Source organism: Centroberyx affinis, unplaced genomic scaffold (genome assembly GCF_046629955.1).
Source record: "Centroberyx affinis isolate AG114_WGS23_722 - 3 ecotype Tasmania unplaced genomic scaffold, CSIRO-AGI_Caff_v1 ptg006584l_1, whole genome shotgun sequence".
In the NCBI taxonomy this organism is placed as follows: Eukaryota; Metazoa; Chordata; class Actinopteri; order Beryciformes; family Berycidae; genus Centroberyx; species Centroberyx affinis.
This window is the reverse complement of record NW_027283336.1, coordinates 1-52,056: the sequence shown is the minus strand read 5'-3', so window position 1 is coordinate 52,056 and position 52,056 is coordinate 1. Positions and strand designations below refer to the sequence as shown.

At 39.5% G+C, this 52,056-nt stretch overlaps 1 protein-coding gene across 1 annotated transcript; it reads right to left on the bottom strand.

Annotated features, from left to right (window-relative positions):
* Window positions 1-3,272: 3,272 nt before the first annotated feature.
* Window positions 3,273-30,880, bottom strand: LOC139638814 (phosphatidylinositol-3-phosphate phosphatase MTMR1-like; the record flags this gene model as incomplete). The annotated part of the gene is made up of 19 exons (XM_071512852.1): window positions 30,671-30,880; window positions 28,763-28,868; window positions 28,630-28,653; window positions 26,561-26,584; window positions 20,830-20,914; window positions 19,104-19,198; window positions 18,493-18,600; window positions 17,490-17,588; window positions 16,601-16,684; window positions 14,311-14,460; window positions 12,804-12,992; window positions 12,302-12,487; window positions 11,225-11,383; window positions 11,080-11,127; window positions 8,814-8,906; window positions 6,833-6,946; window positions 6,469-6,512; window positions 6,237-6,369; window positions 3,273-3,535 (listed from the first exon to the last, which is right to left on the bottom strand). Coding segments are annotated over exons 1-19 (2,111 nt in total), but the record flags the coding sequence as incomplete, so codon positions are not given.
* Window positions 30,881-52,056: the final 21,176 nt, after the last annotated feature.

Sequence of the window (52,056 nt, the reverse complement as noted above, 5' to 3'; positions counted from 1 at the left end):
CTTATTAAGCATTAACTAACCCTTATTAAGCATTAACTAACCCTTACCTAGTGACCCTCATTGTAAAGTGTTACCAAAAAGAAAAAAGAAAAAAAATATTAATAATAAAAAAAAAAAAGTAAAAATCAATATTTAGGTTACTATCCGCATCATTGACTTAATCTGAATGTATTTAACAAAGATATCTTCACACATCTCCAAACTTTTTCAGTAACATGTGACTGTTCTGCCTCATCTCTCTTTAGGTTCGTCACCCAGTCTGAATGCAGTGACATTATGACACGACAATGACCTATTACTTCAATGCTGATTTTACAATCCGAGCATTGCTTCAGACATGCTGCCACTCTGATTGTCTTCTGCATGCGACGCATTTGCCTGTCTCCCACTATAGTGCCTGTCAACTACAACACACACACCACACACACTTACAGCCACGGTATATTGTACTCATGTACACGCATAAACACAAACACACACTTTTCATGCATGTTTATACATATACATGCACACACATGCACACAGTTACTGGTCACTGAGGAGTGCTGTTTAAACTCTGTGGGTCTATCTGACACGTGAATGTTTGACAATCTTCACTGCTTGAAGTGTAATAGTGAGCCTAAACTCTTAACTCTGTTTTCTCTCTTTATTTCACTATCGTAATTCACTGGCAATACATCACAGATAGCTGTTAATACTATGAAACCCAATAAAATAAACCATTTGAAAAGAAAAGACAACCTGAGAGACTTGCCTTTTGAATTCTTCCTTTTATTTTGAAAGTGGAATGTCAGAAGTGGTTATGGCTTATTATGGGATTTTGTGGTTTTTAATACCTCACTTGTTGGGCAGACAAATGATTTTACACGAATGACAAGATTCACATTCAGACTTCATAATTTAAAACACATGGCATTACATAAAGAATAAAAGGGGATGACATTGCAAAAATGTAGAAACACACTGACTAGATGACCAAATAAATACAACACAGCTATGGGACTGATGTGTGAACAAAGGGAAATTGCAGCCATTTCTATTGGTATTCTACTGGTACTGTCTAGGCCTTTTCAGTCAGTAGGGAGGCATTCGGGTTCCCAACACGAACTTCTCATGAGGATCATTTCGGTTTCAAGGGATTACAGATGATGTAAGGCTGGATTAACATTGGCACCAAAGATTTGACCTGGATTTGTCCTGGAGGAAAGCCGCCTGGATCTAATATTTCCCTTTGAGAAAATCAGGAGGAGGAGGGTTACCAAGTTAGGCAGATATCAGCAAGGTGAATTTCACGTTGAAAAAGACTCAGAATTATATCAAATCCTCTTCTGCAGGTAGCTGGCTAACAGAAACTTGGAATCCTCCCCAGATCTGTACCACAAGGAAAACTAAAGAATTGAATTAAAAACCGATTTCCTGTTAGTGTGTAAATATGTTGTTGGGATAATTAGGGCCTTTGAGAACCTGGCCTAAAAAGTCAAAAAAGAAACAATACTTTAATTTTGAAACCAGTTCCATGTACAAAGACCTATAGTTTGGTTAATTTATAATAAACACATTAGAAATTCAAGTGAATTTTCACATCAAAGACAAAAGTCACTAGTCTGAAAGAAGAGATGCAGGAGCAGTAACATGACATGACGTTATGAAACGTCTTAGTAGGACAAAGGCAAACCAAACTACAAGAAACATCCAGATTTTCAAAGGAGCACAAGAAAAAAATGAGAACTGTGTTCATCTCCAGTCAGGACAAAAGTACAGCGGTTAGGAGCAGACCATGGACCAAAAAAAGTGCTTGATTATGACTTCATATTTAATAAAAACTCAGCTCGGAGCACTTGAATTGGGTAATTGACTGATGTGTCCCTTTTTGAAACTATTTTCAAGCTTGTTTTTACAATTTTGGTGCCTATAATTGGGGAGCAAAATTTATATAGGTATATATAACTATATAAAACTAACTAACTGCCAATTAATCGAAATTTTATCGAAATCACAATATGGCCTACTGCAATTTTCAAATCGCAGGAGCAGCAATATTTGTTAAAGGTGAAATGTGTCAAAATAGCATTTTAAATGAAATATTGTGGTGCTGCAGAGATGTCCTGGCCTACACATCATATTCTACAGACTTAAGAAAACATCTTTGTTTGGTACAGATCCCCGCAAAAATCACACCATAATCATTTTAATACGTTTTTCAATGAAAATGAGAATAATGATGTAAAAATTATCATTCCCTCTAATATCGCAAATCATATCGCAATTGCAATATGAGTCGAAATAATCGCAATTAGATATTTTTTCAAAATCGTTCAAGCCCTATATATAACATTTTTGAAGTGATTACACAAAATGTGCATGTTCTTGTAAAGCCCTCCTCCACATTTGAGTGACTGAGATGTGCTTTTCTGACTAGCAAAGTGAATTAACATAAACCATAATCATAGCCCTCTCAATACCCCAAAAACCCAACACTGGTTCCTTCAGTCATTTGTATGGTCAGACCCACATTTTTTACCCAAACCTGGTAAGGAGATGAAGACAAAAACTGATTATTGGATGTTAGAACATATCAATAGTAAAACGAGGAAAAGGTCACAATCTTCTCACAAGTCAACATCAGTAGTCAATAAATGACTATTTCTCTTTTTACCAAATAAGATTAAAAAATTTGACCTCTTTCTGCCAGTCATGGAAAACGCTATGTATGCCAACCATTTGGTTCATGTTCAGCTATCTTTACCACTTCATACAGGAAAGATATTTGCAATAACATACTATACATAAGTAGCGTGCTATCTGAAATCAGCTAGATAGATAGATAGTTGATAGATTTTTAGTCAGATAGATTTTTAATCCTATATGGTAAAAAAGAGAAATATATATTTATATTCTTCAAAAAAACAGCAGTGCCACATTTTATATTTCTACACATCATTTGTGAGAGTAATTGACAGTGGTGATAATCTGTGATAAACAGTTAACATTTTGGCAGGTAGAAATATATTAGTAAGCTCTATTCATATTTACAATTCAAATGTTAGACTTGATGCAGGCAAAATACTATGGTGTGTCCCTTTTTACAAGAAGATACTACATTTTTCAGATTTCTCTTCATTAAAAAATAAGAAGACAAATATGAAACTTCCGTTGAGTTTTGAGCTGCAGACATCACTGCAGTTTTAACTTCTCCATGACACAAACACTACAGGTAAAAAGTAAACACGGTGAGTGTGTGTGTGTGTGTGTGTGTGGGTGTGGGTGTGTGCCAGAGGGTGGTGTGTAAAGGGAGTTCCTGTGATGTGTGTGTGTGGTGTGTCCAGAATGTGGTGTATAGGGTATTCCTCCAATGTGTGTGTGTCCAGACGGTGGTGTGTAGGGGAGTTCCTGTGGTGTGTGTGGGGGAGGAAGTGTGTTCAGAGGAGGAGGACAGGGAGTGGGAGGCGGAGGTCTCCCTCTGCAGCTCCTCCACCTTCCTCTGGAGCTCCGCCCTCAGGACCAGCAGCTCCTTTAGCGTCTGGTGCACCGGCATCTGATGGAGAGGAAGGCACACAGAGAAAAGACAAATCAGAATGGTGGTCAAAAAAAGGCTCCTGATACTTCTGGATGGATAACTCAACTTGTTTTATCATTGCAAGGACAGTCTTTATTTATTGAACATATATAATTAATGTGATTATTAGGTCAACTTAAAGGATTTTGGTGTCTGCAAAAGTAAGTGACAGCACTTCCACCGTTTTTGTAGAATGACCCAAGATCGTTTTCTCAGCTACAGTGGTAAGCAAAACATTATGATGTCACAGTGAAGTTGACCTTTGAACTTTTGGATATAAAATGTCATCACTTCATCATTTTATCCTATTAGACATTTGTGTGAAATTTTGTCACAATTAGCGTATGAATTCTTGAGTTATGGCCAAAAACGTCTTTTGTGAGGTCACAGTGACCTTGACCTTTGACCTTTGACCACCAAATTCTAATCAGTTCACCCTTGAGTCCAAGTGGACGTTTGTGCCAAATTTGAAGAAATTCCCTCAAGGCATTCCTGAGATAACGCGTTCATGAGAATGGGACGGACGGATAGGGATGGATGGATGGACGGACAACCCGAAAACAAAAAACATAAAAATGGAACCAGGGCAAGGTGGCGGGAAAACACAAAAAAACATAAAGCAAGATGTTAGCTTCAGGTAGCCAACCTGAGGTACAAAAAGGCCCAGCAACATTGCTGTTAAGAGTTGCAATGTCTCATTTAGACATTGCAATTAATTTGGGTTTTTTCCATTTTCACTGCTGAAAAATGCGAAGTGGTCCAAATGTGACTCTGGATTCAAAGACTCAATAGGGAGAAAGAGCTGTACTGGGACTTTGGGTTGGTCTACCTGGCAGTCTTGCAGTTCTAATGTTGGGAAAGGACTGGAAACCCAGTGAATAAGACAGCAGTTAGCCAAAGTGTAGATGCTGTAGGTGTAGGCTAGACTTTTGACAAAAACTGTTAAAATTGCTCCAACAAAATTAATGTAGAACAATCCTGAGGGTTCCAGACAGTAACTAAGCATTCAAGCATTACTAAAAAACAAAAACAAACACAAAATCTGTGTAAGATAAAGGTAACAAATATACTGTAATTAATAGTAAACTACCACCTTTTTAACACTTGTCCTGTCAAGAAAAGTAAGCTGCAATCTTGCCAGTCACCTAGACCAATGGCTTTCAATCATGTGAAGGTCCAAGTCTGCAAGTTTTCATTTTTCATTTCATTTTCCAAACAATCACTACAGCAGCTGAATGTGCTAATGAGTTCTACCCTCTCTGGTTTAAAGTGTGCTAATCACTGAAATTAGCTGCTGTGGTGTTGGAATGAAAACCTGCAGACATTGGACCTTGATGGCACATGATTGAACACCACTGGTCTAGATAGGAAGCTGGGTTGTCCACTGCCACAAATTCAGATAGCTACACAACACACTTGATGATGAATCTGTTCTGTGTTGAACACATCTGTTATAGCCAGATATATCGATCAGTAGCTAGATTACCAGATCACTAACTGGTTCAAGTGTTACAAGTAGCTGGTTAGGTAAGCTATGTTTGAGAGTTGGTCAACTCCAGGGTAGCTGGTTAGGCTATGTTAGAATGTTAGATAATCCCTAGGTAGCTGGTTAAGTAGGCTATGTTAGAAAGTTTGGTCTATATTAGAATGTTAGCCAACCCCTATGGGTAGCTGGTTAGTTGGGCTGTGTTAGAAAGTTGGCTAACCCCTAGGCAGCTGGGTAGGTGGACTATATTAGAATGTTAGCTAACCCCTAGGTAGGTGGTTAGGTGAAATATGTTAGAATGTTAGCTAGCCCCTAGGTAGGTGGTTAGGTGAAATATGTTAGAATGTTAGCCAACCCCTGGGCAGCTCAGATGCACATCGTCAATAATGCTGCATTCAGTCATATTGGATTTACCATAAATATGACTTGGCAAGTGGGAAAAACATTCCCGTCAACCTCCTAGTGATCATAATTACGGTAGAAGGATAGTAGGATAAATGGGTCTTTTCTCGTACTTGGTGTCAAACAAAAGAACCATGTTTGAACTGAAAGTGCAAGTGCAATTAAAAAAGAAAATTAGCAACAGTCCATACATCTGACTGCCTTTCATGTGCCAAGCTCCAAATAGAGCGCAAAACTGTCCTTCAGCATTTTGTTTACCATGCGGAGGGCCTCTGGTACGAATGACACTCTGCACTGGATGGTAGAGCTCCCCTCTTGGGAGGCACAGGTGCCGCCTAACAGGGAGCAACTGACACTGGGAATAGAGAGTTTTGTCCCCCAGGATGTCGTACTCATGTCCTCTATCCCTAGTTTCAAATGCTCCCTTAACAAGTCAAGAGAAAGAAATGTAGGTGGACTAGATACATTTGGTCACTGAATTGTGAAGTGCTTACTGGTCTTATGTCTTTCTGTTTTGGTTGTTGACTAGTTTTACTGGTTAGATTGTGGCTTTCTGTTTTGGTTGTTGACTAGTTTTACTGGTTAGATTGTGGCTTTCTGTTTTGGTTGTTGGCTGGTTTTACTGGCCAGTCTGTGGTTTTCTGTTTTGGGTTTGAGCTAGTTTCAACCGGGCAGGTCAGCAGCCTGCTGCCAGGAAGACAAACTCCACCAAGCTGGTATGTCACCATCTGACAGGGATACCTTAAACATGTGCACCCACACAGTTCATCACCCTTAAAAGAGTCAGCCTACCTGTGGCCTCATGCATGGGTTCCAGCGGGTATAATAACTGGTCCACAGCTCCAGATGTCTGGAGGAGGCCAGCGGATACAGAACATGGTGCTCATAGTCCACATAGAATGGGTTGGTGAAGTCCTCTGGCTGGCTGGAAGGGAAGAAAAATAAAAGTCAGTCAATTTTTCAGCCATTCTTTTACTATCAGTCACTCAGTCCCTAAAATGAATGAATAAAGCAACCATCTTACCTGTTAATGTAGGACCACAGTGAAACTGTTTTGGTCTGCACTTCCTAGACAAGGCAGAGGAAGTAGGCAGAGGCAGGAGAGAAAAGAAACAAGTGGCAGGCTTGAAAAGGTTACAGAGCTCAGAAGTCTCACAGCAATATTGACATAATGAATTTTAGTTCCATTTTATTATGGGTGAAAAGTGCCTACAGCTGTCTTTCTGTTCCCAAAAAATGGTATATAAACATTCTACTTCGCATGTACAATTTTCCACTTTAAGTATCAAATGTTTACCCATCTAAAATATCAAGGTATCCCCTTATTTGTCAACTGTCACTGCTCTAAAAAACCCACTACCCTCCGTTAATAGAGGAATGGCACATACCTTGGCGACCCTTTCCTGTTCGCTGTTATAGAGGAATGTCCCGAACAGGCAGCTGTAGAGGTGGTCCAGCACCGTGATGAGGAACAGCTCATTGAACTCAAAGGCTGCTGGGAACTACAACCAAGACAACATAACCTGTATTTAACTGTATGCATTTGTCTCCATTTTTACCTTATTTTATACCACGTTTATAAAATATATAGCCTACCTGGTCAGCATCAAAGACTTTAAAATATTGGTAACACTTTACAATAAGGGTCACTAAGTTAAGGGTTAGTAAATGCTTAATAATATTAACTTACCCTTAATTAACAGTTAACTAATGTGTAATTTGCTAATGGTGTTCATGTTAACTAAGGTATTAATTTATACATTATTTAATAGTTCATAAAGATGACCTATTAAATAATGTATAAATTAATACCTTAGTTAACATGAACACCATTAGTAAATCATTACCAGACACATTAGTTAACTGTTAATTAAGGGTTAGATAATGCTTATTAAGCATTATCTAACCCTTAATTAATGTACCCTTATTGCAAAGTGTTACCAAAATATTTTAACTAGCTTAATTTAAAGTCCCAATCAGTAAGTGTAGTATGGCGCCCTCTGCTGAAACACTGTTGCCCTATTACTGTCTACAGTTTGATTCACTGAAGACATTTTTTCACTCAATTTACAGATTGAGCTGCTGATAAGAGGACTACAAGATATGTCGCTAAACATGAGTCTTACATGTATTGTAACTAGGGTTGCAAAATTCCGGGAATTTTCAAAGTTGGAAACTTTCCATGGGAATTAACGGGAATTTATGGGAATTAACGGGAATTTATGGGAATAAACGGGAATAAACCAGGAATTTACTAAATTGAAGGTATGCTCTTAATAGGGAACTTAAATATAGTTGGGGAAAATATATTTTAGCATAATCCTGACTAAAACAACCAGATATCATGCAAGTACAGTTGAATATCTATGCTATTCCTCAGTCACATGCACACATAGCACACTGCTTACTGCAGGGCTGTTGAGACCACGCCCCCTACATGCAACTCAACATTCATGTTTTTGTTCTTCAATGAAAGAATTGATTGTTCAATAAAATATTTAACACTTGATAAAGTTCTACTTACAAATAAATCTGTTTTAATTGTATTATTTTGGATGGATGTCTGCTTATAACAAAACAAATATTTATGCTTGGATATGATACCTTTCCATTAAATTACACTCAATTCCCAGTTAATTCCCAGTTAATTCCCATAAATTCCCATTAATTCCCATAAATTCCCATAAATTCCCATAATTCCCATGGAAAGTTTCCAATTTGGAATATTTCCAAAATTCCCCAGCTTAACTTCCCATGGAAATTTACCGGAAACTTTCCGGAAATTTACCGGAAATTTTCCACCCCTTTGCAACCCTAATTGTAACTAGGGCTGGGCGATATGGTTGAAATCAATATCACAATAATCATAAGGATCATAAGGATCATTATCAACAACATTTGAAATTAATGTTCATCTCATTGGACCGAATGGTGATGTTAGGTGTGATGTCAAACAAAACAGAAATATTCAAATAATATTCCTACCATACCTCATTTTATAAGTTTTTAAGTAAAATTTGCTTGTCATCATCAATTCAGACAGCAGAAATGTGTGTCACGATATCAAAATATCTTCATATCATCACGATATGATTCCACTGAAAGACGATAAACGATAATATTGAATTATCACCCAGCCCTAACTGTAACTGCATGTTACTGTATATTCATTTATCAAAGTTGAAAAAAGCTTATTTAACATGGAACAACCTCTCAGTTGAAACCATCACTAACAACAAGAGATAATAAATATAGTCTGATTTGATGGCTACAGCTGTGCAGGTCTGGTTATGACTCATCTTGGGTTAGCAGCTCTCCAGGTTTTGGAGCCTGGGTCAGAGTTCATAAGGACTGAGGAAGGAGCCTGACCTGTCGAGTCATCTGCCAAACACAGTCGATGAACTGGATGAAGAGAGGCGAGCGCTCCGAATTGGCGTGGTTCTCATCTCCGTGACCCACGCGCTACACAACAGAAAATCACCTTTCAATACAATTATTCATCATTATCAACAATGCCAAATCATCTATTAGTATTTCTGATTGTCAATTTGTTATCAATAATACTCAGGCATGAACAGATCAACTTGGTGGACTACAGCAGTACAATAAGCTCACTCAATCTGTGTCAAGCCGCCCTGAATAAAAAAGACAAAGGATATTCAGGAAGAATTTTCAAAATGAAACCCATACTGATGAGCATATGAAGGCTTTCATTCCAAAGTGCTATATATCCATTTTGGAAAAATTTTGCTTCCTAAATTTCAATTTCAAGTCAATATTTAAACTGTTTTGTAAGTAAAGGTCTTAAGATGACTCGTAACTTTTAACAGTTACCCACAATGGACGTTTTTAATGGAACTTTAAATTTAGTTTTTTTGTTTTGAAGGCCGGTCTAATTCTAGCTTTCTCTGACTAGTGTGGTGCTGGTGATCTAGCGTTTGAAAAGATGGCAGGGCGTCTTCAAAGTTAAGTGTAAATATGTTATGTAAGCACAGTGCTAACAGTGTTGACTGTGCAGATAACCACAGAGGCAATATTTTTATGACATCTCAAAAAACATTTTAATATTTAAGCAAAAGACTGCGGTCTCAATTTGTACCAGCACAGTGCTATCGTCAAACTTACGTACTCTTAACTTATGTACTCTTAACTTACGTACTCTTAACTTATGTACTCTTACCTTATGTACTCTTACCTTATGTACTCTTACCTTATGTACTCTTAACTTACGTACTCTTAACTTACGTAGTCTTAACTTACGTACTCTTAACTTACGTACTCTTAACTTACGTACTCTTAACTTACATTCTCTTAACTTACGTTCTCTTAACTTACGTACTCTTAACTTATGTACTCTTACCTTACGTACTCTTAACTTACGTAGTCTTACCTTACGTACTCTTAACTTATGTACTCACCTTATGTACTCTTAACTTACGTACTCTTAACTTACGTACTCTTAACTTACATACTCACCTTATGTACTCTTAACTTACGTACTCTTAACTTACGTACTCTTACCTTATGTACTCTTACCTTACGTACTCTTAACTTACGTAGTCTTACCTTACGTACTCTTAACTTACGTACTCACCTTATGTACTCTTAACTTACGTACTCTTAACTTACGTACTCACCTTATGTACTCTTAACTTACGTACTCTTACCTTATGTACTCTTACCTTACGTACTCTTAACTTACGTACTCACCTTATGTACTCTTACCTTACGTACTCTTACCTTACGTACTCTTAACTTACGTACTCTTACCTTACGTACTCTTACCTTATGTACTCTTACCTTACGTACTCTTAACTTACGTACTCTTACCTTACGTACTCTTAACTTGCGTACTTTTAACTTACGTACTCTTACACTGTGAACTCTACACAGACATTCGTTCTGAATTATTTTTTCAACTTTCAAACCATGTTGCAAATTGTAATGAGTACGATGATTTAAATAAATTGTGTGTAGTTTTAGCTGGTAAATATTGTATCAATGAATGTGCCAAAGCTTTGCACATCCTTAACAGAAGACATTCATTCATGAGTGTCTAAATTTTATAATGCAATACTAAGATTGTTTTATATTCTTTGTGTTTGTGTGTGTGTAATATGACCTCTATTTTTGTGTGTGTGTGTGTGTGTGTATATGTATGTATATGTGTATCAATGTATCTGTACGAATGTATGTACTTATGTGTGTGTATTTGTGTGTATGTATTCTAGTATTTTTTTATGTGTATTATTTTTAGCCTGAGTCCCATAACTCTAAATGAGTGGTGCCCAACTTCCTTTTCTATTGGGGTACTGTGTTTGTTGTTCTGTTTGACCTGTATGTTGAGAAGTGACACATAAATAAAATTATGTCTATCTATCTATCTATCTATCTATCTATCTATCTATCTATCTATCTATCTATCTATCTATCTATCTATCTATATCTATATCTATATCTACATTCGCTAAAATAACAATAGTTGTAACGATGACGATACTGCGATGGCACTGTTTACATATATTGAGCCGACAAATCAATTAATTGGTAGAATAATCGTCAGAATAATTGATTCTAAAAATAATCAATCGTTGCAGCATATGCCAATCCCTCCTTCCCTCTCCCCATTCCTTACAGCAGCAAACTTGTGTCCAAAACTGATCCACTCCTTCTCCACCAGAACCTGGAAACACAAACACACACACACACATACATTACATTACCATGTTGGACAGATGAAGCCTACAGGATATAGTTTCTCTACTGTTGTTGTGTGTGACCTGGAATCCTCTGAGCGTGCGGTAGTGGCTGTCCAGCATCAGCATGGCCAGAGAGGTGAGCTGGGCGGTCCGGTCCCAGCCGTCACTACAGTGAACCACCACAGACGTCTTCCCAGACTCCAGCTTATCAGCGATCCTCACTGCCCCGGCCAGCAGCAGCTAAACACCACAGACAGGACAGGACAGGACCACCGGTAAGCACATTAACAACAAGTCATCTGGTTACTACTCCCTTTCCCCAAAGTTTTACTTACTTACTTACTTTTGTATTCAAACCTCAGTGAGAAAGCTGTCACTAGGAATCTGGGTAACACTTAACAATAAGGGCACATTAATTAAGGGTTAGTTAATGCTTAATAAGCATTAACTAACCCTTTTTTTATTTTTTATTTATTTTTTATTTTATTTTATTTTATAATTTTTCCTTTTATATTACAGACTGGACATCAAACACAACATACATTACATACACAATGCAAACACAATTGACATACCAAAAAAAAACAAAAACAAAAAACAAAAAACGCAGAACCATGGGGGGGGCCATCAATAAATACTTAATGTGGCTTTTTTTTTTTTTTTAAATTTTTATTAGCATTAACTAACCCTTAATTAACAGTTAACTAATGTGTAATTTACTAATGGTATTCATGTGAACTAAGGTATTAATTTATACATTATTTAATAGTTTATAAAGATGACTATTAAATAATGTATAAATTAATACCTTAGTTCACATGAACACCATTAGTAAATGATTACCAGACACATTAGTTGACTGTTAACTCTTAATTAATGTACCCTTATTGTAAAGTGTTACCGGAATCTGATATAAAATAGTATTACATAAGATAATGAATTAAACATGGCAGGACTATTTCCATAGAAAATTTCAACAGACACAAAAACAACAGACACAACTGCCACAGAGATTTTGCCGTGTAAAACATAACCGAACCGATGTGCAAATGCAGCAAAGGAACAAGTAAAGACTATTTGAGGCCTTTCATTTGTATTGATTTGTACATGTGTGTCTGTGTGTGTGTGTGTGTGTGTGTGTGTGTGTTGGGGAATCACCCGGATGTACTCCAGCCAGTGCGTCTGGTCGATAGCGGAGTGCCAGTGGGCTTCGTCTATGGTTGGGTAAACCACCTCCTTCATCTTCCTCAGAGACTCTCGCATCACATGGATGTTGGGGATCTCCAGGAAGTTGAGCTCCACGTTGGGGTAGAAACTCTCACTCTCATACCCTCCATCCTTCGCCTGGTGGTGGTGGTGGTGGTGTATGTTGCAGCAGAGGAAAATTACTATAATGTCAATGGCATTACTGCAGCAGAATCCAAAACAAGTCCAGTTGTGTATGTTTGGCTTTAGATGGATTAAAGCAGTTTAATACAACAGAAGCCATCCAGTAAAATTTAAATACGGGGATAATAACATGATCTCTTTTCCGCCATGCATTTTCTTTAAAATCGATGGCTTTCAAGGGAGAAACATACAATTTTGTGGCAAAAAAGAGGCATATGGATCTTTTCCAGTCCTCAAATGCCTGATTATCATTCTGACTAAAAGCTGGTACCTTGTTGGTGTCTGCCACGCTACTCTGCCGCGCATCAAAGATGGTGAGCTTGTGAGACTGGGCGTTGGCGTCCATGATGATCTGGAGGAAGCGCTCGTCCTCTTTACAGCGGCGGTCTGAAGGTCCAACCAGAGGCTGGCTGCAGCGGATGATGGTGGCCTGAGACTCCGGGTGGATCCAGGACAAGACCTGCAGGGAGAGGAGGACTGGTTAGAGGGCAGGAGGACTGGATAGAGGCCAGGAAGACTGGTTAGAGACCTGCAGTCTGTTGTACCAGCTGGATGTGCATTGGAAACGATAAACTAGGGTGTAAAGCAGTGTTTCTCAACGTGAGGTCCAGGGACCACCAGGGGTCCTTGAGGGGGTTCCAGGGGTTCCCCAGCAAATTGATGAATTGTTAAACTTCAGCATTATTTCATTTACAAGAAGTGAACACAATTAGAGAATGTAGAAGAATGACTGTTTTGATCATAGTTTCTCTGTTATCTCTCTACCTACAATACAGATAGTCATGGAATTCTGGACAAAATCATATCTAACAGTAAAAATATTTTCAGATTTGGGTTTGAGAGACAAAATCTCATCAAATGGGGGTCCGTGGCCCTGATGTGGACTAAATTAGGGTCCTTGATATGAAAATGGTTGAGAATCACTGGTGTAAAGTCTAATCATTACATTGAAATTAGTTAGTTTGACATCAAAGCTGTCTTTGTTTAGTCGCGCCATAGATAAGATAAGATAAAATAAGATAAGATAGCACTTTATTGATCCCCTGGGGGAAATTCGGGTGTCAGACCAGCAATTGGCAGAACAATGGCAAGGCAGTACAGGAAAGGTAATAAGGTAATAAAAATGAGTGATGGAGAAATGAAGCTTTCTGAAGCATTGCGGTTTTCCGACACACTGGGTCGAAAACGGGTTCAGCACTCGAAGCTTCATATGAGATGAGACATGGGGTGTCACGGTTTCGATTCTAAATCGAAAATCGATTGAAATGAGCGTTCGATTTTGACCTTCAAAATCACAAGCAGGTTCTCCCAGTGTTTTTTTTTTCTCTCCACCCCTGCCTACTTGCACGCGTCCAAAGAAAAAAAACAACAACAACATTTCAATGACTACACAGTGTAGCTGCTAGTTAACGAGCTCACCGGTAGCCTGCAGCTGCATTACTTTTCGAGACACCACCCCACCTCTGCCACCCCACTGGGGGACCGCCCATTGTTCCTACGGCCTGTTAATCCGAAACCCCAATAGTCCGAAAAATGTCCCATTGGACCGAAAGCCCATTTGTCCGACGCCCATTGCTCCGAAGGCCCATTGATCCGAAAATACACACTCGCCTACAACTTGTTTCTCATAGATCATGTTGAACAGCCGTCTGGACTGTTGAGCTCTGAAATAAACTCAGTGGACTTACAGTTACTTAGTCGTCTTGGATGCTGCCAAGTTGAACCTAACTTAACCCTGGCTCTTTACCCTCAGCTCAGTGTATAACAGTCATACTGACCGGTATGCGGTGCTTGGCTCTGAACACAGCCACTCGTTTGATGTCTTCATCCTTGATGCTGGTGGGGATGACCAGGATGGAGGGATAGGTGTCACACACCTCGAAGCTGCTGTTCATCTTACTGATGGTCCAGCTCTCGTTGGGAAGACCCTGAAACATAAACCACCAGCCACATACAATTCAAATAACATTTAACATCAATGAATCTTGAATTAAGGTATCGTTATATATTAATATTAAATTCATGGCTGCATTGATTTGTGTGGTGATTATGTTTAAATGTGGCCTGTCCTGGGTGTGTTGCAGCACCTGATTGTGTTTACATGGCCTGAAGGTTAAGTGGATAAATATGTTGCAATATTTGGGGGATTTGCCTATTCGGTGTAAACAGACAATGGATATTAACATACCAAATCCTTACTAGGCCTATCTGCAATACCTAAAAGGTTCCTTTTAAGTTGCATTTTTTCCAAAAATACACAGTTTAACGAAATCGAGGGAACGCACGTTATAGTAAAACTTTTTTTTCTCTCCCAATGGCCGCTCCAGGGCTCTGTACTTATGCGCTCATACTACTTGTCATACTTGTGCTTTGAGATGTTGGCTTGTAGTTGAGGTGGTACTTGGATGCTTCGCTTTGATCAGAGGTGGTACTTGGTTAAAAAAGTTTGAGAACCACTGATTTATACTATTCCACTTTCCTGTGTAAACCAGAGATGCAGCACCTCCTCCCCATGCCGTCTTCTCCAATGATTGACTTACCCAAACCATGATATGATACATCATCCTGCTGCTGCAAGCTACAGGTGTAACAGTCAGATGAAATAAACTAGAGGCCAACTAGCAAATGAAGTCAAATTTGATGCACACACTATGATGGACAGCAGTGTGTTGCACATGAAAAAAAGAATGCAATGGAAACTAGTGGTGACTCAAGACTACTACACTGTAGACAATCATAGCTACATTTTAATAGGTGCTTGGACCATCTTTTCTAGGATAGAGGATGGACATTCATTTTAAAACCACTCGGGGGCGCCACAGCTCTATGTCAGTCTTAAACCCCTTCAGCTCCCGGAGCGGCCGCGGTTAACTCTGCTCTGACTCCATGCTTTGTCTTTCTCCTTCTTAGCTCTTTTAGTGTCTTATAGGACTAGTGCTCCGTGCCGACGGGTCTGTGGAGCTCCCGGGGGTCTGGGCTCCTGTCTGGTGTGTACCAGGGGGCCGGGAAACAGGTACTTCAAGCCGTGGGGCTCCCGGGAGCTTCTTAGCTCTTTTCTCTTCTGTTATAGGCTTCTTGTTTTGTTTTGTTGCAGAGGGTCCAGCAGGTAAGAGTCCTGTCTTCCATGTTACCACTATCATACAAAATCTGACGTGATTGTACTTGGTCCCCCCCGCAAACAGATGTTCAAATCATGGCAAACCTAGGTGAACTAGCAACCTATGTCCCTAACCTAAGTCCTCAGCCAGAAATCTTGGTGTAGTTTTTGATCAGGACTTGTGTTTTGAACCCATCACCCCTGTTTTAGCATCCTTGCACTGGCTGCCTGTTGATTTTAGGATTGATTTTAAAATTCTTTTAATTACTTTTAAGGCCAGGATGGGCTGGCCCTTCACTATATTTCTGACCTTTTATCCCCCTGTGAGCCGGACGCAGACTGAGATCCTCTGGTAGGGCTCTGCTTGCCATTCTAAGGTCTGGGTTGAAAACCAGAGCAGACGGGGCCTTTGCTGTCGGGGCCCCTAGACTTTGGAACAACCTGCCAGAGGAGATCAGGCTTGCAGAGTCAGTTCCCCGTTTTATTTCACTTATTAAGACTTCTTTTTTTAATAAAAAAAAGCTTTTATTGTGTAGGGTTTAGGTTTTTTTTTTTTTTATTTTATTTTGATTTGTTTGTGTGTTTTATATTGACTGTTGTGAAGCACTTTGTTACCTGTATTGAAAAGTGCCATACAAAACAGTTATTATTATTATTATTATTATCATTATTATTATTATTATTATTATCTGCCACATTGATTAGCTTCACGCTGTTCAATCTAAGCAACTAGTCTGCATTCAAACTGCCTCTCTTTTCTTTTATTATTATTATATTATCTTATTTTCTCTGCGATGGTCTAATTTTTCTACTGACGAACTCTTACGGTATCAAAATGAATTGGAGGATGATATGATCAGATACAAATTCTACACGTCGGGGCTTTAATGTGAGGTGTGAGAGCTGGATCTCATAGCAGCCTGATGTCTCTCGGCCGATTCCCTCCCTTCTACCGTTAAGTCCTTGCTTACCTGTCTCCTGTACTCAGCCATGGGGTCATACACCTTCCAGCCGTCCACAGGAAACTCCTCCTTGTACACGAAGGCGAACAGAGGCTGCAACACCACAGGACAGTTACTGACAGGACTGTCCACTCAGCAGAGAGCAATGTGTTAGAATCCAGTCATCATGGAATGCATATCAAAGTCATACATGGAAAAAAAAAAGTAGTAAAAAAAGTAAATAAAAATAAAAAAGACAAAATAAAAATAATAGGATCCCTTCAGTAATTCAAATAATTAGATTGACAGTACCAGTACATTTAGAAACTGAAATATACATATGACAGGTAGAGCGTATTTAGAGTCTTACATAGTCCCACTCTTCACTAGAGCAATGTTTTTCCCATTTCATATTGTATTGTGCTACTTTGTAATGGTTTGTAGCAATTATTTTTTCCAAAAGAAATTGGCTCTGCCGGACTCCGAAAAACCTATTTAGTTTCCTAAATAGAGGAGTAAAGAAACCAGAAAATATTCACATTTAAGAAGCTGGAATCAGAGAATTTTGACTTATTTTTCTTAAAAAATTACTCAAACTGATTAATCGTTTATCAAAATAGTTGGCGATTAATTTAATAGTTGACAACTAATCGATTAATCGATTAATCGTTACAGCTCTACTTGGGGGGTTTATTACGCTCCCCGCAGAATCTCTCGCATGCTGCTTGGATTCATTTGGGAAGCTTCCTTAAGAGCAGAGCCTTTTCCGCCAAATACAACTGTAAACCATATGTGCTATAAACTGTCCAAACTCCTTTGATGTAAGAGTCTCTGACTGAACCCTAAATCTCATTCACTCTCATTCACAGAACCTATTCCACTCTCAATTAGCCCATTTTAAAATCCTATTGAAACTCACCAGGCTGTTGGAGAGGGGGAAGGCATGCTTGGCCAACACTTCTGCCACTTCTGGCTGGCTCTCCTCTCTCTTATAGGCAAACCTCAGACTCCTCATGTCCTGATGCAGAGAGAACATGTGATGAAGGCTCAAGCCTCAGGTTGGCAAATGTTAACAAGAACCGGAGACTCGGCACAGTTGAAGAGATTCTCAATATTAGCAATTCTGTAAATGGCACTTGTTGAGAAAAATGTTTGCTCTCCACTGCAATCGCAACAGAAGATATATTTTCTCTGATTCCTCAGCCTCTACATGAGAGGGAATATGGCAAATTAGGCTAATACAGGACAATATCTGTGTGAAAAGTCTGAAATCATACGGATAAGTAACTATATATTATTATTGATGAAAGTGTGTTCACAGACACACGTCAGGATGGCCAAGTGGTCTAGACCAGTGGTTCTCAACCTTTTTCATATCAAGGACCCTAATTCAGTCCACATTAGAGCCACGGACCCCCATTTGATGAGATTTTGTCCCTCAAACCCAAATCTGAGAATATTTTTATTGTCAGATATTATTTTGTCCAGAATGCCGTGACTATCTGTACTGTAGGTAGAGAGATAACAGAGAAACCATGATAAAAAATAGTCATTCTAAAATGACAAAATAATGTTTAACAATTCATCAATTTGCTGGGGACCCCCTGGAACGCCCTCAAGGACCCCTGTTGGTCCCCGGACCCCACGTTGAGAACCACTGGTCTAGAGCTCCAGCATTTCAGGTCTCTGGATCCCACTTGTGAAAACTAGTTATGATCCTCATTTAGCTGACTTTTTTTCCAGTCTTTCTACACCCTGTATACATCTGATGGTGGCTTTCTCCAAAATGTATTTAGAAATATGCAGACCTTGTTACTCCCTCAGTGTGTGGAGGAAACAGTTAGTACATTGAAACGTTATCTCAAATTATTATGTGCCTGTGTGTGTGTGTGTGTGTGTGTGTGTGTGTGTGTGTGTCCTACCTTGCAGACCAGCTCCAGTCCTCTGGTGTTCTCTCCATGGTTGGGGACGCTGATGGTTTCTAGGCGACTGATGGCTCCCAGGTTCACATCAAGCATGAATGGAGACTCCTGGACGAATGGAGACTGGAATTAACAGAGACCAGGACTGGAGGAAGGATACTGGAGTTAAACAGTACTCTAGACCAGTGATTCTCAACCTTTTTCATATCAAGGACCCCTAATTTAGTCCACATTAGGGACATGGACCCCCATTTGATGAGATTTTGTCTCTCAAACCCAAATCTAAGAATATTTTCATTGTCAGATATGATTTTGTCCAGAACTCCATGACTGTCTGTATTGTAGGTAGAGAGATAACAGAGAAACTATGATCAAAACAGTCATTCTTCTACATTCTGTAATTGCGTTAACTTCTTGTAAATGAAATAATGCTGAAGTTTAACAATTCATCAATTTGCTGGGGACCCCCTGGAACCCCCACAAGGACCCCTGGTGGTCCCCGGACCCCACGTTGAGAACCACTGCTCTAGACTCTCGTCAATGTCAGATAACTTATTTAAAACATTAATTGTCTAAATTAAAAAAAAAATAATAAATGAAATATGTAGTACCCTGTCCAAGCTGGCGAAGTAGAGCTTGTAGTCTGTGATGGTCAGCGTCCCGGTGACCAGACCACTGAACGGACAGATATACATCACATCCTTGGCTAGATGTCACACACACACACACACACACACACACACACACAAAGGTGGTGAGCAAATTGTAAATGACATTCTAAATAACATGTTAACTTAAAGGAATATTGGAAATACTATGCCACAGCGCATATGCTAATGATTTGAGATGAAGTTAGGTAGCTTGTACTGTGCATTAAACATATACAGCGTGCTAAATGTTTTGTATTCTTGTAGTTTTATATCTTATTGTTTTATAGGTTACAGAAATATTTACATTTTATATTTTATTTATATATTTTAGCACTCTTAACTAATTAGTTTAGCTTGAACTATCCTATTTTTTATTGCTGTTTGTTATGTGTGAATGCACCGTCAGGATTGACACTCAATTTTGTTGTCCTCTGTGCAATGACAATAAAGGAATCTGAATCTGAATCTGAATCTAAAGCATTACAATGCACTTCAGCAGACTAAATGCTGGGCATGCAAAGGTGGAAGTGCTACCATTCTACTCATCCCACAGTGGAAAATATTAAACTTTCTATACAAAACCTGTGTATTCCCTTAGTAAAGGTGCAATAAATCATATTTTTTACTGCCCCATAGCACAAAATGACCATAATATACAGTATACTGCAGTGATTCTCTCATATCAAGGACCCCTAATTTAGTCCACATTAGGGCCACAGACCCCCATTTGATGAGATTTTGTCTCTCAGACCCAAATCTGAGAATATTTTTAATGTTAGATATGATTTTGTCCAGAATTGCATGACTATCTGTATTGTAGGTAGAAAGATAACAGTGATCTATGATCAAAATAGTAATTCTAAAATGACAAAATAATGAAGTTTAACAATTCATCAATTTGCTGTGGACCCTCTGGAATGCCCTCAAGGACCCCTGGTGGTCCCCGGACCCCACGTTGAGAACCACTGGTATACTGTATGTGTGGTGTTGATAGGGTTGTTAATTAATACCAATGACTCAATGTGTTCGGGGCAAAACAATAATAGTAAACCAAACTTGTCTTGAGGAACCAGGCAATGTTGCAGTCAGACACAATTCCAACTATGTGTATGTCCAGTTATTTTAGTCCAAACAAAAAGGATAACAAGGGCTACAAAAATGCTCAAAAAAAAGGGGGCCTTGCAACTCGCTCTATCAAACGAAAAGTGATCTTGGCTTCAAAATATGCAAAATAAACATAAGCAGTCAAACACTGTGAAGCACCACTCTGTTTCTACGCAGGCCTGTGCCATGAGTTGCCTTTACTCTGTAGGCATGGTAAAGGAGAAAGAACAAGCACAGATCCTGTCCAGGGTCCAGGTGAGGGTTAGGGTTAGGGCTATAATAAACAAAATTCTACGACTGTCAAGAAAAGTATTTCCACTGAGGATTTCAAATATTTAACAAAACAACAAGGCAAACATGGCAACATAAAAGCCGTATTATTACAGTATTTTTCATGGTGATTTATTACCTCTTCACTTGACGTTTCTGTTGGATCTCTGCATCAACTAGCTAGATTACTCCTCTGTTTTGTGAAATATGACTTTATCATTTATGTCAGAGACCTGTCCATGTTGTTGCATTAGCCCTCTTTATCCACTTTCAAACAAACTACTGGACCTACAGATTGACAGGGTGAACTTACCCTCAGTCTGTATCGTCTCTCCTGGTACCAGAGGAACCTGGTCCTGCATTTGGACCTGCTTCCTGTCTCTCAGAGTCTGCAGGTTCTGCACAGAACAACGACCAGTTAGCTGGACCGGTACAATCAGCATAGACCAGCAGCTTAGAACTGTGTACAACTGGAGATTTTACTGAACATGTTCACAACAAGGTTTTACTGAGATGTAATTCATCATTTGTGCTTGTGAGCTCCTATGTTCTAGCACAGTGGTTCTCAACCTTTTTCATATCAAGGACCCCTAATTTAGTCCACATTAGGGCCACGGACCCCCATTTGATGAGATTTTGTCTCGGATCTGAAAATATTTTTTATTGTCAGATATGATTTCGTATAGAATTCCATGACTATCTGTATCGTAGGTAGAGAGATAACAGAGAAACTATGATCAAAACAGTCATTCTAAAATGACAAAATAATGAAGTTTAACAGTTCATCAATTTGCTGCGGACCCCCTGGAATGCCCTCAAGGACCCCTGGTGGTCCCCGGACCCCACGTTGAGAACCAGTGTTCTAGCACAATGTATCAGAAGGGTGGTCTTGGAGAGGCCGTCCTCCAACCAGAGGAGCTGGTTCAAACCCTCGCCCTGCTGAAGTGTCTTTGAGCAAAACACTGAATCCTTCCCAGCTCCAGTGGTGCCGACCCTGACCTCTAAAAGAAAAAATGACTATTTCCCAACAGGGAGCAACAGGCTTTACAGTTTGTCACAAATCTCCCAGCAACCATGAAGGTCTATTGCACAATTGGCTTTGTGTAAATAACAGAGGTGGGGACTCAAGTCACATGACTTGGACTCAAGTCCCAGTTTTAATTGCTTGAGACTTGACTTGATGCATGAAGAGAAGATTTGAGACTTGACTTGACTTGGGTTCTGGTGACTTGGGACTTGACTCTGACTTGAAACGTTTTCTAAAGTCTTGACTTGAGATATTGTGTTTGTGATTCCTATTAAATTATTGCACTGAAAAATCCTAGATATTTAGTTTTCTTTAAGATATTAAGTTGATACTGGACTCTTGATTTGTTCTGACTTGACTTGGTGTTCTATATTTAGACTTGAGACTTGACATTAATGACATGGACTTGACTTGTTAATCTACATTTAGACTTGAGACTTGTGCCTCAAGACTTGAGACTGTCTTGGGACTTGACTTGGTCGCACCTCTGGTAAATAATGCATAAATAATGTAATGCAAACATTACACATATGTTCAAACCAGGCTAGAAAAAGACAGATATCTAAAAAAAAAAAAAGATGTGTACCAAACTGTGGCATGGCTGTAGATCCATTCATCAACTTTAGAAGTGAAAGTGAATTAGTCTGATAAGGTAGATTTGATCCTAAATGTAGGTTACTGTGACACAAAGTACACTGTCTTGTCTTTAGCCCTAGTCTCTACTCAAAACACTCTGAATCGTAGCTTGAGAACAAAACCGTTAGCTAGCTTAGCTGACTAGCCAGCAGGATAATTTTACAAAGCAACTGATGTTAAAGGAATAGTTCACCCAAAAATTAAAGAACTGGTCCCCATTGACTTCTCCTGCCAACCTCCCTGTGTGTTATATGGACTAACAAATTTCACCTGTGTTTCATTTGGCATGAGGGTGAGTAGATGATGACAGAATTTTCATTTTTGGGTGAACTATTCCTTTAATGTTAACATGAAACTAGCCACTGCTAATGCTTTCAGTGGATTCAGTGGATTAGTGGCTTTAAACAGACAACAAGGTGGAAATTGGAGTAGGACACATAGGATGGCTGAGATAGAAGGAGAGGAGAAATAAGGAAGAGAAGGAGAGAGAGGCAGCAGGAGGAGGCATGCAGACAAGGGGAGAGGGAGGAAGGAAGGAATGAGAGAAAAGAGAGAGAGAGAGAGAGAGAGAGAGAGAGAGAGAGAGAGAGAGAGAGAGAGAGAGAGGGAGACTTGCCAAAGCATGGGGAGGAAGCTCAGAGTCACTTTCTCCATGGTAAGAGAGCTGTTCACATGTATCCTGGCCCAGGGGAGAGCAAGCATGGGGGAGAGAGAGAGAGAGAGAGAGAAGAAAAGAAAAGAAAAGAAAAGAAAAGAAGCGTACTGAGTTAGTACAAGCAGAGTAAGAAAGTAATGCTATTCTCAGTCTGAAGTGTGTTCAGAGCTGGTGGTTTCCATTGGCTAGGAGACCGACACAGACAGGAAGTAAGAGGTTAGTGGGCGGGACTCTGTGGACAGTAAACAGGAAGTACAAGAACACAACTCAATGACATAATCACATCCTGTTCACTTAGTACGCAATGAAGTCTGCTTTGTTTAGGGAGAGAATATTAAAGGCACTGTGACACACTAATGGAGACAGCCTATTAGCAAGCAGTTTAAACCAATTCAGGAAGTGGATTTTCTTAAAAATCAGTTTTCTTCAAAATATTCACGTATGCTATCTTTAATGAATTAATTAAGAATGGATGTTCTGTCATTAACGTTAGGGCAGTTTACTTTACATTTTGAATGAATTGACCTGAAAGTGCTGGTCAGATGTTAATAAGACAGTTGACTACTGGAATGCACAAAAAAATCACTCAAGCATAACTCCACCTCCGCCATTTTGGACCTGGACTGTAGCTCATCAATTGCTTCACAACAGACCTACCGTATTTCCTCTAATATTGGCCCGGGCCTTTATTTACCTCAGCTGCAGAGGGCACCAGGCCTTTATTGGAAGCAGGCTTCTATTAGAGACAGGCCTTTATTTCTAATTCCCTCTGTTTGATAAGTATATTTGCTAATATTTTAGTACGAAGCCTCCCTGTTTTCTGATCTGCTTCTGTTGGGGTTCGTTAGGTAGACGTTTTTTTTTTTTGTTACTGCGACGCATTACCGATAATTACGGTAATCGACGACGGCACGCTCCAGAGACTTCCCCCGGCCGAGCCGTCTTGTGGCATACTGCCATCTTGTGGCACTTGTACGTTACTACAAACTACAGTTACATTATATAACAGGCACCAGGAGTTTACCGGTATCCACCGTTGTTTTTTCCTTTGTTTTTTTTCCCCGGCCTGTATTTGGAGCCGGCCTTTATTTGTTTGTGTCGACCACGGCCCCGGACATTATCGGAGACCCGGCTTTTAATTGACTACCGGCCACTATTAGAGGAAATACGGTATTTACATCTTGCTTGCCTGGTTGTGCAGGTCTCCAATACAGTACTAACAGGCCACTCTGAAAATCGACCTCATAAGTCTTTTTCAACACACTGATGAGACATGTCGGCAAAAAGATGTCATGTCTCATGTGCAGTGGTGGAAAGTAACTAAGTACATTTACTCAAGTACTGTACTTAAGTACAATTTTTAGATACTTGTACTTTACTTGAGTATTTCCATTTGATGCTACTTTATACTTCCACTCCACTACATTTCAGAGGGAAATATTGTACTTTCTACTCCACTACATTTATTTGACAGCTTTAGTTACTTTTCAGATGGAGATTTGACACAATGGATAATATAACAAGCTTTTAAAATACAACACATTGTTAAAGATGAAACCAGTGGTTTCCAACCTTTTTGGCTTTTGATGTCTTACAAAAAGCAGTGTGTAGTCGGGTCACATTTCAGATGTCTATGAGTTGTTAACAGCTCCACCAAATAGTGATTTTTCCCTCTAAACCTCACATGGTTTCATTTCAATAAATGTTCAAATGATCCAATATTTCAGCAAAAATCAAAGATTAGAGAAAAAGTCCAAAAACTGAAAACAGATTTGTGTATCAGAACTTTGTTTTTTCTTCTTTCCTCTCCCATTAATCATGTCACGACCCCTCGGATTTATCCGGTGACCCTTTGGAGGGGCCCGACCCCTCGGTTGGGAACCACTGGACTAGACTAGCTAACTGTATATAAAGTAGTTCAAACTAGCTCCACCTCCAGCAGCTACAACAGTAACATGCTGCTTACACACTGATGCTTCAGTATTAATAATCTAATGATGTCATATATAATAAAATATCAGTCAGAGGGACCAAACCACTACTTTTACTTTAATACTTTAACTACATTTTGCTGCTAATACTTATGTACTTTTACTTAAGTAGGATTTTTCATGCAGGACTTTTACTTGTAATGGAGTATTTTTACATTGCTGTATTGGTACTTTTACTTAAGTAAAGGATCAGAGTACTTCTTCCATCACTGCTCATGTGTAAGGGTCACTGTGTTGAAAAAGACAGGCTTTCAGTGCATTTGGGGTTGATTTCTGGAACAGCCATTGGCCCGTTAGGACTGGACTGGAGAGCCACATCCAGGCAAGCAAAATCCACAATCCAGGTGGAAAACAAACGTCCATGAGTCATGCTTTCAGGAGAGATTTTAAACAGAGTCCCATCTTAAAAGTTAGTGAGCACCTTGACAAGCTGACAAGAAGGAAGCAGCTGAAAATGAAGATTAGATAAGATGAAACTTTATCAATACCTGAGGGAAAATCTGGTCATTGCAGCAGCAAAAGCAAAAGGACACGACCTCACATCGCTACATATGCACAGTAGACATGTACGGTACATAACTATACATTTTGTCAATATATTTACTGACAGATGCTGATTGCATATGTACAGGTGTGCTGCTTTGAGTACATTACTAGCTTTCCACCTGGAAGAAGGGAGAGAGGTTATGACCAAAAGCCTCAACATGGACACAAGGACCCATCAAAAAATAACAAAATAGTTATTTTGTCTCAGTCATCTAGTGATGTAAGATCCATAGCACAGAGTTATGGTTGGAATTAAGGAATTAAAATGAAACATTCTGCTGCCATAATTGTAGTAGTCAGTTTTGTATGTTAATTTAATATTTAATATACAGTATATTGGGTAACGCTTTAGTTAAAGTGGTGCTCATAAGTAAGTGCGTCATGAGGCATTATAAGTAGGGCTGGGCGATATGGAGAAAATCAAATATCACGATATTTTTGACCAAATACCTCGATATCGATATTGTGACAGTATTGTAGGGATGACTATTGGTGCTTTCACAAAATATTTACACAATGAGATTTTTGATAAATAATCATCAGTAATGTGGATATAATGACTAAGTGGGTAAAGGCAAATAATAGAACAGCTAGAACAGTCTGGTAAGTTCAGAAAATGACATCACTTTACTGTAATGCAGCCTTTAAAACCAGGAAAAGACACTTATGCCATATCATGATATTACGATATCCAAAATCTAAGACGATATCTAGTCTCATATCATGATATCGATATAATATCCATATATTGCCCAGCCCTGATTATAAGGCATCATTAGTGCATTTTAAGGCATAAGGCATCATAAATGCATTGACAGTTATTATAATCAGAGAATGATATAATAGACACAATGTGCAAAAATATTTAGAGGATTGAATACTTCATGGGGCAACTACATAGTTAATAACATGATATTAAATTTAATGTAATTTTCTGATGACTGTCTTATATTATATTATATTGTAACATTTATCTATGCTTTTATTTATTCTTTATACCGGAGCTGAGCTGTCTGTGTGTGTGTTTAACACTTTGGCTAAAACTGGACACACACACACACACACACACACACACACACACACACACACACACACACACACACACACACACACACACACACAGGCATGCGTGTGTGTGTATTTAAGTATTTATTACTAAAGAAGCTGATATGAAGACTACAATTCTTACCATCAGATTCGGCCTCTTGGAAACCTGGGGGGGTTAAAAACACCAAGTACACAGGGTGGGTTACACACACACATACAGTACACACACAAAGTCAACATACACCCCTACCCCACCCGGGATCTACCCTGCAGACTTGCATGACAGTTGAATGTTTATCCATAGCACACATAAAACCATAACAGGCCCGGACTAACAAACCGAGGCCTCCTGCAAAAAGCCAGCAAGACAAGACTGTGTATAATAACAAACACTGCGAGAATTATGAGCTATGAACAAGCCAGGAATGCATAGTTCCCCCAGCACTGGCAATGCAGCAAATACACAATTTCCTTCATTCGAGGAGGCTTGAATGTTGACTCATTACATTACAATACACTGTCATTACAATACACTGTCATTTAGCAGACGCCTTTATCCAAAGCAACTTGCAATAAGTGCGTGTTGTCAGTAGTACATACATTAGTCAAACCAACTGTATATCACAGTCTTCATCAGCTAAGCCTTTAATAGGAATAAGTACTATTTGTAGAGTCAGAGTTTGTTTTGTTTTTTTAAATTGAGGGTGGAAGGGGAAGATCGTTGCATCAATGGCGTCACCGGAAGTCCCTCCAAACAAATCATTTTATTCTAGGGGACAAGTTGAGCCTCCTTAAAGGAATAGTTCACCCAAAAATGAAAATCCTGTCATCATCTACTCCCCATCATGCCAAATGAAACACAGGTGAAATGTGTTAGTCCATATAACACACAGGGAGGCTGCAGCACAACTTGGTAGCAGCCTTCTCCAAAACAACTGAAGTCAATGGGGACCTGTTCTTTAGAGCTCCAAAACAAAAACAGACAAACAATCACACTGAATAGAAAGACCTATACACCATTATTTGTTGCAAATCAATCAGCTGTAGTTCAGATTTGCACTAAATGATGGTGTAAATATACTGTAGGTCTTTTTGGAACTCTGAAGAACTGGTCCCCACTGACTTCAGTTGTTTTGGAGAAGGCTGCTATGGAGTTGTGCTGCAGCCTCCCTGTGTGTTATATGGACAAACTTCACCTGTGTTTCAATTAGGCATGAGGGGGGAGGAGATGAGGACAGGATTTTCATTTTTTAGGTGAACTATTCCTTTAAAAGTGGTTGACCTTTTGCAGAAGACCACCTTTAACCAAGCTGTGCCGATACAGAAGACAAAAGCTTTACAGAACAGCTGTGGTTCTGAGGGGCAGCAGGGGGCAGAGGGAGATGAAGGAGAGCCGACAGCCTGCAGAGAGCAACGAACGCAACGCGAAAGCAACTGCGGGCTCAAGTGGCAACACCAGTGCAAGGTACTTATTACTAAAGTAGGGCATGCAAATGAGCAGAGGCCCATACTTGTTTAGATTGTGCAGTCACCAATAAGGATGTACAGGAAAAGGCCTAATCAATGATCTGTTATTCAGGCCTATTCTTGATTGTGTACAACATCAATCAATGTTATCAAAATGAAAGATTAATCTTGGTGTTGGCTGTAACATTTACTTAGTATTTTGGTGGAAATATGCTTTCTTTTAAATTGACCATGTCAAATATCATAATGTAAACATTCTGTGTTCAAGAGTTAAACTATGAATCATTTGCCAACCAAGGGATAAGAACCTGGGACCCCAGCATGAAGGTTCACTGTCTGTCTGTATCTCTGTGTCCCACATCTCTATATCTACAGGAGGGTGGGAGCAACAAAGTGACTTATAACTAAATAATCCACTTCTCACTGCATGGAAACAGTGCCAGTCCAGTTTTCCACGAATAGCTACAGTTTGGAGGCGGCTGTGGCTGGAACAGAGACTAGGTGACCATCAGGACTCAGCTCACTGTTCAGCACAAGAATGTTGACAGCTGGTAATCTGTGGACTTTTAACTAAACAACAGCCCTGTTTGGCCCTGCTGTAGACAGCAGGCTACTGAAAGCCTGAAGCAGATCAGCTGAAAGCACCTGGACACACACACACACACAACACACACTAAACACACAACACACTAAAGCCTGCACACATGTGCATACTGTACATACTGGCACTGCTGCCAGCCTTACCCTGAAATCTGGTCTTCTCCCAGCCTGCCAGTTACAAAACACAACCTTATGAGAAACACTGTCAGGAAACGGTGGATGTACTGTGTGTGTGTGTGTGTGTGTACTATGGATGTGTGTGTGTTCAGTCAGCTACCTTGCCATCCCTGCTGATAATGTCAGGGGGAACTGTTCCTGAGATCTGACTGGAGATGGTGGCTGCGATCAGCTGTTTACACCACTCTACATGAGAACCTGTTGGACTGGAGAGAGAGAGAGAGAGAGAGAGAGAGAGAGAGAGAGAGAGAGAGAGAGAGAGAGAGAGAGAGAGATGCTCTTAAATGGGCTTGGTACTTTGTATTAGTCAAAAAAAAAAACGTTCATACTGTACAGCTTCATACTGTTATTTTGAAAGCTGTGACTAGAAGTCCTAAATGTGATTCTGGCTTGCTTGACATAAGCGTTCACACAGCATATTGGTCTAGACTGATATATTACACATTAATAGTTTAGAGACATGTTAACAGACATGAAGCTTTACACTGTGACTCTGTGTTTACTGTGTGTTTTACAACCAGCCACAGATCAACAAACACAGACAGGATGCAGTCTGTAGCCCCTATACATTAAGGAATGGTCATTCTGGTCTAAACAGCACTATCTTCTTGATTAGGAAACATTCATGTATGATGTGATTATCAGGGAGAGGACAGTTGATCATGTTTTATTATCCTGTCATAAATACATCCAAGAGAGAGAATTATCAATATCTAGATTAGATAGATCAGATAGATGTAGATCACTTATTCCTGAAGCTAGAAATCAGAGAGCGCACTTAAATTTGTGATGTCTAGGCCTGCAAGTCATGATTATTTCTTCTTTTCTTTTTTTTTTTATTAGGCATTCAAGTGATCCACCAAGAAGCACTTAAGCACAATAAAATCTCTATCACTATCATGCTCCACTGTTTATTTTGGTGGAACACTGTTGTGTTGTTGTGTTGAAATACACGCCGCTTGTTGTTGTTGTCTATGCCGAATTGAGGAGTGAGTCATAATAGTTAAAAAGTCGTAAAACGTCATGTTCTCCAAGGTTTGTACGTTTGCCGATAAACAAGAGGGAACTGAAATGCCAGATTATTAAACTGAGTTTGGCACGAAATTGTGTCCATACTGGAGAAGTGCGCGTGTCTGGGCTACAGGGCGACACGGTCTGACACCGCCCAGTCAGCTGCACCACATACCATCGATACTGTCTGCCTTCATGTGACTGGTGATACAGGCTATATCGTATTAGAAAGGCTCAGTGGAGACGTTACGGTTCCAGAAATTTACCCCGATGGCCAAAGAGTTTAGATTCGCTGGGGCGGAGGAGTGTTTTGTAGATGAAGAAATGATGCGATCGCGTCGGAAATGCATTTGTCGTCAAGTAACACCGGAGTAAAGATGGATGCGTTTCCTGATACACATTACACTGTGTGTGTCGCCTACATCCGTGTAGCGTACGTTACCTTGTATGCCTACTGTAACACCAGCATGGATGTTTCTTATACCACAGAAGCCTGTCTTAGTATCTTAATGTCTATTAACCAACCTGAATGCATATAGGCCTACCCACCATTCTGAGCAGTCTAGCCCGTAGCCTTATCTTAACTTAAAAATCATTAGCATTGCTCATTAGCAAAGATGCATAACTCTAACCCTGTAAACCCACCAAGCAACACTAATTTCAATACAATTCAAGCTAGCTATTATAGCTGGTTTACGGTCGCTACCGCCCACCACGGTTTTGGTAGAAGAAGATGCAACAACAGGAGAACCAGTTCTAAAATTTGAAATTTTATTGGCATAAGTGCTGCTTGGTGGATTATATCTATGCCGAATTGAAGACAAGATCCTAGTAATTCAGAAAAGGTCTCAGGTAATATTTTATGGGTTGTGTAGTTTTGCCAATTAGCAAGAAAGCATGACATTTACACGCTATTGAATGGAGTTTGGCGTGTACGTGTTCCCTCAATACAAGAGAGAACTTAAGTTTTAGTATAAATAAGTCGGTGTCTACTCACCTGTCCAGGGCTTCACCGGTGGCCGGTCCGCAGCTCGGCGGGCTCCGGGGCTTTCTGTTCGGACCCGCTCCGTCCGCCGTCCCGCCGACAACGGTCTGTTTCTCCATCTGAAAAATGAACGCTTCCTTCCTGTGTCCCTGTGTTGTGGGGATACGGGTTCCTCTGGTGATGTCGACAGATGAGGATGGGCCTACTGGGGATGATGGAGAGGAGAGGCTGCTGTAGGTCAGGATTGCAGAGGCGGATGCTTCAGAGCTAAAGTTTTTTTTGTTTTTTTTGTTTGTTTCATTTAGTCGAGGTGAGGCTTGACACCGCCCCCACAGGCGACCAGCGGGATTACAAGATATATTCCCAGCCATGACACTTGACTTGAACAGGCTGTTGAATTTGCAGTAGCCTAAAAAACTAGGATGCTGTCAGGGCCGAGGGTATATCCCTGAAATTCCCAAATCCTCGAAGAGAAAAAAAAGTCATTCAATAATCACACAATGAGACTCCAGAGTTAATCTTCCCAATTATATTAGTTGTATATGTCCCAACTATTTTTATTTTGCCAAATAATAAAATGTTTCCTTCTGCGCTAAACACTCCAAAATGAATGGATATAATCCTCTAGGGATTGTCTCCCCAATAATAAATGTACCTTAACTATTTTTTTTACACTCAATAATAAATTTAACAAATTAAATAAAGCTACTAGCGGTGATGGCTGGGTTCATGCCAGTACAGCAGCCAGAGCTGAAACGTGGAAGTTTGCATTGAGATTACTGTCAGTTTTGTCAGATTAGGCTGTTGAGCCATCAGGCCCCAAGCTATCAAGTTCTGATTCTGAATAATGTAATAGCAAGTTAAAAGGTGTCAATATCCAACTCTGTATTGGCTTTACTGTGTTTAGCTGTTCACTCAAAATGCTGCTGTTGAGCGAAATCTGGTCGGATCTGTATGGAAATTGGTTACCAAGTGATTATCAAGTTTCATAGCGATTGGTGAAATTCTGTTTGAGTTATAAACCAAAATGTCATAGGCCACGCCCACTTTCACTAATGACGACCAATCTTCAGATTGTGACTAGGACATGATCCTGTACAGAATTTAGTGCAATTTCACCAATTGGATTAGGAGATACAGTTTTCTGGCCTTTGTGGCGCCCCCTACTGGTCAATATTTGGCTTTGCACACATGTTCATTCATTATATGTGAAGTTATCCAAGTTTCATGACGTTTGGACCATCTATCACAAAGTTATAACAATTTAGCTTATAGGCCACGCCTCCTTCACAAATTTAAGAGTTAACATCTTCAAAATTGCAGTAGATATCAACAATCTATAAACCAAATTTAAAGAGCGTAGGACCATTAGGTGGACTTGTGTACCAAGTTTCATGTAAATCCGACAAACGGTGTGGGAGATACAGCCCTTTAAACTTTTTATTTTTGACCTTTAATTATAGCGCCACCATCAGGCCGATGGGGGTCATATTCCTTGTGAGTCTAATTGAAGCCATACTAGACCATGGTGCAAAGTTTCATGGCTCTAGATTTTACCATCTCACGGGAAATTGCCTGAACAATTCTCTTGACAAATTTCAATACAATATAATCTACCATTGGTGAGATATGGTCCAAATAGCATGGACATGAATTTAATCAGTTAATTAATAATAGTTATAATAATCATAAACACACCAAAATCGATACAGTTCTTCCTCTAGAGGTCATCAATGTCCATACCAAATTTGAAAAGATTCTTATAAAAACTGTTCAAGTTATTGCGTTCACACGGAGGATCTGTGGCGGACGTTATTTCAGGGATATATAATATTGCCCAAACCCCAAATCCTGACAACCATGGTCCACTCTATCAAAAGCTTTCACCTGATCCAAGGAGATAGCACCAAAGCTTGTGTTCCCCTGCCCAGATGAGTCCAACTTGTCCCTTCTTAAAAATAGATTGAAACACTATATGGAGAGAGCGAGTGGTGGGTCCGTAGCATTGGCCAAACATGATAGATTCCAATCCTTTTATGCAGAACACATCTGCTGTAATTAAAACATTTGTCACACATAGATTAGCTACCACAGTTGCAAAGCCATAGCTACAGTAAGGCTACCTCACACCAGCTGACTGACCTGAATGTGTTTCCTTCCTGATTGAACACGTCTTGTGCAGTGGGGAAATAACTGGCTTCCTTACACAAGTTTAATCCCGTCCCAATATTCAGTTTGGATTATGGCTGTTTCACCTGATCTCTTCTGTGGATATGTGTGTTTTCTGGCTGCAGTTTGCAGGGCAGGCAGGACCAGACTGTCTGTGCACATTTGATGTATTGATATTTATTGATTGCTTCTATACTGTCAAAACTGTCATGTGTGGATACAGAAGGCCACAACAGAAGGTAAAACTATTGACCTTTCAGAACTTTAAGAGCTGCATCTTCACAACATGTTGTTATCCTGGTTTCAGATGGTTGGAACATCATTCAGCCTTAATCTGTGTTGTCATGTAGACTGCCAGGAAAGTGCATTTTCAGTGAAAAGGTTCAACTTTATGTTCTGGTAAACTTGGCATTGTATATAATCTTCTAAACAGCTCGATTTTTAACGGACCAGCCCATTTGTGTGCTGGGGAAGTGGTGTTATACTTCTCACACAAAATAGCGACTCCTTACCTTCGATATGTTCCAAAAATCCACAGAAAACAGGAGTAGTGTTAGTGTAATGTCGGTATCCTCATCACGGCATGCATTCATCAAGCAAAAAAATGCCTCTGATGCTATGGAACGGTAATCAGAACGGGTTTTGGGGCTGCCGGGTCATCACATGCCACACATGTTTTAATTAGCCCGGGTCCCAGTGTGAGACGCCACCTTTCTGATGCGTCCAAGAGGCCCTGGACTGGACTGGACTGGACTGTATTGTTTCATTCCATTAAATCCAATTCTGCATTCCTGATGGCACGATAGGCTCCAGTTAGATTATAGAATATTCCATAGGAAGGGGGATGGCTAAAATCGTTCTTATTTTATTATTATTATCATTATTATTATTATTATTATTATTATTATTATTATTATTATTGCCATTGTTATTATTGTTATTATTATCGTTGTTGTTGTTGATATTATTATTATTATTTTTTATTATTATTATCATATCATTCAAATCATGATAGGCATTCATATCAAGTTCCACCATGCACAAAAATACCATTTTGAACCAAAACTGCCTTCATAAAATGCATTTGAAGTGTTTTTCCCAACACGTTTGAAAACTACATTTCCCTACATTCCTTGCAAGCTTCGATTTGACAACCGGCCAATCCGCGCCATGACAGCCCGACACGTGACCTGGAGTAAGTTCCTGCTGCGGCCATAGGGAAACAGACCGACATCCAGCCACGGGAGAATCGCACTTTGTGGGTAAGTAAAGACATTTGGCCCCTAAGTGGCCAACAGGGTGTATCTTAGGTGTTCTTCGGAGGACGTGGCTGTAGGTTTTTGTGCGCTGCAGCGATGAAAAAGCCTGAATTAGAGGTGTAACAAGCTGTCGCTCCGTCTAGGCCTCCGCTATTTCCTGGTGCAGCTGCACTGGTGTGCCTGCTGGAATGGCCAAGTTGGAAAAGTTCAGTTTAGGGCTTTTGGAAAAGCTTTGTCCAGCTCTACTCCTCTCATAGCTGTTCTCTGTATTCACAGTTTATCATATTTACGACTTCGGTTTTGACGCAGATTGTATTTTCCATAGCAAAACAGACAAAAACAGACATTTTGGCTCTTGCATTTTATTCAGACCTCGTCTGGTTTGGGGACTGTCGCTCTCCAACATTGAGCTGCTATAGGCCTACTATGGGAACACAAGAGTTAGGTTTCTACACCGCAAACTGGTCTGCATGGACCTGAATCCCTCAGATATTCAGCTGTCACTTTTTGTTAGTCTGTGCAAACTACTAGAAAGAGGATAATTGTGTAATAGTTTCAGTTTGTAGCCTAATAGCTGCAGTGCACAGGAGAGCGCGTTGAGGTGCAGCAGATCATAGGCCTTTTTTTTTTTTTTTTTTTTTTTTTTTTTAACTGCTATAAAAAAACACGTGCATTGAATTTCAGCTCCAGTGACTCCCCAACCTATTATTATGCCCTGTACCCACAACATGTGTGTTCTGTTGTTAGTCTGAGGAAGGTCCATTTAGTAGAGTAGTAGAAGGAGTGCAGGAGTTCTGTAATTGTTGAGTCTCCTGCTTTTCTCCAAAGCACCGGCACAAACCTTTCTGGGTGTGCGAGTTTTCTGCATGCTGAAACAAATATTTTGAAATAAAGAACTGTACGGTCTGTGCAGTGAAAGTACAAGTCTTTCAGGTTTGTTCTGCTGTAGCCTAATGCAGTGATTCTCAACCTTTTTCATATCAAGGACCCGTAATCTAGTCCACATTAGAACCACGGACCCCCATTTGATGAGATTTTGTCTCTCGGACCCAAATCTGAGAATATTTTTTATTGTCAGATATGATTTTGTCCAGAATTCCATGACTATCTGTATTGTAGGTAGAGAGATAACAGAGAAACTGATCAAAACAGTCATTCTTCTACATTCTCTAATTGTGTTAACTTCTTGTAAATGAAATAATGGTGAAGTTTAACAATTCATCAGTTTGCTGGGGACCCCCTGGAACCCCCTCAAGGACCACTGGTGGTTCCCTGGACCCCGTGTTGAGAACCACTGGCCTAATGCATTTAATTCAACCAAAAGATGTCGTTAACAGCCGACCAACTTGCCATGTTTGACCTTCATGGCAGCCGGTCAGTAGAAGCTGATGTTGGCCAAAACAGATCCAGCATGGGGCTGATTGGATTTCTCATGGCCTGAGGCAGCTGTGTAGTGATTTGATGGATACAGTATGGTTAGCAGGGTCACTAGTGTCTCACCCCTCTGAATGTTTCCCTTTGTATTGCAAAAGTGTTTTAGGTTGGTACAGTATTTGGTTTTAGGGTGGTTGGTTCAGAGTTGTGTATTCTTCCCTCTTTTCACTGTTCACTAAAGGTTGGACCCGTCCAGTAAACTCCTGTCGTTTTTTAACCTTATTTATCCAGAGAGGATTTTTTCTGACCAAACATTTTCTTTTTCAGTGACATTTTGCTTCTCATTTATCTCAGTTATCATCCAATCTAATTGCTCTAGTTGCTGACATCAGTATGGAGGCGGGCATGCAAGGGGTGATTGGATTGGCCAGTGATGTGGTCAGGTGGGGATCCAGTCCTGCTGTGATGTAGTCCCTGACCAATCAAAACAAGGAACGTGATGATGCTATTTGTGAGTGCAGCTTCACACTCTTGGGTTCCAGAAAAGCACAAACATAGGACAGTGTGAAGGTTTTGTAATGCCTTCTGCAAACCAAACCATAATTTATGCCTCGCCTCTGTGGTGAGAATTTTGCAACATTGATAATTCAGTCTTAAAGCTTATTATTATATATTTTTTTTTATCTTACTAAACAGGCCTCAGTGTATGCTACAAGGCTAAACCCAGTTAGCAAGCTCAAAGAGTAGCCTGCGTGTTATTATAAGATATTTAGCAATAACGTTATGTAGGGCTGAACAATTAATCAAAATTTTATCTAAATCGCAATATGGCCTACTGCAATTTTCAAATCGCAGGAGGCACAATATTTGTTAAAGGTGAAATGTGTCAAAATACCATTTTAAAGTAAATATTGTGGTGCTGCAGAGATGTCCTGGCCTACACATCATATTCTACAGACTTAAGAAAACATCTTTGTTTGGTACAGATCCCCGCAAGAATCACACCATAATCATTTTAATACGTTTTTCAATGAAAATGAGAATAATGATGTAAAAATGATCATTCCCTCTAATATCGCAAATCATATCGCAATTGCAATATCAGTCAAAATAATCGCAATTAGATATTTTTTCAAAATCGTTCAGCCCTAACGTTACATTAGTCTCATGAATTGAATTTGATCAATTTTTGGCCCTTATCAAAAGACAAATTTCGTCAAAGTTGCAAAAATCGTTGTGACAGGCATTAACACTCAAAAAGGCAACACATACATAAGTACATTCACAAAACATAAGAACAGATGGCTGCAACCACACTGAATAGCATGAAGCTTGAATGCCATGTAGCTAGTTTAGTCCACATTAGAACCACAGACCCGCATTTGATGAGATTTTGTCTCTCGGACCCAAATCTGAGAATATTTTTATTGTCAGATATGATTTTGTCCAGAATTCCATGACTATCTGTATTGTAGGTAGAGAGATAACAGAGAAACTATGATCAAAACAGTCATTCTAAAATGACAAAATAATGAAGTTTAACAATTCATCAATTTGCTGGGGACCCTCTGGAATGCCCTCAAGGACCCCTGGTGGTCCCCGGACCCCACGTTGAGAACCACTGCTCTATAGTATGCCCTTGGACCATCTGTGTACTGTAAAACTAAACTCTTGTATATTTATTGTACTAAGCCGTGGAAGGGATTTTCACGCTTGTTCCACTTTTTCAGTCCCACTCATGTTCTGGTGCAGATCGCAACTCTCAAAAATATTCTTATTGACTCTGGATACTTTATTATGATAAAGGCATCAAGTGGTCCTTTTCCACATTGTTTTTTTTCTTTCTAGCAGTGGCAGTAGTCCTCTAGCTGTGTTGGCTCATCACTGCTGAATGAATAAAGGGGAAGCGGTCCAGTATCTTCTTCTTGTCTGGATTATAGTGGCATATTGATCGGGGGAAAACACAAGTAAACTCAGTAATTAGAGCAAACGTTGCCTCAAGTAGTTCCCCCCCCCCCACAGAAACCCGCTGTTCCATGCTTCCTTCCTTGCGTAGGTTTCACAATAGTAATAACTTCTTCATAGAGCCACTGGATTCTCTGTAGAGTAGACTGTAAAGTATTGATGTAGATGTCAGAGGAAGGCTGCTGTCAGGGTGATTCTGGACTAATATCAGCATAATATTACAGATTAATGTACTCACACACACACGGCATGCCAGAGGCTCTGTTGCTGTAGTCCAGGGCTGCATCTAAAGATTATTTTCATTGTCGATTAATCTGTCGATCATTTTCTCGATTAATCGATTAGTTGTTTGGTCTATAAAATGTCAGAAAATGGTGAAAAATGTGGATCAGTGTTTCCCAAAGCCCAAGATGACGTCCTCAAATGTCTTGTTTTGTCCACAACCCAAAGATATTCAGTTTACTGTCATAGAGGAGGAAAGAAACCAGAAAATATTCACATTTAAGAAGCTGGAATCAGAGAATTTTGACTTATTTTTCATAAAAAAACGATTAATCGATTATCAAAATAGTTGGCGATTAATTTAATAGTTGACAACTAATCAATTAATCGATTGATCGTTGCAGCTCTACTGTAGTCTGACTCTGATACCAATCGGCCATACAGGCATCTCTGGCCAGTCATCATTCTCTGCCATATCTCAGTGAATGTGATGCTTAACTCACAGTGAGCACGTTATGGTTTGGTTTCTTTGTCAGTACCAGCAGTACTGAGCCATAACTGATGCTGAATAAATAGAAGCCATAAGGGAAACTAACCACAGGCCACTTTATTAGGTACACCTGCATGTTAATACAAACAGCCTGCTCCTAGTGCAATATATCGATATAATACCGATATATTGTGATATCAGACTAGAGATCCTCTGGCGTTTTGGTTATCGTAATATGGTGATATATATCTTAATGTTGTGTTCTCCTGGTCTCCTTGGCTGCGTTACAGTTATCTGTCACAGTTGGACAGTTTTCTGAACCTATTTGAGTGTTCCAGAGTTCTAGAGTGACATGAACAGTGAACCTGCTTCTCCATCATATCCACATTAGCCACATAGTCTTCCCCAAGATATGCTCACATTATCGATATCGAGGTATTGGGTTAAAAATGTTATGACGTTTTGATTTTGTCAATATTGCCCAGCCCTACCTGCTCCTTCAAACAGTGACTCAGTATATAAAGCATGCAGACATGTAGAAGCGGTTTTTCAAATTCTGACCCCAAATGAATCATTCCTAAAAAATTGTGTAATTGTTTTATTTAACTGAAAGCTTCATCAATTACATTGCGATCAATTGGGAATGCGTTCTCTGTCACTGTGCTTATAGACGTTCCGTGTTTCAACTTTGTATTACAATGTTTACAATGAACACTGTTGTCTTTTCGGGTGTAATGCTCCCACTCTGGACTTTTCTCCCGTTGGCTTGGCTTTCTTCTTCCTCTGTATAAGCGGTGAAAGTTAAATTGATTGAGCTGATCAATGATTTCAGCCAAAAATGAGAAATAGCGCATGGCCTACGTTGTCGATTAATATGCTTGATCGTTCAAATTCTTAACAGTGATTAATCGATCGTCAATTAATCATTAACATCCCTATGTCATTACTCTCTTTCTCTCTGTGTTTCCGGTCTCCCTACTTTGAACTTATGGATAAGTTCAATATCTTATGAATAACCCCCCCCCCAAAAAAAACCCCAAACAAACCCAAAAAACAGGTGAATTTTAGAGCTGCAACAACAAGATTAGTTGTCAACTATTAAATTAATTGTCAACAATTTTGATAATCGATTAATCGTTTTTTTTTCAGTCATTTTTTTAAGAAAAAAAAGTCAAAATTCTCTGATTCCAGCTTCTTAAATGTGAATATTTTCTGGTTTCTTTCCTCCTCTATGACAGTAAACTGAATATCTTTGGGTTGTGGACAAAACAAGACATTTGAGGACGTCATCTTGGGCTTTGGGAAACACTGATCCACATTTTTCACCATTTTCTGACATTTTATACACCAAACAACTAATCGATTAATCGAGAAAATAATCAACAGATTAATCGACAATGAAAATAATCGTTAGTTGCAGCCCTAGTGAATTTTGAAGCCAATAAGGAAGTGGCGGCAGGTGGCGTTTCTTCTAACGTCAGATTAGGGGTGAAACGGTTCCCAAAAACAATCTGAACCGTTGAGTTCACCACCCACTCGTGCACCACAGTTCATTTGGTTCTGTGTCACCCCCCCCCCCCCCCCAGACATCACAGCTGGACACCGTTACTAACACAGGAGCATGGAGCAAACTGTGGAATTTTTGTCAGATTGACTACAATGCTGCTGCTCTGCTGGTCTGTGATTGGCCAAGTGACAGACGTGACGTGATGCCCACAGTGGTGCACTAGAGATCACGTTTGATCAATTTCTATACATTGACCAACTTGTGATTCAGTGGCTTCAGTGCCAATGTTGTGGCGGTGTGCCGCAGAGGGGCCTGACGTCACTCTGCAGTCACACTGGCAACAGGAGGAGGAGGAGGAGGAGGAGGAGGAGGAGGAGGAGGAGGAGGAGGAGGAGAGCCGCCAGGACCAAAACAACTTTGGTCGTTCCGTGTCAAATCAACCAAATTTCAGGAATTTTCCCAGCTCAGACTTTTGATTTTGATCATTTTTCTCCTGGCGGAAGATACACAGCTCTGGGAAAAAGTAAGAGACCACTGCACAATTATCAGTTTCTCTGCTTTTACTCTTTATAGGTATGTGTTTGAGTAAAATTAACATTTTTGTTTTATTCTATAAACTACTGACAACATTTCTCCCAAATTCCAAATAAAAATTTAGAGCATTTATTTTCAGAAAATGACAGCTGGTCAAAATAATAAAAAAAGATGCAGTGTTTTCAGACCTCGAATCATGCAAAGAAAACAAGTTCATATTCATTTTTTAACAACACAATACTAATGTTTTAACTTAGGAAGAGTTCAGAAATCGATATTATAATAATATATCAAAATTTGGGAGAAATGTTGTCAGTAGTTTATAGAATAAAACAAAAATTTACTAATTTTACTCAAACACATACCTATAAATAGTAAAACAAGAGAAACTGATAATTTTGCAGTGGTCTCTTAATTTTTTCCAGAGCTGTATATAAATGATGAAGAAAGCCCAAATATTAAAGCTCACTGATCATGTAGCTACTGAATTTCCCCCAATTTTGTAGCAAGAGGGGTCGAAATGACAAATTTCACCTGTGATTTGGAGCAAGTTTAGGGGTCTAAAAGCGACACAGAGAGGTAGCAGCTCCACTATTTTTCTTTACAGAGACACTTGTAGGTAGACTACAAGATTCAAGCATTTTCAGCACTTGATTTTGTGATGTGTGCCTATGTGTTTTTTTAAGAGCTTAAATGCTAATCACTCCAAATCTATCAAAGATACCTCAATATATCATAAGGATTTTTCTCGATATCAATATATATCACGATACGGTTCACATATGTAAAATCACATTAAATAATCAAATGAATGTTCATCTCATTGAACTGAATGGTGATGTTAGGTGTGATGTCAAACAAAACAGAAATATTCAAATAATATTCCTGCCATTCCTCATTTTAGGAGAGTTTTTAAGTAAAATTTGCTTGTCATCATCAATTCAGACAGCAGAAATGTGTGTCAGGATATTAAAATATCTTCATATCATCACGATATTATTCCACTGAAAGACGATAAACGATAATATTGAATTATCGCCCAGCCCTCTCGCTCTCTCTCTCTCTCTCTGTCAGAGGCCGGTGATGTCAGTATCGGTAGAGTTAACACATAGTGACACAGTTGTAGTTTTACACATTTACACAAAACATTTCAGTGAAAATAAAAAGACAAGAGACGTATAGTCTTGGCATTTAAATGTATATTTATTAATGTACTTTTCACAAATGAATTGTCTGTCACCCGTCTTCTGTGCTGCTCTGGACGATCCTCTGGAAAACCCGAGGCGGAGCGTTCCACTTCCTTCTCTGGAGGGGGTTTCCAGGGGATCGGACCAAGTGTGGTAAAGTGGCAGGGGTGTTTAACTGTGGGTTTGTTGAAAAGTTATTTTAATACTTTTGAGTGGATCCATTGTTTTGGAAATGTCTAATGACCTTTATTAGTTATTATCTTTTATAATTATTATCCTTTATTATCTGCAGAGGGCCCTTATCTAAAGGAGCATTGCCTATAGTGCAGATTTGATTTATAAGTTTAATCGATTAGTTGTGAACTATTAAATTAATCGCCAACTATTTTGATAATCGATTAATCGGTTTGAGTGATTTTTTAAGAAAAATAAGTCAAAATTCTCTAATTCCAGCTTCTTAAATGTGAATATTTTCTGGTTTCTTTCCTCCTCTATGACAGTAAACTGAATATCTTTGGGTTGTGGACAAAACAAGACATTTGAGGACGTCATCTTGGGCTTTGGGAAACACTGATCCACATTTTTCACCATTTTCTGACATTTTATAGACCAAACAACTAATCGATTAATCGAGAAAATAATCGACAGATTAATCGACAATGAAAATAATCGTTAGTTGCAGCCCTAATAAGTCTTTTTTGCCATGTATATTTTTCTTCGTTTTGTCTACTTTTTGCAAGTTGTATTTTTTCCTTTTTTCTTCAGTTGGCCAAATTTTTGTCTGTATATTCAAGAAAAAAGCTCTGGTATCGGAATCAGTATCGGTATCGGCAGATATACAAATTCAGGTATGGGAATCGGATCGGTGTAGGGCTGAACAATTAATCGAAATTTTATCGAAATCACAATATGGCCTACTGCAATTTTCAAATCCCAGGAGGCGCAATATTTGTTAAAGGTGAAATGTGTCAAAATAGCATTTTAAAGTAAATATTGTGGTGCTGCAGAGATGTCCTGGCCTACACATCATATTCTACAGACTTAAGAAAACATCTTTGTTTGGTACAGATCCCCGCAAAAATCACACCATAATCATTTTAATACGTTTTTCAATGAAAATGAGAATAATGATGTAAAAATGATCATTCCCTCTAATATCGCAAATCATATCGCAATTGCAATATCAGTCAAAATAATCGCAATTAGATATTTCTTCAAAATCGTTCAGCCCTAGTTCAGCATCTCTACTCATCAGTGCGTCCCGGTCTCTTGAATGATCTCGGGGTGCCCAGCTGGGCGATGAAGGCCCGGCTCCTCCTCATCACACTTCACACACTGTGCTGTCCTGCCACAGACTGCTGCATGCTCAGCAGCCCTGCAGCTCCTGGGTAAATGTTCCTGTGGAGTCTGCAGAGACACGATGCATCCGTCCGGCTTTTCTTTGTGTTCTATATCACTTTTAGATTTGGGGCATGTGGGGAAAGGTCAATAGTGTTATAGTGTAGTTGTGACAGCCGTGGCCAGAGGCTTTATGTTTTCGGGTCCGTCCGTCCGTCTGTCCCATTCTCATGAACATGATATCTCAGGAACGCCTGGAGGGAATTTCATTACATTTGGCACAAACGTCCACTTGGACTCAAGGATGAACTGATTAGAATTTGGTGGTCAGAGGTCAAAGGTCAAGGTCACTGTGACCTCACAAAAGACGTTTTTGGCTGTCTAGGGCTGCAACTAACGATTATTTTCATTGTCGATTAATCTGTCGATTATTTTCTCGATTAATCGATTAGTTGTTTGGTCTATAAAATGTCAGAAAATGGTGAAAAATGTGGATCAGTGTTTCCCAAAGCCCAAGATGACGTCCTCAAATGTCTTGTTTTGTCCACAACCCAAAGATATTCAGTTTACTGTCATAGAGGAGGAAAGAAACCAGAAAATATTCACATTTAAGAAGCTGGAATCAGAGAATTTTGACTTATTTTTCTTAAAAAATTACTCAAACCGATTAATCGATTATCAGAATAGTTGGCGATTAATTTAATAGTTGACAACTAATCGATTAATTGTTGCAGCTCTATTCATATCGTCACTGTGGGGTGAAAACCTTGTATCTCCAAAATGTCAACTTTACAGGATCTATGAAAAACGGCCTGTTTTCAGCTTGAGCACCGTGCGTTTTCCAGTTTATCCTAAGGATTTTGAAAGAGTTTCCAAAGCCCAAGTGTCAAAGGATTTTCTCAGACAATAGAGGAGCAGGGAATTCTTCAAGTGAAGTTAAAACACAAAAATCACCAAAATCTGAGTTACGAGGTTTTCCCCGGACAACAGCGATATGCTAATTATGACAAAATTTCACACAAATGTCTAATAGGATAAAATGATGAAGTGATCACAGTTTATATCCAAAAGTTCAAAGGTCAACTTCACTGTGACATCATAATGTCTTGCTTACCACTGTAGCTGAGAAAACGTTCTTGGGTCATTCTACAAAAACGGTGGAAGTGCTGTCACTTACTTTTGCGGACACCAAAATCCTTTAAGTTGACCTGATAATCACATTAATTATATATGTTCAATAAATAAAGACTGTCCTTGCAATGATAAAACAAAGTTTATTGGTGGAGGCATAAAACCGAGAGGCGGTTATTTCTAGTTTTACATTTTTTTCTGGTCATATTTGCCTTTTTTTTTTTAAGAAAAAAAATATACATTGGTATGATCTGGTAATTGAGAAATCTTAGGGTACAGCTGAATTAGGCATAATGATAGCCTCTAAGCTAATTTTTTGTGGTAGATTGGCCTTTTTTTTATTCAGTGCCATTCCATATTTGACATATGAAAGTCACAAACATGCTGACTACACCAGGCCAGATGCATAAAACTGTGGAGATTAAAGCCAAAGCAGCCACTGTATCATTACACCGTGATATACTGTGAGCCATAACAGCATATTGATTGATCACACATGAGTAGGCTAAGGTCTAATTTATGATCGGATGTGCATTATTCTTATGCTCACACCATAACAATATGGTGACAATATGTAAACCTATTTACTGGCGCCAGAATAAAAATCACGCTTGAGGAAAAAAGGGATGTCAATGCACACATCTATAAATGTTATTATATTGAACTCAGTTGAGACCTAATAGGCCATATGGTGCACTGAAAGATGAAGTTGTTTTGAGTTTTTGTTGTTCCAGACAGGACGATGTATTAGTAAAATGGTCTTTGAACTTTTCTATCAGAAGTAAAGTTTACTATTATTTATGGCTGCGCGATTAATCGTATAAAAATCGGGATCTGGATTCATAACTCTATGCGATCTCATACTGTGGCTTGTCACAGCCCATAATAACAAATATCTAGCGTGTGTGTGTGTGTGTACGTCCGTGTCTGTGTGTGTGATTTTGTCTCGATGCTTTTAATGTTTTATGTAAAGCACTTTGAATTGCCTTGTTGCTGAAATGTGCTGTGTAAATAAACTCGCCTTGCCTTGTGAAAATAACGACAGGTGGTGCAGTTCAGTGTGGGTCCAGCTCACCCTGTCTGTTGGCTGTCTGTGACCGGTCTGTCGCTCTCCTCTTTCCCTCTTCCTTATGTCTTAGACAGGTGGGCAGTTAGTCACACAGGTGGGCAGTTAGTAGGGCTGTCCCGAATACCATTTTTTGGGCTTCGGAGCTTCGGTAGTAATCAATAGAGCTGCAACGATTAATCAATTAATCGATTAGTTGTCAACTATTAAATTAATCGCCAACTATTTTGATAATCGATTTATCGGTTTGAGTCATTTCTTAAGAAAAATAAGTCAAAATTCTCTGATTCCAGCTTCTTAAATGTGAATATTTTCTGGTTTCTTTCCTCCTCTATGACAGTAAACTGAATATCTTTGGGTTGTGGACAAAACAAGACATTTGAGGACGTCATCTTGGGCTTTGGGAAACACTGATCCACATTTTTCACCATTTTCTGACATTTTATAGACCAAACAACTAATCGATTAATCGAGAAAATAATCGACAGATTAATCGACAATGAAGATAATCGTTAGTTGCAGCCCTAGTAATCAACAGCGAATATTCGAAGCTTCGGCCGCAGGGGAGGGGGAGGGGGGGGGGGGGGGAGGGGGAGGAGTTAAGAGTCACGCACCTTCAAACTGCTTGGTTTTCCACACACGGGTAACAGTTCACCCGACAAAGTTCACACATAGTGACAGTTCCTCCTCACAAAAACACAGCGCTGAAAACATACTTAACATACATATAACTTCAATTAATAGAGAGAGAGAGAGATGGTCGAGCGAGCTAGAAAGTGAATGAAGAGAGGGAGCGGTAGTAGCGAGAAAGCCGGTGAATCAGAGAATTAAAACGTTATTTTCTGATTGTTTCACAGCGGTTACGTTCTGAGAGAGAGAGAGCCCCGTATCAAAATACCGGTGGCCTACCTTAGAAAAAAGATTTAAAAAAAAAGATCAACGGAGAAATGTCTTGCTGCTGCTTCTCCTGAGTTTTGTTCTGCAAATTTGAAACTGACAGCTTGAATTTCAGGTCGTACTTTTTTCTCTGTGTCACCATGGAGATCAGCAAATGTGACTGATGTTTGAATGCAAGTAAAAAAAATAAATAAACTGCTTCGCAGCATCAATGGCAACCGGCTTATGGATTACATATAAAATTACATTTAAAAAAACAAATATCCGAATCCCAAAATTGAAAACCGAATACCTACCCAACGAACGAATATCCGAATAGTCGAATATTCGGGTCCAGCCCTAGCAGTTAGACAGGTGGGCAGTTAGACAGGTGGGCAGTTAGACAGGTGGGCAGTTAGACAGGTGGGCACCCTTTCTGTTGCCTATCTGTGACCAGTCTATCACTCTCCTCTTTCACTCTTTCTTATCCTATGGCTGTATCTATGTCACATATTTCTGTCTGTCTCCACTTGTCTCTGTCTCATCTGCTTCACTCTCTCTTTGTTCTTCAGTTGCTGTCTCACTCTCCTGGTAAAACAGGGACAGGTAACATCAGCTGACTGCATCTACATACTGGTGCTGATACTGGTCTTATATACATTGTGTACCAGTAGCTGTGTGTGTGTGAAGGCCAGAACTGTTATAGATGAAGGTCCGTGTAACTAACTCCTCTGTAGACTTCTCATGAAGAAGAATTGATCTCGTGGAAGTTTTATTGTTTTATTGTTTTATTTAGGATCCCCATTAGTTATTACCGCAGTAGCAACTATTCTTCCTGGGGATCCACACAAAAGACAAGACATTTAAATACACATAATGGACAAGCCACAATATCAACAAAACAAAATGAAATAAAAATAAGAGGAAAAAAAATAGTTCTCTCACATTCTTAATGTCACCTCAACAGTAAATGGTTAAAGCAGATAATAGAATAAGTAAACTAGGTATATATCAGTATATATAACTGCTAAGGCTGGGTGTTGGCAAGGACCTCACGATACGATATGTATCACGATACATTGCAATACTCTACATAATTTACTGAAAATGTAAAAATAGAGCTGAAAATACAACTTGCTGTGTAGGGCTGCAACTAACGATTAGTTTCATTGTCGATTAATCTGTAGATTATTTTCTCGATTAATCGATTAGTTGTTTGGTCTATAAAATGTCAGAAAATGGTGAAAAATGTGGATCAGTGTTTCCCAAAGCCCAAGATGACGTCCTCAAATGTCTTGTTTTGTCCACAACCCAAAGATATTCAGTTTACTGTCATAGAGGAGGAAAGAAACCAGAAAATATTCACATTTAAGAAGCTGGAATCAGAGAATTTACTCAAACCGATTAATCGATTATCAAAATAGTTGGCGATTAATTAAATAGTTGACAACTAATCAATTAATCGATTGCAGCTCTATTGCTGTGTACCACCTGGGTAGTCTAATATGTAGATCACATTATATTGATAACTCGGCGGACAAATTGAGTCAAAACTATTTAATTCAAAGGGATTTGAGGGAAATTTAAGGACATTTTAAATCCGTTTTTTTTAATGTGTCGATACGAGGGGCTGGAAAATCGATACAGTATCATGGAAAAATATATTACAATACTCAGCTGTATCGATTTTTTTGCACAGCCCTAATAATTGCACAGTGAAGCATTACCTACCTAAGTTAGCACCACAAATATAATCAATCTTCACATACAGAATATCATATGCAGCCTAAACTGATTTCTTTCTGAATTTCTTTTTAAAACTGATCTTACTAGTAATCTGGTTTAAATGCAGTGGCAGCTTGTTCCAGTTTGACATCGCCCCCTTTACATTACAGTCTTCTTTAAAGCATTGGTTTTAGGTGAAGCTAACGTGAAGCGTCCCATTAAGGCATGTCTGGTGTCATAATGATGTCTATCACTGGTGTGTGTTAGCTGTGAATATGAGTGTGTAGGTTTGTTTCTTATGTGCTGGACTGGACCGGGCTGCATGCCAGTCTCTCTTCCACCCTCGTCCATGGCAGCCTGGCATGCCTAACCCTTCCACACTGAGTTTTGAGTGAGCTGGATCTTATTAAGCTCTTGTTTTGAAGCACTTGACCAGATTGTTGGACAGTAATCGAGGTGGGACAAGACTAAATATTGTGTTGTTTAATTGTTATCTCTGTTAAAAAGTAAGCGCTCCTTCTAGGGCTGGGCAATATATGGATATTATGTCGATATCGTGATATGAGACTAGATATCGTCTTAGATTTTGGATATGGTAATATGGTGATATGGCATAAGTGTCTTTTCCTGGTTTTAAAGGCTGCATTACAGTAAAGTGATGTCATTTTCTGAACTTACCAGACTGTTCTAGCTGTTCTATTATTTGCCTTTACCCACTTAGTCATTATATCCACATTACTGATGATTATTTATCAAAAATCTCATTGTGTAAATATTTTGTGAAAGCACCAATAGTCATCCCTACAATATTGTCACAATATCGATATCGAGGTATTTGGTCAAAAATATCATGATATTTGATTTTGTCCATATCGCCCAGCCCTACTTACAACTGAACATTTAGCCCACTTTGTAGAAAATACCGAGATATATATCATTTATCGCCATTCAGCCTAAAAATACCAAGATATGATTTTTGGTCCATATTTTTGGCCCTAGCTCCTTCTAATGATGGAAATTCCTCTACTCATTTTGGCAAATATATTATTACCGTGAGTTGACCATGAAAGTGTGACACCCAACAGTTTGGCCTCTTTAACCTGCTCAGTAGCTAACCCTCACAAAGAGATGCTCAGCTTTTGGAAGTGTTGGAAGTGTTCCAGAGTTACAGTCCAGTCTTCTCTCTCTCTCTCTCTCTCTCTCTCTCTCTCTCTCTCTCTCTCTCTCTCTCTCTCTCTCTCTCTCTCTGAAGTCAGTGCTGCATGCATCGGTAAAACGGCGATATGATATAAATGTATAGATTTCACTTTTCACGCTTCAGTTTATGATACCGGTCACTCTGCTCTGGAAAATACTTATTGGACAAACCGTGGGACAAAATGAGAGGTAAACGTCAATGGCGGAAAAGAAAAACCGGATCTTCACAAACTACACATCCTTCCTTTAGCAGAACTCGTGCTGCCATTAAGGGTTGCCAGATCTGATATAAGAATAAGCTTAGATTCATAGTTAATATCTTCTAAACCTCGAGACAGATCTCTTAGAAACATACAACCACACTCGCTTAACGTAGAACGCACATTTTGATGTGTGACATGTCCAGTGTTTCCCCAGGATGGAGTTGCAGCAGCGGAGGTTTTTTGCACAATTCTTTTTTTTGTGCCAAAAATAAAAACATTTTGTGCGCTCAAGCTAGGACTGGGCGATAATTCAATATTATCGCTTACCGTCTTTCAGTGGAATCATATCGTGATGATATGAAGATATTTTAATATCATGACACACATTTCTGCTGTCTGAACTGATGATGACAAGCAAATTTTACTTAAAAACTCTCATAAAATGAGGTATGGTAGGAATATTATTTGAAAATTTCAGTTTTGTTTGACATCACACCTAACATTACCATTCGGTTCAATGAGATGAACATTAATTTGATTATTTAACGTGATTTTGCATACATGAACCATATCGTGATATATATTGATTTCGAGAAAAATCCTTATGATTATCGTGATATTGATTTCAAACATATCGGCCAGCCCTAGCTCAAGCGAGCGCACAAAAAAAATTGGGGGCGGGCGGGCGGGGGGGGGGGGGGGTTGGAGTGATTTTATAGACGAACAAGAAAAGATGTTCTTCCATTTGTCCGTAATGAAACAGACAAGGCTCTCATGTGAGCTGCTCTGCTACTCAAATTCTTATACTTTCTTTTATACTTTTTACATGTCTGTAGCCTGTGTTGGATATTAATTACTATTTCTATTTTTTTGCACATTTGAGCCCACAGCCCATCCTCACCTCCTCACCCGGTCTTTCCTTACTTTTCCTCCCTATAGCCTAAGCTTTAAATCAGGATGGTGCGATGCAGAGGGCTCAGAGGTCTATGACTGTCAACCAACCCTAGTCTCAAGATTTAGGAAAATACACTTTTATTGAACATAATAAAAGTATAATCTTTAAAACAATTATTGACATTTATTGAACAAAAAATATATTATATCAACAACCACCCATATACCCAAAAGGTCTGTGCCTCCAACCCATGCGTCTTCCCACTCCCTCCCCTCTCCCCATCACAATCCTCCCCTCCACCAGTCCTTCACACCTCCGGCACCTCCCAACCTTTCTACCGTCTCCCCTCTCCTCCATCTCAGTCCCCTCCATTCCCTCCCTCCCACTTCTTGAAGCTCCCTACCTTGCCCTGCCCTCGTCCCCAAACCCTCAAGGTTCAAGGTGGGTCTAAAACAATTGCCATCCTGCCTGAGAGCATTTGATCTTTTCTAGGGATCTGAAAGAATTCCTCTAAGGCTCTCTCAAAAGGAAACTCACTTGTTGGGGGGGGGGGGGCACTGATGCTCAGGTGGCAAGGTGTTCCCCCTGTAGACGATTTCTCCGCTCAGTCTTCACCTGTAAATACAAAAATAATAATCAACAGACGAGTGGATGTGGGGCCCACGGGGGTGAGATTTTGAATAAAGTCAAATAATTATATTACTTTCTCAAGGATCCTACCCTGTTCATTGTAGAGAAATCCCTTTCACAGTTTACGCTGGAAACTGGGATGGTCAGGCCAATGGCAGCCAGCTTGCTCAGTGATGGGTAGAGCTGCCTAGGGCTGGGCGATATGCACCAAAAATCATATCTCGGTATTTTTAGGCTGAATGGCGATACACGATATATATCTCGGTATTTTCTACAAAGTGGGCTAAATGTTCAGTTGTAAGTAGGGCTGGGCGATATGGACAAAATCAAATATCACAATATTTTTGACCAAATACCTCGATATCGATATTGCGACAATATTGTAGGGATGACTATTGGTGCTTTCACAAAATATTTACACAATGAGATTTTTGATAAATAATCATCAGTAATGTGGATATAATGACTAAGTGGGTAAAGGCAAATAATAGAACAGCTAGAACAGTCTGGTAAGTTCAGAAAATGACATCACTTTACTGTAATGCAGCCTTTAAAACCAGGAAAAGACACTTATGCCATATCATGATATTACCATATCCAAAATCTAAGACGATATCTAGTCTCATATCACGATATCGATATAATATCAATATATCGCCCAGCCCTAGAGCTGCCCCCGTTCACCCACCTCTGACTCCAGGCCTGCTGATCCAGGTCCTGAAACACATTAAACACAACATCAATCCAGGCTAGAGAACTCCTGAAAAAGGAATGTTACTCACTGTAATTCATGTCATGATGCCTTGAATGCCCCAACTAGCATCTGCTGCTTCAAAGAGGACCGTTCCTGCAGCCCCTCGTTACTCTTTTAGAGTTTCAAAATAAGATATATTAGTGAATTTTACCTTGAGTCAGTGTGGTGGTCTTGATGGTGTTGAGTGGCAGCATGCTTGTCCAGGTCACTTCGGAAAAGCTGCTTGATTGTGTTGACGGCACAAGCTGCAGTACATTACTATGGGGAAAAGATTTTTGATGGTATGTTTTTTTTTCTTTAAGAAGTGGAGGCTATGATTGTTAAAACATCTGAGAGATCGAGCCCCAAACTGCTCCATATGTTAGATGTGGTACTCACCATGGTCAGGTTTGAATCTCGGGTTCTCCATCCACCCCGGATCAAAACCAGATTGCCTATGAGTACTCGGGCGTGCTGTAGCGGCAGCCGGCCTTGCTCGTATTGGTCCTGGTCTTTCTGGTCCTCCTACCTCTGCTCCTCCTGGTACACTTTGCTCCTCTCCTCTATGCTCCTGTCCTGCTTCTCCTTCACTTCCTCTGCTCTGGCCTCCGCTCACATCTGAGCTTCCCTGCCTCAGATGCAGTCAGTAAAATTGTATTTTGCAACATGTAAAACCACTTAAAAACTTGGTATCTCTGAAAACTTGTGTATCCATTTGCTCCCCTTTCAAAACATTGCTGCCAGACAGCAGAGAGACCCACCCCCCCTCCCCCCAACTTTACCCAACTAACCTCCTCCTCATCACCATGGTCATAACTTCTCTTTCTTCTTTTGATCAGCCAGTCTTTTAAACTCATCTGAAAATTCATGTGATTTGACAAACAAGCTATTAGTTTA